This window comes from Oncorhynchus masou, chromosome 22 (genome assembly GCF_036934945.1).
Source record: "Oncorhynchus masou masou isolate Uvic2021 chromosome 22, UVic_Omas_1.1, whole genome shotgun sequence".
NCBI lineage: Eukaryota > Metazoa > Chordata > Actinopteri > Salmoniformes > Salmonidae > Oncorhynchus > Oncorhynchus masou.
Genome location: NC_088233.1, coordinates 27041002 through 27112761, shown reverse-complemented (window position 1 = coordinate 27112761; position 71760 = coordinate 27041002). Strand labels below are relative to the sequence as shown.

Here is a 71760-nt window from a genome sequence, read left to right as displayed (position 1 = left end):
CCTCTGAACAGTTGATGTTGAGATGTGTCTGTTACTCGAACTCTGTGAAGCATTTGTTCGGGCTGCAATCTGAGGTGCAGTTGACGATATTGAACTTATACTTTGCAGCAGAGGTGACTCTGAGTCTTCCTTTCCTGTGGCGGTCCTCGTGTGAGGCAGGTTCATCATAGCGCTTGATGGTTTTTGCGACTGCACTTGAAAAAACGTTCAAAGTTCCAGAGTTAACTGTCTGCTACTCAGGCCCAGTTGCTAATATATGCATATTATCAGTATATTTGGATAGAAAACACTCAGAAGTTTCTCAATGATGTCTGTGAGTATAACAGAACTCATATGGCAGGCAAAAACCTGAGAAAAAATCCAACCAGGAAGTGGGAAATCTGAGGTTTGTAGTTTTTCAACTCCTTCTCTATTGAATACACTGTCTCTATGGGGTCATGTTGCACTTCCTAAATCTTCCACTAGATGTCACCAGTCTTTAGAACCTTATTTGATGCTTCTACTGTGAAGTGGGGCGAATGAGAGGGGAATGAGTCAGAGGTCTGCCAGAGAGGCATGAGCTGACCACGCACGTTCACATGAGAGTTAGCTTGCGTTCCTTTGCAATTCTACAGACAAAGGAATTCTCCGGTTGGAACATTATTGAAGATTTATGTTAAAAACATCCTAAAGATTGATTCTACACATTGTTTGACATGTTTCTACAGACTGTAATGGAACTTTTTGACTTTTCGTCTGCACCTAGTGATCGCGCGTCATGAATTTGGATTACTGGGCTAAACGCGTGAACAAAAAGGAGGTATTTGGACATAAATTATGGACTTTATCGAACAAATCAAATATTTATTGTGGAACTGGGATTCCTGGGAGTGCATTCTGATGAAAGATCATCAAAGGTAAGGGAATATTTATAATGCTATTTCTGACTTCTGTTGACTACACAACATGGTGGATATCTGTTTGGGTTGTTTTGGTCTCTGAGCGCTGTACTCAGATTATTGCATGGTGTGCTTTTTCGGTAAAGCTTTTTGGAAATCTGACACAGCGGTTGCATTAAGGAGAAGTGTATCTGTAATTCCATGCATAATAGTTGTATATTTTATCAATGTTTATTATGAGTATTTCTGTAAATTGATGTGGCTCTCTGCAAAATCACAGGATGTTTTGGAACTACTGAACATAATGCGCCAATGTATACTAAGATTTTGTTTATATAAATATGAACTTTATTGAACAAAACATACATGTATTGTGTAACATGAAGTCCCATGAGTGTCATCTGATGAAGATCATCAATGGTTAGTGATTAATTTATCTCTATTTCTGCTTTTTGTGACTCCTCTCTTTGGCTGGAAAAATGGCTGTGTTTTCTGTGACTAAGCACTCACCTAACATAATCATTTGGTTTGCTTTCGTCGTAAAGCCTTTTGAAATCGGACACTGTGGTGGGATTAACAAGAAGTGTATCTTTAAAATGGTGTAAAATACTTGTATGTTTGAGGAATTTTAATTATGGGATTTCTGTTGTTTTGAATTTGGCGCCCTGCACTTTCACTGGCTGTTGTCATATCGATCCCGTTAGCAGGATCTTAGCCCAAGGAGATTTTAACTGACTTGCCTAGTAAAATCAAAATAGATTCCTGCAGTTAGTCTGGGTGTCTGGTTAAGGAAATGGGTTTAGCTAGGGATAGCTTGAGCTTACAATGACTTGGTGTTTAAAAGCTGGCATTCTATAGACAAGATGTGTGTGACCTGAGATAGCCTGGAAGAGTTTAGAACAATGCCTCATTGTCTCATCTTCCTGGCATCTGGGAAACTAAGCTGGGTTGGAAGTAAAACAACATCCCGTGTAGATAATAACTAGGAGATGGACCAAGATGGCTTATGGGAACAGTAGAAATTACTGACTGAGCATTTAGGGCCTATATAAGATTCTGTTTTTTCATTATCAGTTAAGCTCTCGGCACCACAACTTAGAGTGTGTGGTCGACAGTTTAATTATTGCAATAATTAATCAATGTTAAAAAAGATGATTGTTTAGAAAGTTGTCCAAGTCTCTCTAAGTACTGAAATTTCCACTACACACCCCTATCTTGTCACGACACAACTGATTGGCTCAAACGCATTAAGAAGGAAAGAAATTCCAAAATTAACTTTTAACAAGGCAAACCTGTTAATTGAAATGCATTCCAGGTCCACCTCATGAAGCTGGTTGAGAGAATGCCAAGAGTGTGCAAAGGGTGGCTAGCATCTCAAATATAAATCTCCATCTTATAATCTCCACCCGGCACAGCCAGAAGAGGACTGGCCACCACTCATAGCCTGGTTCTTCTCTAGGTTTCTTCCTAGGTTTTGGCCTTTCTAGGGAGTTTTTCCTAGCCCTGTGCTTCTACGTCTGCATTGCTTGCTGTTTGGGGTTTTAGGCTGGGTTTCTGTACAGCACTTTGATATATCAGCTGATGTAAGAAGGGCTATATACAGTGCCTTGTGAAAGTATTCGGCCCCCTTGAACTTTGCGACCTTTTGCCACATTTCAGGCTTCAAACATAAAGATATAAAACTGTATTTTTTTGTGAAGAATCAACAACAAGTGGGACTCAATCATGAAGTGGAACGACATTTATTGGATATTTCAAACTTTTTTAACAAATCAAAAACTGAAAAATTGGGCGTGCAAAATTATTCAGCCCCTTTACTTTCAGTGCAGTAAACTCTCTCCAGAAGTTCAGTGAGGATCTCTGAATGATCCAATGTTGACCTAAATGACTAATGATGATAAATACAATCCACCTGTGTGTAATCACTTCTCCGTATAAATGCACCTGCACTGTGATAGTCTCAGAGGTCCGTTAAAAGCGCAGAGAGCATCATGAAGAACAAGGAACACACCAGGCAGGTCCGAGATACTGCTGTGAAGAAGTTTAAAGCCGGATTTGGATACAAAAAGATTTCTCAAGCTTTAAACATCCCAAGGAGCACTGTGCAAGCGATAATATTGAAATGGAAGGAGTATCAGACCACTGCAAATCTACCAAGACCTGGCCGTCCCTCTAAACTTTCAGCTCATACAAGGAGAAGACTGATCAGAGATGCAGCGAAGAGGCCCATGATCACTCTGGATGAACTGCAGAGATCTACAGCTGAGGTGGGAGACTCTGTCCATAGGACAACAATCAGTCGTATATTGCACAAATCTGGCCTTTATGGAAGAGTGGCAAGAAGAAAGCCATTTCTTAAAGATATCCATAAAAAGTGTCCTTTAAAATTTGCCACAAGCCACCTGGGAGACACACCAAACATGTGGAAGAAGGTGCTCTGGTCAGATGAAACCAAAATTGAACTTTTTGGCAACAATGCAAAACGTTATGTTTGGCGTAAAAGCAACACAGCTCATCACCCTGAACACCTCATTCCCACTGTCAAACATGGTGGTGGCAGCATCATGGTTTGGGCCTGATTTTCTTCAGCAGGGACAGGGAAGATGGTTAAAATTGATGGGAAGATGGATGGAGCCAAATACAGGACCATTCTGGAAGAGAACCTGATGGAGTCTGCAAAAGACCTGAGACTGGGACGGAGATTTGTCTTCCAACAAGACAATGATCCAAAACATAAAGCAAAATCTACAATGGAATGGTTCAAAAATAAACATATCCAGGTGTTAGAATGGCCAAGTCAAAGTCCAGACCTGAATCCAATCAAGAATCTGCGGAAAGAACTGAAAACTGCTGTTCACAAATGCTCTCCATCCAACCTCACTGAGCTCGAGCTGTTTTGCAAGGAGGAATGTGAAAAAAAATTCAGTCTCTCGATGTGCAAAACTGATAGAGACATACCCCAAATGACTTACAGCTGTAATCGCAGCAAAAGGTGGCGCTACAAAGTATTAACTTAAGGGGGCTGAATAATTTTGCACGCCCAATTTTTCAGTTTTTGATTTGTTAAAAAAGTTTCAAATATCCAATAAATGTCCTTCCACTTCATGATTGTGTCCCACTTGTTGTTGATTCTTCACAAAAAAATACAGTTTTATATCTTTATGTTTGAAGCCTGAAATGTGGCAAAAGGTCGCAAAGTTCAAGGGGGCCGAATACTTTCGCAAGGCACTGTATATAGGCTATATATATATATACATTTAAAATAATATTTAGTTTTGTTTAACAGTTTTTTGCTTACTACATGATTCCATATGTGTTATTTCATAGTTTAATATCTTCACTATTATTATTCTACAATGTAGAAAATAGTCCAAATAAATAAAAACATCAGAATGAGTAGGTGTGTCCAAACTTTTGACTGGTACTGTATATGCACCTTAAAGCATTACATATGGATCCCTGAACTGGGGTTTCAGCCTTCCGAGTGACACCCACAGAACTCAAGTAATACAGTCATAGGTCCTATTGCAGTACTATGTCTTTGGGAAATCGCCTCTCTAGTAAGCCTATTTAAGTATTGAACATTCATTTTGCACTGTAAGGCATTAAATATGGATTGGGGATACATGATATGGGGTATCAGTCTACTCAGTGACGCACACAGGACATTACTCTGAAGAGTTTACACAAATATTAGCGTCATAGCTCTTATTGCAGGACATTTACTGTGGAAAATCAACTCAAGGAAAGGACAGGAAGAATACAGAATTCATTCAACACTATTCTCTTTCCTATGGTCATTCATTCTCTCACCTCAGTGAAGAAGGGATAATATGTGAGAAAAATATATGCTCAAAAATAGAGGAAAAACAGTAACGATTGAAATGAAGAAAAATTACTTTAAAAATGGATTAAATTATGTATGGGTAACATTGACTGACTCAACGACTTTGTCTGAATAATTAATTAATTATATTATTGTTAGCAATTTTATTACCATAGGCCTACAGTTATCATAGGCTACTAACAATAATATAATATATCGAGTCATGCAGGCATACATGTATTTGTATGGGTGGTCCCAGGAAATAGCTTACATTCCAGTTAAAGTGGCAATCAGCAGTTGCTACATTTTTAAAAACTTTTTGGACCAATTGTTTCTTGAAGAATACAACTCATCAGCTTAGTTTGACTGTCATACCCCATCAGAACCCAAAATAGAAGCTTATTTAACTCCAATGTTTGTCAACAAAGTAAATGTAAAAATAAACACGCCTCAAAACAAACAGCCTCAAAACGTGGTTAAAAAGATCATTTTGATATCATGGATGGTCAGTCCTTGCATCACATCAAATCAAATCAAATTGTATTTGTCACATGCAACAGGTGTTGACCTTACATTGAAATGCTTACTTAGAAGACCTTAATAAACAATGCAGTTTTAAGAAAATAACCCCCCCCCCGCCCCGCCAAAAAATAGTATGAGATAATTAAAGACCAGCAGTAAATAACAATAGCGGGGATATATACAGGGGATATTGGTACAGAGTCAATGTGCGGTGTCCCCGGTGTCGAGGTAATTGAGGGAATATGTACATGTAGGTAGAGTTATTAAAGTGACTAAGCATAGATAATAACAGAGTAGCAGCAGCGTAGGGGGGAGGGGCAATGCAAATCATCTGGTTAGCCATTTGATTAGCTGTTCAGGAGTCTTATGGCTCGGGGGTAGAAGCTGTTTAGAAGCCTCTTGGACCTAGACTTAGCACTCCGGTATCGCTTGCCGTGCGGTAGCAGAGAGAACAGTCTATGACTAGGGTGAATGGAGTCTTTGACAATTTTTAGGGCTTTCCTCTGACACCGCCAGGTGTAGAGTTCCTGGATGGCAGGAAGCTTGGCCCTGGTGATGTACTGGGCCGTTCGCATTACCCTATGTAGTGCCTTGCGGTCAGAGGCTGAGCAGTTGCCATACCAGGCAGTGATGCAACCTGTCAGGATGCTCTCGATGGTGCAGCTGAGGTCTCTGACCTCCCTTTAGGATATCTCATTGTTGTCGGTGATCAGGCCTACAACCATTGTGTCATCAGCAAACTTAATGATGGTGTTGGAGTCGTGCCTGGTCGTGCAGTCATGAGTGAACAGGGAGTACAGGAGGGGACTGAGCACGCACCTCCATACACCCCTGTGTTGAGTATCAGCGTGGCAGATGTGTTGTTACCTATTCTACCCACCTGGGGGCGGTCCGTCAGGAAGTCCAGCATCCAGTTGTAGAGGTAGGTGTTTAGTCCCAGGGTCCTTAGCTTAGTGATGAGCTTAAAGGGCACTATAGTGTTGAACACTGAGCTGTAGTCAATGAATAGCATTCTCACATAGGTGTTCCTTTTGTCTAGGTGTGAAAGGGCAGTGTGGAGTGCAATAGAGATTGCATTATCTGTGGATCTGTGGTGCAGTATGCAAATTGGAGGGGGTCTAGGGTTTCTGGGATAATGGTGTTGATGTGAGCCATGACCAGCCTTTCAACGCATTTCATGGCTACAGACGTGAGTGCTATGGGTTGGTAGTAATTTAGGCAGGTTACCCTAGTGTTCTTGGGCACAGGGACTATGGTGGTCTGTTTGAAACATGTTGGTATTACAGACTTAGACAGAGAGAGGTTGCAAATGTAATTGAAGACACTTGTCAGTTGGTCAGCACATGCTCGGAGTACACGTCCTGGTAATCCGTCTGGCCCTGCGGCCTTGTGAATGTTGACGTGGTTAAAGGTCTTACTCACATCGGCTGCGGAGAGTGTGATCACACAGTCGTCCGGAACAGCTGATGCTCTAATTCATGTTTCAGTGTTACTTGCCTCAAAGCGAGCATAGAAGTTATTTAGCTCGTCTGGTAGGCTTGTGTCACTGGGCAGCTCTCGGCTGTGCTTCCCTTTGTAGTCTGTAATGGTTTGCAAGCCCTGCCACATCCGACGAGCGTTGGAGCCGGTGTTGTACAATTTGATCTAAGTCCTGTATTGACGCTTTGACTGTTTGATGGTTTGTCGGAGGGCATAGCGGAATTTCTTGATGCCTGTAATCCATGGCTTCTGGTTGGGGTATGTACATACAGTCACTCTGGGGACGACGTCCTCGATGCACTTATTGATAATGCCAGTGACTGATGTGGTGTACTCCTAATGCCATCGGAAGAATCCTGGAACATATTCCAGTCTGTTCTAGTAAAATAGTCCTGTAGTTTAATATCTGCTTCATCTGACCACTTTTTTATAGACCGAGTCACTGGTGCTTCCTGACCTTGAGACCTTGAGACTTCCTTAGATATCGTGGACCAGCTGTTGTTTATATATATGGATAGGCGTATTAGCTACTCGTCGCCTGATCCTCACAAGGCACCCTGATCCTTTTCTGCGAAATCTCAGTTTCCTTCTCTTGTGAATGATGAGGATCTGGGCCTGGTTGGGTGTCTGTAGTATTTCCCTCCCATCCGACTCATTGAAGAAAAACTCTTTGTCTAATCTGAGGTGAGTAATTGCAGTTCTGATGTCCAAAAGCTATTTTCAGTCATAAGAGACAGTAGCTGCAACATTATGTGCAAAACAGCTTATGAACAACGTGAAAAAAAATAAAAAAATAACATGGTTGGTTAAGAGCCAATAAATAAATACATCTGGTAAATGGTCGCAGGTTAATAGCATTGTCTATGAATTTGAGAGTGCTTACATTTCTCCAGCCCCATCCCTCAGCTTTTTACAGAAATATTTTCCTTAGTATACATTTTGATTGAACACATTCGTTCATAAAGGCTAGTCTACTAGCCTATATGCTTATATGACCATTAAACACAGTTTAGTTAAACTTGAATGGATAAAGGGCAGGTGGTCCAAACTGGATACGTCTCTGTGGCTAAGTGTTATTGGCACTGAAATCATTGTACAGTAGGAAAATAGTCTTTATAGATCACTGTGTCTATATCACATGTAGGCTTGTCTGTTGTTTAGGGCCAAGCCAAAAATGAATCATATTTACAGAGTGATTGCACAACATGTAATGGGGTAGCCTTGGCAGATCAGACCTGGGTTCACATACTATTTCAGGTATTTAAAATTACTTTTCAATACATTTAAAAACAAGTAATCAGATTGCCTTTATATGAAAAAACAAATAGTTGAATATTGGAATGTATTTGGGAATACACTTGGAAAGTATTTGAAAATAATCAAATACAATGATTCAAATACACTCCCATGCATTTAACCCTGCCATTTTAAAATAGTATTTGAAATAAATATTTACAAGTAACTATTCAAATAATCAAATAAAAGTAGGCCTGTTTATTTGTTTATTTGAAAATACTCAAATACACAGAAAAAAAGTATTTAAATAACAAATACTCAAATACACACGTATTTGAACCTGCAGGCCTGAGGCAGGCATATAATTAAATAGTCGTATTTTTTTAAATTATAAAATATGTTTCTTTTTGGCCTATTGGTAAACACGGGGATGCTGTATTCAGAGGACAATATTCCACGTCCACATTATTATTAATGCATATGGCCCGCTTGCACTTCTCCCCGCAATGTTCTGTGCACAGCCCAGCCCTACCCTGTAGCACGACGCCCTAATGTCAGGTGCGCTCTGCTCAGCATCCTTCCACCAGAGATAGCGAGGACAGATGCTGACTGGGAGAGACGCCAAATCCACCGCGTCACACGAATCATTCGCGATGGGACAGACTCATAATGAAGACGTGAAATATTTATTCACATCCTTTTATTCCTGTTTCAGTCTTTGGGGTCTCTAATTTAAGTTTAATTTGGCTGTTTAATTTGGCTGTCCTATAGCTACGGCTTCCTGGTTTGGGGTATTGAGCTGAGTTGAGTTAGGCTGGACAGGCTGTCTATTATATAATGTATGTTTTGGACAATGGGTGCGCCCGTGGATGAATTTCAGCGCGACTTTAGAGTCTGAAATCCAAACCGAAGATCAGATGAAAGGATGAGGTCTCTTTTTCCACCCAGGTCTCTCTGTATGTCTATCTAATTATCAACAGCAGGTCAGTGGAAGAAGAGGGGAGTATAGGAGGTGCTCACCTGTAGGCCTATATATTGAGGAGATGTGAGCCGCAATGTACAGTTCAAGCGGGACTTTTCAGTGACAGAGCGCCATTTCGACCAGAGTGCCATTTCAGGGAATATGGTTATGGAGGAAGAGACAGCCACACTCGATGGACGGCACAGGTTGTATAAAATAAAATGTGTCTCTGAGCTGAAATGGCTTGGTTAAAAAGGAAAGCATTAAGCTTGTGCTTTGCTTAATGAAAGGTTTTGTGTTGATTTGACTTGTTGATTATTAGAAATAACCTTTTAGACTAACGAGACTAGGCCTATTTTAAAACTGGAAAAGGCAAAAGCGTGCTTCATGGCACGGGTTACGCTAGAGATATCTCCTCATCCTCGATCTAGAACTGTTGCTTAGATTCACTATATCCGCAAACCCGGGAACGTCCTTCCATCCTGGGGCAGTGTATTGGCGCACGAACTGCACGCGCACTCAACAATATGCAATATGTCAAGCCATCAAAAACTTGAGAAATGTATGCGAAAGCTTTAAAGCCTAATGCGATTGTTTTTGAGGTAGGCTAGAAATAACTTTAATGCTCGTATCAGCATAGCCAATAGGCTTAAAAAATGTAATAGAATCTAAAATGATTAGTGTTGTCACCATCAGCAATCTTAATATGTTCGCCAAATCCGTCAAGTGGCACACAGCACGGGACTGCTGTGCATCTCCACGCACTAAAGAGGTCTGTGACACTGACGAACTGCGCAAGACGTTGAATAGCAGCAGGAGGAGAGGGAGGATGGCAGCATGGAGTAATCCCTCCCCACTGGGTTAAGATGCTTACCAACGAGTTACCTTTCCACCTGAAAATCTCCGGCCAGGCAGCCCAAACAGACGGGGCGCCGGGAGAGATGGAGAGATAGAGGGACCAGCGGTGGAGAGAAGAGAGCATGAGGTGTTTGTCTGTTTTTCAGGTCAGGGTGAGGATGCCGTCATTTAGGTGATGTGGCCTTCGTTCAGGTATGTAGCTATTCCCTGAGGAGCGAAAGAGGGAAATAGTAAAGGGGAGAAAACAGTCCTTGAGTATAAAGATGTATGACCATTCTACAGTGTATTATTTTTGCGTGCGTAAAGTAAGCTTGGATTATTTGATTATATTTCGCAGTTCGCATTCGGGCATGCTATTTTATTAACAGAAGTCCCCGCATCTTAAAAGAGAAAACTATTTTTTCATTACACATAGAATAAACATTTGACAATTTACGTGTTGTATGCTGTGTTACTTCAAACATTTGATGCGTAATACAATTTGAATTAAAAGTGGTCGCCTAGTCTTTTGAAAAATGTATTTTAATATAATTGTAATTGTAGGCTTCTCGAAAAATATGAGTGAGGCCTACAATTCAGTTTGATCAAATAAAATTACACAGCATTCTAAGTAGCCTAGGCTATAGTTAATTATTTAAATTGGCTTCTCGTGCTTTGCAGATAAATTATTTCTAGGCTTACAAAAACCATATAATCACTTTTTAGTCCATTTGTAGGCTATAAAGCGGTGACTGAATGATTAAACTATATTTGTAAAAAATTATCAAGGTCGTTCGTGGACGATTATAGGCCTACAGTAAACAACCCTCTTGGTGAACCCTCTCGTGCCCTCCTTCCAGGGTTAGTATTTCCAAATCGTTCTTAAAATAACAGCAGGTGGAGGAGAGTAGACTGCGTCATCATCAGACAAATGCGATTACCTACAGCGTCGAGTGCATTCTAAAGAAAGGTGAACTCAGCCGCTCCCCTAGACACGCAGCTAGGCCTGCCGATATTCTTCAGAACCTATACCTGCATTTTTGGGGGGAATTGGGCCTAAAGCCTACTGAATAATAGCAACACGTATCTGACTGTTTTCTGTAGAAATAATATTGATTTATATTTATTCGTTAAATGTAGGCATTTTGATTAGCCTATGCTCGAGTTAATTTTTAGGCCTACAACGGTATAATTTTTCTAATCGAAATATGCCTATAATACGAGTGAAACGTCTGTACTCGCCTAATAAAAATTGCTAATCAATTTCAGGGGCATTCTACTAACCATTGCAAAGAGCTCACTCAACTCGCATAATGTCAGAGGTCTCTTTCTTTCTCGCTCTGTCTCTTCTCTCCATCTCTCACTCAAAAAACTTTGCTCTTTAGCACTATTGATTTTTCCCGGAAGCTGGAAGACGAGCTCTGCTCTGGGACCCATTTGGAGCGTCTCAAAAATCACTTAGCGCATCATTCCACACAGCCGGGATCAATTCTGGAGCTGGGCAGTGGGTCGGCACCGCAAGGGGCTGATTGTCTGCGTCTCTCTAGGTGTCCCAGGGATGGATGTTTGTTCTAACCCGGCTGAAGGGACACAAGAGGATAGCAGATGGTCCAAGCGGATTAAAACCCGCCGGTGCGCGGTGCAGTGCATGAGGAGGGAGAGAGAAAATTGTTGCAAGCAGACATGGATATAAGAAACTCAAACATGGGGTAGCGCCTTAAATAGACCAACATTTTGTCACCAATTGCTCCACAGTGTCTCATTACTTAACACATTCATACTGTGGCATATTGTGGGCTGATTTTAAGTAGTAGCCCAGTGTATTGAATGCATAGTTTACACTGTGTTGGATTATGTTTTAGGTCTTTGTTGGAACACATAGATAGAGCATAATTGTTTTCTGTGTGGTGAGGGATACGTTCTGGTGTTTGAGAGAGTTCTCTAGTCATGCATTTCAAATTCTGCCTTTCCGCTCCCCCTTGTTCAGTCCCCTTCACAGAGCTGAGAGAATTCTCTCAACCATCCAATCAGATCTGTGAAGGGGAATAAACAAGAACAGAAGGTGGGGAACAAGTTCCTGGATTGAAACGCAGCCTTCCATGTGTTCTGTCCTGTCCTGCCCTGCATGGATGTAGTAGGCTACCCATGCAGCATGCCCTGGTGCTGGCCTGATGACTCCTCCTGTTCTGTGTATGGCACTGGTAGAATTCACTGTGACGGCACACTATCAGTGAATTACCATAGGGCCATAAACAGAGTAGAGAAAGAACCACATTACCCAATATGCATTGCTGACACTGTGCCCTACCCTCTTTACATTCTATACACCAACTGCATAGAATTCAGTGTTAATGAAGGTTTATGACCATGCTTGGGTTTCAATGTCCGTGGACAGACAAACAACTTTCTATTTATCCAACTATTACATGTAGTCTTCCTCATGCTGGTGCTGTCAGTTAAGACATGGCCTCCACTCGTCTTCTTTGCCCATTTTGGCACTAGCACATTTTTGCTTCTGTATATATCTGTTTGAGCAATCATGTGTAGTGCCAATATAGGAGGAGACAGACACTCAACTCTTGTCTTGTTGTCTTGTTGGTTTGTTTTCTGAGTGGACGGAGGTTGTGTAGAACGTGGAGTAGTGATACGTAGATGATAGGTCCTGTCACAGATGTGCATTGTCACTGACTTGACGGAAAACCTAAGGGTGGGACCAATGACTTTGTCTCTTTAGATTCATAAATACTTAATGATCCCATTTCTTTCTCTTTCCTACGGACAAAGAGACAGACATAAAGAGGTGAGCTCTAGAGAGACCGCAGAAGATGATCTATAGATTTGATCAATGGTCTGGGTCCTCTCCAATATCTTGCTTGCTATGTAGGTCTATACTCTGTTCCAGAGGCCCTGAATCCTGGAACCTGAGCTGTAGCCTCAGGCACAGGCCTCATGACTCACATAGAGCCTGATGATGCTCTCAGACTAAATGTATTCAAACCATTCCACAGCAGCCACGTTCTAGTGCCTCCCTATGATGATCATTATTCTCCTTGGTGACTGCTGGGCAATACTACTGACCAATCGAGAGCTTGGGGCTATAAGGTTCTATCTGTAAAAAGATGAGTCTGAGATAAAATGGCTTTAAAGTTTCGAACCCTCATTGGTTTGAATGGTGTCAGCAATTTTTATCTTGTATTCTTTTGAACTTGACATTAATTGTGGTATTAAGAGTACTTCTATATAGGTAGATACAATTTAACAGAACAAGGCTATGTCAATAACTACTTTTTGACAAAAATGAGGTTGAACCTTATAGTCCCAAGTTCTCACCATAACAATCCAGAGAATGTTCAGGAGTTGAAACCAAACTGACCAACTGAGGTGCTCCACCGATGTGTTTCTGATTCCCCTGTTCTCCCCCGGTGTTTGGCAATGGTAGAACTCACACTGGTGGGCTAGTTGGATCCGGTGGTTCTAGACTTGCCAACAACTGACTGAGAGCTTCCCAGCCAGCCAGATCCACATGGTAAACACCCCCTTCAGACCACATGTTGATGGAATTAAAAGGCAATAATGAAAACCAGCAGGCAATACAGCCTTTACTTGTTTCTGCCTATCATTTGGTGACCAAATGATGGGCAGAAGAACAAGCATCCCCCTTCCACTTGCTCTGACTCCTCTCTTCAACCCCCCCCACTCCCTCCATCTCTCTCTCTTCCTCTCTCCCCCAGGTCCCAGGGCTAAGGCTCTCAGTAGCTGTGTGTCATCCCCCTGGGGGCATCTGTGCTACAATTAGATGATTATGACATACACTCCCAGAGTAACCTTACACTTCACAGAGGAGTGTGTGTAACACACTCAGCCTCAGGGGTTGTAACAGAGATCCATTCCATACTCATCCCCGTTAACCATTATCCTCACTGGAAAGAGAAGTGCATCCTATAGAGATTTGCCCCAATCAGCTAATCAATTTATATGCTTTCCCTGTCGTAGGGACGGTTTTGGCTGGAGCTGGAGTATAGTGCTGGGCTGGGGCTGGAATATGGGGCTGGGATTGGAGTCAAATCAAATCAAAGTTTATTTGTCATGTGAGCTGAATAGAACAGGTGTAGACCATACAGTGAAATGCTTACTTACAGGCTCTAACCAATAGTGCAAAAAAGGTATTAGGAGAACAATGGGTAAGTAAAGAAATAAAACAACAGTAAAAAGACAGTTGGAAATAACAGTAGCGAGGCTATAAAAGTAGCGAGGCTATATACAGACACCGATTAATCAGGCTGATTGAGGTAGTATGTACATGTAGATATGGTTAAAGTGACTATGCATATATGATAAACAGAGAGTAGCAGCAGCGTAAAAGAGGGGTTGGCTGGTGGTGGGTGGCGGGACGCATTGCAGATTGCCCGGTTAGCCATTTGATTACCTGTTCAGGAGTCTTATGGCTTGGGGGTAAAAACTGTTGAGAAGCATTTTTGTATAGGGCTGGGATTAGAATATAGGGCTGGGGCTGGAATATGGGTCTGGGATTGGAGTACAGGGCTGGGATTGGAATATAGGTCTGGGGCTGGAATATGGGGCTGGGATTGGAATATAGGGCTGGGATTGGAGTATAGGGCTGGAATATGGGGCTGGGATTGGAATATAGGGCTGGGATTGGAGTATAGGGCTGGAATATGGGGCTGGGATTGAAGTATAGGTCTGGGGATGGGATTGGAGTATAGGGCTGGAATATGGGGCTGGGATTGGAATATAGGGCTGGGATTGGAGTATAGGGCTGGAATATGGGGCTGGGATTGAAGTATAGGTCTGGGGATGGGATTGGAGTATAGGGCTGGAATATGGGGCTGGGATTGGAATATAGGGCTGGGATTGGAGTATAGGGCTGGAATATGGGACTGGGATTGGAATATAGAATGAATATGGGGCTGGGATTGGAGTACAGGGCTGGGATTGGAATATAGAGCTGCGGCTGGGGAAGGCAGGTAGTCTAGTGGTTAAAGCGTTGGGCCGGTAACTTAAAGGTTGCTCGATCGAATCCCCGAGCTGACAAGGTAAAAATCTGTCATTATGCTCCTGAACAAGGCAGTTAACCCACTGTTCCTAACCACTAGCTGTCATTGTAAATAGGAATTTGTTCTTAACTGACTTGCCTAATTAAATAAAGGTTAAATTAAAAAAAATATATGGGGCTGGGTTGGGCAGTGCGTGAGTGGATTTAGCACTATAGCACTGATGTGCAGTAGATTAGAGCCTATGTTGTCCCTGCAACAGCAGAAGGGCCTGCTTTAAATCCTGGGCTTTAGAGTTAGCCACCGCAGCGTATAATGAAACCAGCTCCCTGAGAGGAGGGAAGTAGGTCTTGATGATGTCCATTTTCTAAATATTGTTCACACTAATCAGCTTTAAAATACTGCAGTTCATCGGGTTCAAAATGGAATTGGGAGGTTTTTCGTTCACACACACGCACAGTTCCTCTAGGGTGTTGCACAGCTCAGAGCCAGCACCTGAGGGCATTACGTTGTCATAGAAATAGTCTAAACAGAGAAGACTACTGTAGGTCCAATTTAACACAGGGTTAAACTGATGTCTATGGACAGTGTGCTGCTGACAGCTGCTGCTGGTGATTAGACCATGTAGTCATGATGGAGGGGATCAAAGCTGTTTAGATAGAGGGGCAGACACACACACTCTGACCTATATGGTGTCCCAAAGCAGACCCCTGGAGGGAGACCAGAGGAGGTTTATAGGGAGGTAGGAAGTGTGCGTGTGTGTTGTGCTAAAACCCGCCCGCCCACCACTCATGGGTTATATGGAAGCAGGGCAAGAGGAGGATAAATGGGCTTGGGAGTGGGAGAGGGTGAAAGGGGGAGAAAGAGGGTGGATTATGGGTTGGAGTGTAAATGGATCCCATTATCAGCCACTCAGTGATGGTAGTACATAGAAGTGCAGGGGAAATTACTGTACAGTTGATCACACTGTATTCATGTCTTAATACTGAATCAATGTACTTCTATGCTGCATGTCGGCCTATAGGAAGTGGAGGTTTTAGGTGCTCTAGTGATGCCTTCTAAATTGTCTCAAAGTGGATTAATAAATATGTATTAAATTGTATTGTTGTATATTATAATATACTGTATAGAAACAACTGAACATAGAGCCTACAGAGTGACAGGTGGTTGGCAGGTGAGAAAGAAGGTAAGGTGGGGTCTGAAAGATGAAGTGTGGGGGGTGACAGATAAAAATAACAGGTTACACATTGTAACACACACACACACACCACCACCACCTGCACAATCACCACCTCTTCATCCTGGATGCTATCAATTTAGCCTGATTTAAATAACCACAATGCACTGGGTTTTCGGAGGAAGGGTTCCACCCAAAGGTCTTTATCCTAGACCTGTCTCAGTGAGTGCACGCGCACACACACACACACACAGGATTACTGTAATCCAGGGACATAGGGTATTTTTAGGTCTGTGCAGCCAGAGATCTACACTCATGATAGGCATGGAACACCGATCTCGGAAAACATGCACCAATGTTCTAAAAATCAATTCGTTGGGCCTTGGATTGCTTTAGTGGTTGAACTGAATAAACATGTGTGTGCACTGTTGATTTTCATACAGAATAAAAACAAAATAAATGCTTAAGAAAAAGGCAATTTGCTCATGTATTGAGGTTCATCTGTGTAATTCTGCTGAGGGAGAGCTTTCTCATCTCATTGGCCAGATATACTACTGAATACTGCCACCTGGTGCTTGGGATGACAACAGCGAACACATAACCAAGACTAGAGAAACATAGATGAGAGATGCCCAACCCTACCCACATGTCATATACACATATGAAAAAATAGGAGAGGTGTAAGTAATATGGTGGAAATCCAACCATGCCCGCTGAGTCAGAGTAGAGTGCAGCAGAGCAGACAGAGGAGCTCAGGTGAACTCAGGTAAGGAGACCCCAGGGGAGTCCTGATGTGTCCAGGTAACACTGTAAAACACTCTGAGGGTTCTAAAGCACTGCTCTCAAATGGAAGTCACACTGCTTACCCACTACCTCTACTTTTAACATACACACTTTAGTAAAACAATAATCTGCTCTAAAGAATCATTATCTGATGGAGAGGAGAGAGAGTGGAGGGGGGAAGAGACAGAGTGAGGGGCAAAACCTGATTAGGGACCAAGTGAGCAGACAAACTCTCAGATCTGATGGAAAGGTGGGGTGGGAGGCGGGGGTACCGAGTGTGGATGTGCCGACTGCTCTTCAAAAAGCCCCCCCACATGCACGCACACACACCAACTTGTTGAGTGCCATGGTAACAGTTATTGTTGCAGCATCTCCTGGGAAGGCCCCGCCAGAACAAATCAGTTGGAAGGGCATTTGATTTCCATGCCCGGCCTGTTTTTGATTTTCAGAGAGGTGCCAACAGTCTTCTTTATTAAGATGTAAAAATACAATTTACACAACGCGTGGGGTTGGAATTTTAATTCCCATTGTTATAGAGCATTCCAAAAACATAATAAAAGGCACAACATAGGCCTACATACGCCTGGCCATGTTCTACGTGCTGACTTGGCCTGTTGGTGATCTGTAGTCTTCCTCATTAATGGTACATTGATCTCTAACTTAAGCACTATGGACAGCTCCGTATATTTGTAAAATGGCGAAATACAGTAAGATTTCAAAGAAATGTAAATTATTTTATTAATTAACAACACTCCTCTTAGCTGTTCATATCGACATATCCTTTATAATAGGCTAATGCAAATCTTTGATTGCATGTGCAAACCAAGGCAAGAATAATTCCGACAGTAATTAAGTAGATTGGGAAGCATCCCAAAAGATTTGCCTCTAGTTCACAGAAGAATTTCCGTATGCTGCATGTAAAAAACGGCAAAATTTTTACCACATATTGCCGGCATAAGTCTTTTACACCTCCCATGCGCATAATGCCGGCACCACAATTGACGAGTGGGAGTGTGGGACGTGGGTGGGCGTCTTTTTTGAAATAAATCCATTTAATATACACCATCACAAAGAAATCCATTACTCATTCATCTATCTCCTCACCCCACATATTATCTACAGTTCAGGAGGGAAGACCTAAACAAACACACAGGGCATCTACCACTGTATCCTGTAAGTGTGCGTGTGTGTGTGTGAGTAACCAAACTCCAGAAACATCCACAGAACAGCCGCTCCACTTCTTTGACTAGTTTCATTGCACCACCTATTGGGCATAGTTAGAACTACAGAGACAGACACGCTGTTTGAGGAGAGCAGAGTTAATGAGACTGACTAGCAGCTGGGTCACAACTTTATCTTTGGAAAAGACGCAGAAAAAAAGATGGTAAAATGTAACATTTGGTCAACTTTAACCTATTTGTTATGCTTTGTTTACATTCAGAAAGTTTAAACATTATTTAGATATCTTTGGAAAGATTGAAAATAAGATGTATTTATATATTTTTATTAGATAATCTGTGTTCCTCTGTTGCAACTTGATATTTTTGTAAGATTCTGCTAAATAACATACACCTGCTCCAAACTCCGCCACTTCAGACAACAGATAAAAATAATGGAAAATAGAAAACTCAAACCCGGCAACTGAGTCTGGCCTTGGGATATGAATCTGGTGGGAAATGATCATTTCTGCTTCTGTTCACAATAATACTTTATGTACATTAAAAAAGAGCTTCTCAGCATATCAATTCTCTAAGACCAATGACGGCCATCCAGTGAGGTCAGATGGCTCAGCAGAGGTCAGAGGACAGGGGTGAAAGGTCAGACATCATGGTTGTGGTGTTACCCGTCAGTGCTGGGCTATAGTTCCCCCACAAACACAAATCTGAGCCAGGTCTCCTGGTCCTCCTTCCCTCTGAGCCACATATGTCTTTGGGATGGTATGGTACGTCTTTAGTCTTCACCCCCATAGATTAGTATCTGCAATGAACACACTCACTGTCACTTACAGGAACATACTGTAACACCAAATGACTTTACTGTTTATGTTCATTCCTGATTTCAGTGTGTATATGTGTATTATATGCGTGAGAGTATGCAAATGCAGATGTGAGTGTATGTGTGTGAGAGTTTCCCCACCTGTAGTAGTTCGGTTTAAAGGGTCCGGTCTTGCTGAGGCCCAGGTATTTGCCCTGCTCATCCGTCAGCTCTGTGAGGTGGGCATCAAACGTTGGCAGGTGGAGACTGGCCACAAACTCATCTGAAAACACACACACACAACCACACACACAGTCACAGTAGACCCTGTCAAAACCTATGTAACAAGGCAGTAGGTAGGTGAGGTGGTGTGTCTTACCCATCTTTTTGGGCAGAAGGTAGACGTCTTGTTTATATCGTCCCTCTGGGGCGTTGTAAAGCTCTATCAGAGCCAGTGCCTGAGTGCATTACGTTACGTTATAGAAATAGTATACATAGAAAACATTTAAATTACAAAGAGACTGTGGATACAAAGGCCTGTCCCTTTTCATAATGCATATATGTAGCACTCCACAAAACAGCAGTACAGCTTGTGTGTTTGCTGCGACCATGAGTTCCCCTGCTGTGTGTGAAACAGACAGACCTGTGTGGTGGCGGTGATGGAGAGGACGAAGGTGGGCACTGTGGAGCAGCTCAGATTCAACAGACGACCCTGAGAAAACCCACACATACACATACCAGTGATCACACACCTGACACACACTCAGTCAACAAGGATACACACACACACAGACACTCACTTCAGCCAGTAAGATTATTCTCTTGCCATCGGGCCAGATGACATGGTCCACCTGTGATCTCACTTTCTCCCAGGTCAACTCTGGGGTCCGCAGACTCACCTTACAGAGGAGAAACAGTCTATCAACCTCAAACACACACAGACATAAATGCAGACACATACAGATGTAGGATGTTCATTTGAGCCAGTTTTCTACAGCAGGAAAAGTATCCTGCATCAACAGGAAATGTGAATTATTACATGGATTATAATTAATTTACATTTTGTAGGGGTTGATACATTTTCCTCAGGGGCAAATGAAGTCTGCTATTTAAAATAGGAAATTACAAAGTTTAGAAGCCATTTCACACCTTGAATAATGCTGTGCAGGAAAATCCTCAGCAACAAGAGTGATCATATCAAGATCCTACATTTGTACACACACACACACACACACGCACATACGTCTCACCACGTCTATCTCAGTGTTGGAGTGTCCCATGTTACAGACGATGCAGCCGTTCTTCATCTTGTCCAGGTACTCTCTTGCTACCACATTCTTGTTGCCTGAAGACAAACACTGAGGCTTTCATAGTCAGTCATATACTGTCATAGCCTGTTATAACCTATCGTAGCCTACCATAAACTACCATAGCCTATCATAAACTACCATAGCCTATCATAACATAGCTAGCCTTCATTGTAAACCTGAAACCCCACCTCTTTAAGGAATACCTAGGATAGGATAAAGTAATCCTTCTCACCCCCCCCTTAAATGATTTAGATGCACTATTGTAAAGTGGCTGTTCCACTGGATGTCATATGGTGAATTCACCAATTTGTAAGTCGCTCTGGATAAGAGCGTCTGCCAAATGACTTAAATGTAAATGTTAAATGTAAATAAGAATGAGTTCTTATTGACCTGTCTGGTAAAATAAAGGTAACAACAAGCTTAAATAGCTTATTCTAAGTTATTATATAGGGGTTAGGATTAGGGTTGGAGATGGTGTTAGGGTTAGAACTAGGGTTAGGGCTAGTTTCTGAACCCTAACCATAACCCCAACCCCAACCCTAACCCTAGCTTCATGTCCACATTCAGTTCTACCCTAACCGGAGCCTCAACCCTAACCCTAACCTCTACAGCCTGATTTATACCCTACGTAGGCATGGAAGAACTACAAGTAGCTATGCAAAATGGCATTGCAATGCAGTCAATTCATAACTCGCAGAATAGCCCATTTGGTTAGCATTGTTGCATTGTTGCATTGTGTACATAAGGTATAAGGCTAAACCCTGATTCCAGTTCAGTGTCCTTTTATCAAATTTTTAATTCTTCTTTTGATTTACTTTGAACCAGTAAGGTTCTGGCTCTCCCTTTGACCAGTTCCGGGAAGCTCCAGCTCAATTTAACCACTGGTCATAACCTATCATTGCCTGTTATAACTTATCAGTCACATTACAGGACCACTGAGAGGGTTGGTAACCTGAGAAACACTCCTACTGGAGAGAATACATTTTCAGGTACATTTTTGGCATTAAAAGGAATGTAATGTAATTCTATAGCTAACTCTTCAGAGCTGTAGTGTGTGAGAGTAAAGGCTTTCCCAGCCTACAGTCTCTCTACTGGACCATTCACATCACCTCTGTGGGTGATGACATCATGTGTTACCTGTGCAGGTGATGACCAGGTCCACCTGTCTGATGACCTCATTGAGCTTGACCAGTCTGAAGCCATCCATGCTGGGAGAGGAGAGATATACACAAATAGTTCAAGACCTGCCTCTGTCACCTACAGCACATGTCTTACACACACACACACTCACACTCACACACACACACACACACACACACACACACACACACACACACACACACACACACACACACACACACACACACACACACACACACACACACACACACACACACACACACACACACACACACACACACACACACACACGTCATACCAGGCCTGCAGGGCACATATGGGGTCCACCTCCGTGACATGCACTACTGAGCCCATAGCCTTCAGAGCGGCAGAGCAACCTTTACCAACCTGGCCAGAGGGAGAGAGGGGAGGGGAAAACATACGTACACACAGATGGCCAGAGGGAGAGAGGGGAGGGGAAAACATACGTACACACAGATGGCCAGAGGGAGAGAGGGGAGGGGAAAACATACGTACACACAGATGGCCAGAGGGAGAGAGGGGAGGGGAAAACATACGTACACACAGATGGCCAGAGGGAGAGAGGGGAGGGGAAAACATACGTACACACAGATGGCCAGAGGGAGAGAGGGGAGGGGAAAACATACGTACACACAGATGGAATAAATACACAGAGAGAACACTTTACACCTCGTTGTTTAATAGCTGCTAATAAAATACTGACCTCTCCATAGCCACACACCACCACCTGCTTTCCCCCAAACATCACATCTGTAGAGCGTTTCAATCTGGGGGAGGGATGGGAGGCCAAAGGTTACATACTCAAAAGTTCAAAGGTCACACACACAAACACGCATGTTGATTCTGTGCCTGTGTGTTTTCATATACGTACCCATCCAGTATGGACTCCCTGCAGCAGTAGAGGTTGTCAAACTTCTGTTTAGTAATGGAGTCATTGACGTTCATAGCAGGAACACACAGTCTCCCTGCCTTGGACAGCTGGTACAGCCTTCGGAAGAAGGGGAACACTGCTACTTTAGCACTACACATAGGCTGTGTCCTAAATGTCCCCTTTTAACTATGTACTGCACTACTTTTGACCAGGGCCCTTAAGGGAATATTGTGTAAATTGGGACACAGACAAAGTATACCAGTATAATGATGTCACAAGTGTTAGCTTCTTTAATTCAATTTATATTGCCACATGCTTTAATGAGCTGTCCTTATTCACACAGGTGACTCACATGAGTCACACAAGTTGTAATGACTAAGGCAAACAATAGGCTTATCATACCTGAAATATCCATTGTTTTAGATAAGAGTGTCTTCTAATCTAAAAGGTATTTCACAACAATCAGAGACACGTGTGCTCCATTCCCACCTGTGAACCCCTGTGACACTCTCTTCCACGATTCCCTTGATCATCTGGAACATGTTGGGGTATTTCTTAAAGATCCAGTGGGTCAGGTCTCCCCCGTCATCCAGGATCTGAGTAAAACAGGATCCACCCATGACTGTATCCATCCGGATCATAGCTGTCTAATGTGAGAGCTAGGCCTGTACTGTACCACATTAAGAGAGAGACAGGTAGGTAGGCCTATACTGTACTGTACCATATTGGGCTGCCAGGCCTCCAGGCTGACACAGCGGTCAATACACCACCAGAAGTCATCCTCTGACTCCCCCTTCCATGCAAACACAGAGAAGCCTGAGAGAGACAGAGAGAGAATATGAGAGAGAGAGAGAGAGAGAGAGAGAGAGAGAGAGGACAGAGAGAGAGAATATGAGAGAGGACAGAGAGAGAGAGAGAGAGAGAGAGAGAGAGAGAGAGAGAGAGAGAGAGAGAGAGAGAGAGAGAGAGAGCGAAATACTGCGTGTCTCTCACCTCCCTCAGCCAGAGCTGCAGCCACAGCATTCTGGGTGGAGTAGATGTTACAGGCTGCCCAGCGACACTGAGCCCCCAACGCAGACAGAGTCTCCATCAAGACCTACAGGTATCCACATGTATACACACACGCACACACGCAGTCCAATTCAGTTTGTGTCTGTGTGTGTATGTGCGTGATTCAGTGTCTGTGTGTGTGTGCATGTGTGTGTGTGCGTGCATGCATGCATACTCACAGCGGTCTGAGCGGTGATGTGAGTGCAGCCCACTACTTTAGCACCAACCAGCGGCTTTTCGCCCCCTGATCTCTTTCTCAGGGCCATCAGAGCTGGCATCTCTACAAAGACAGAGAAGGGAGAAGGAGGAATAGGAGGAATGGGGGAAAGAGAGAGTGAGAGACAGAGAGAAAAAGGGAGAGAACCTGACAGACCTTGAGTCATATTTCCAACCTCTTTCTTACCTTACTCTTTACCACGCACGCACGCACGCACACACACACACACACACACACACACACACACACACACACACACACACACCCTCCATTCCCTCTCACCTTGTTCAGCAATCTCGATCTCCCTGCGTCCGAAGTCGGCCTGTTTGATGGTCTTGATGCAGAAGTCTTGATGTCCCTTAGAGCTCCTCTGCTGCCTGTCTCTAGGAGACATCTCATCCCCTGAACTGTCTGTGTACGACGCAGCTAAGGGTTTGTGTGTGAGGGGAGGTATGGGGGTGATAGAGCAATCAACATCAGGCACAATGAAACAGTATGAACTAGATAAATCATCTAGGCCTCACGAAAGCTCTCATTTTACCAAATAGTCAAAAGTGAACGGCTGTGTGATCTTTCAGGTCTGAGGTTTAACTACATGCTACGTACAGTCTGGATTACCCCCCCCCCCACCCCCAGGGGACAGATTAGGAGTAAATGAAAAAGGGTAATTCCTCTGAAGACTTTATCTCCTAAGGAGAAATGCCTTGGACTAATCTATATGTAACCAGCCCTCTGTTCCCCAGATACTGTGACCACAGCCAGCTACATGGGTCGGCTGTACACAGAGACAAAACACACCATGCTGAAGAGGGGGTAAAAGCAGTGGGTGCATGTGTGGATACCTGAGCTGTAGCTGTCTGTGGAGGAATGGGAGAGGGAGCGGGACAGGGAGCGACGACCGGTCTTAGTGAGACGTTTGTTAAACTCCTGCTTCTGATCAGCAAACTGGATTTGCTGCAGAGAGAGAGAAAGAGAGAGAGAGTTACTTTTGAGGCAAGAGAAACAGACAAGGTTAGAAGGACGCCAGGGTTATATCCACCGCATTGTCCAAGGCATTATAGAAACCTCCTTTTTTTACTCAACATAAGGAACAAAACACACAAAGGAGGCACAGATGATTCAGGAGGTTCAAGAGGTTCACATAGCTCTCTCACTCTCTCACCATAGCTCACACTCACACACCTTCCCTCTCCCCCTAACACACTCTTCATAACACGCTCACAGTCTCTCACTAACCCACTTTCATTCTCTTTCCCTTATCCATGTCTCTTTCTTTTCATAGTCCCCTTTTTTCTCTCCATCACTCTCCCCCTCTCTGTCTCACCATCCAGTGTGGTGGTTGGAAGGCAGGGTTGGTGGAGGGTTCCCACTTAGCCATGCCTGCTGTCTGCTCCCTCTGACACAGTCTATGCTTCTTTTACCCACTCAGCCTCGTTCAGTTAAGCCAGGTTCAGTCCAGTCTGCCCCCGTCTCTGCCTCTTATTCCCACTTGGTACAGCCTAGACCAATCCAGTCCAATCTCATCCAGCCTGGTAGCATAGTCTGGTTAGGTTAGGTGCTAGGACTCTTCTTTTTAAAGTCGTGCACCACTCTCCCTAAAACTCCCCGCCCACCGGGCTCTGTTCTACCTAATACTCCATTCCAAAGTGACACACACACATCATCATGGTCTCATATACTAAACGTAACATAGTACATGCAATTCCAGGATACTCAAATTAGTATTATATGTTACGTTTGGTATGGTTACATGAAACAGATGGTTACTTAATTAAGGAAAAAATTAAAGTAGGGTGGTTGGTCTGGAGTATAACGTGAATGTCTAGCAATGCATCACGGATAATATTTGAACTAATTAGCACTTTTCAAGTACTTGCTACTTTGCAGCTATTTACCATGTTAGCTAACCCTTCCCCAAACCAAACCATAACTCTATCCTTAACCCTTTTAGCTAACCCTTCCCCAACCTTCCCCTTTTAGCTTACCCTTCCCCTATCCTTAACCCTTTTAGCTAACCCTTCACCTATTCTTAACCCTTTTAGCTAACCCTTCCCCTAACCTTTAACCCTTTTAGCTATCCCTTCCCCTATCCTTAACCCTTTAACCTAACTCCTAAACTGAACCGTTTTAGCTAACCCTTCCCCTATCCTTAACCCTTTTAGCTAATCCTTCCCCTATCCTTAACCCTTTTAGCGAACCCTTCCCCTATCCTTAACCCTTTTAGCTAACCCTTCCCCTAACCTTAACCCTTTTAGCTAACCCTTCCCATATCCTTAACCCTTTTAGCTAACTCTTCCCCTATCCTTAACCCTTTTAGCTAACCCTTCCCCTATCCTTAACCCTTTTAGCTAACCTTTCCTCTATCCTTAACCCTTTTAGCTAACCCTTCCCCTATCCTTAACCCTTTTAGCTAACCCTTCCCCTATCCTTAACCCTTTTAGCTAACCCTTCCCCTAACCTTAACCCTTTTAGCTAACCCTTCCCCTAACCTTAACCCTTTTTGCTAACCCTTCCCCTATCCTTAACCCTTTTAGCTAACCCTTCCCCTATCCTTAACCCTTTTAGCTATCCCTTCCCCTATCCTTAACCCTTTTAGCTAACCCTTCCCCTATCCTTAACCCTTTTAGCTAACCCTTCCCCTATCCTTAACCCTTTTAGCTAACCCTTCCCCTATCCTTAACCCTTTTAGCTAACCCTTCCCCTATCCTTAACCCTTTTAGCTAACCCTTCCCCTATCCTTAACTCTTTTAGCTAACTCCTACCCTTAACCCTTTAACCTAACTCCTAAACTTAACCCTAACTCCTAACCCTAGCCGAGCTAATGTTATCCATCTCGCTAGAATTCGTAACATATCATATGTTTTTCAAATTTGTAACATATTGTAAGTTTACAAATTTGTAACATATTGTAAGTTTACAAATTTGTAACATATAACATGAATTGTAATTCGTGACATATCATACAAAATGGGTGATGGACATCCACAAATGAATACATATCATATGAAACGGGAACTTGTCATACTAAATTGAGTGTCTCGGATTTACATGCAGAATAATACAAAATGCTCTGAGACCTGGGTTGCAATCTCTCTCTCTCTCTCTCTCTCACACACACACACACACACACACACACACACACACACACACACACACACACACACACTCACACTCACACTCACACTCACACTCACACTCACACTCACACTCTCACACACACACACACACACACACACACACACACACACACACACACACACACACACACACACACACACACACACACACACACACACACACACACACACACACACACACACACACACACACACTTACAGTCTAATAGTCTCAGAATAGTTTTCTGGCTTGACCCCCCCTCACACATGCACACCCACACACTGGTGTTAGGCCGTGGGTACACCCCTTGTCTTATGCGGTCCGAGTGGAGCCGAGTTGGCAGCTCTTAATAGGATTAGCTGATAAGGGTCGTAGGTCAGTCAGAAGTCTGTGGAGCTGAATTCCTGACTTCAGATCCCCCACACCGGGCCACATTCCAATTCTACAACAATGCTGACTTCAGATCCCCCACTCAAGGACACATTCAATTTTTACCGTTAGCACCCTTCCCCAAGCCCAAGGCTATTCAAACCTTGAGGTTTGCAGCACTGCTGGTTTTCATCCTTCCCATCTAATCTGGGTCTGTTTCTGATTTGTTGACACTTTCCATTTCTACCCATAGACCCTTTCCCTTCACCAGAATGTATCAGTTGGTGAGGGCTGCACAATACTACTTATTTTTTAAATCAGAAACATACCCTGCTTGAATCACCCTCAATCACCCTCCAATGGTTAACGGGTGGATCATAAGACTCATAAAGGCCATATGTGCTGCTCAGGATCAAACTGCCCACTTACTACCTCGTTATGAGCTGCCTCATTAAAGGCAATTAACCTCACAGTATTTCTAATGGTTTATAATGAGGGTCAATATGACTGCGTTTGCACAGGCAGCCAAATTTTTTATTTTTTCGACAAATTGGTCTTTTGACCAATCACATCAGACCTTTTCACATCAGATCTTTTTCAGAGCTGATTGGTCAAAAGACCAATTCAGGAAAAAAATATCAGAATTGGGCTGCCTGTGTAAACGCAGGCGAAGAAGCAGTTTCTCATGGTAAATTACTGTACTTCCTCAAGAGAGATTCTCACATGAATAGCTCACATTTCTGTCCTGTCCTATTCCTTGCGCATGGTGAGCACTCAGAGAGAGATGCACATAGAGAGTTACAGAATGTCAAACAAGCCCAATGTGTAACTCTAATCAGAGATATTTCAGTTATAAACCATTTGTATGCTATTTACTGGATTGTAGCCTACATGTATTTGTACTGTATTGCTGCCCTGTCTGAGCAGCTGAACTGAGTTGTGGGATGGCTCATCTGTGCTGCCACAGGAGGCCAGTGTTTTCTACAGAGCTCATTTGTCCACAAACAAACTCACACAGGGCACCACCTTCCCATTAACCTTCTCCTATTTCCCCTCAGGAGTCTGAAAAGATTTGGCATGGGTCCTCAGATCCTCAAAAGGTTTTACTGATGCAACATTGAGAGCAACCTGACTGGTTGCATCACTGCCTGGTATAGCAACTGCTCGGCACTACAGAGGGTAGTGCGTACGGCCCAGTACATCACTGGAGCTAAGCTGCCTGCCATCCAGGACCTCTACACCAGGCGGTGTCAGAGGAAGGCCCTAAAAATTGTCAATGACCCCAGCCACCCAAGTCATAGACTGTTCTCTCTGCTACCGCATGGCAAGCGGTACCGGAGCACCAAGTCTAGGTCCAAAATGCTTCTTAACAGCTTTTACCCCCAAGCCAGTAGACTCCTGAACAGGTAATCAAATGGCTACCCGGACTATTTGCATTGTGTCACGCCGCAGTGACGCCTGCTGCTAATCTCTGTTTATCATCTATGCATAGTCACTTTAACTCTACCTACATGTACATATTACCTCAATTAGCCCGACTAACCGGTGCCCCCGCACATTGACTCTGTACTAGTACCCCCTATAAAGCCTTGCTACTGTTGTTTTCACTGTTATTTTCCTTTTTTCTCTTTACTTATCTATTGTTTACCTAATACCTATTTTTTTTAAATTGCACAATTGGTTAGAGCTTGTATGTAAGCATTTCACTCTAAGGTCTACACCTGTTGTATTCGGCGCACGTGACAAATAAACTTTGATTTGATTTGATGACAAAACAGCCCTGATCCTGAACCGCCCCTATTCCCTTCCACTAGATCCCTACAGCAGCTCTGCCCTATCTGATCCCTTCAGGTGTGAATACAACAGGAAGGTAGAGCCTTGGGGAAGGGGCTTGGGGCTGTTTCTGGTCAGCCTGTGGTGTAAACATAGAAACATGTGAGACCCCATAGTAAACAATAATAATAACAGGTATAGCATGATGAGAACACAAACCATACAGGATGAGTTAACATTGTTGGGGAAAGGGAGGGGATGGATATCGGAGGTAGAACTCTGTACAAACTGTAGAAAGACTGTAGAAATCACTGATCCTATATACAGTCGTAGCCAAAAGTTTTGAGAATAACACAAATAAAACATTTCACAAAGTCTGCTGCCTCAGTTTGTATGATGATAATTTGCAAATACTTCAGAATGTTATGAAGAGTGATGAATTGCAATTAATTGCAAAGTCCCTCTTTGCCATGTAAATGAACTGAATCCCCAAAAAACATTTCCACTGCATTTCAGCCCTGCCACAAAAGGACCAGCTGTCCGTGATTCTCTCGTTAACACAGGTGTGAGTGTTGACGAGGACAAGGCTGGAGATTACTCTGTCATGCTGATTGAGTTTGAGTAACAGACTGGAAGCTTCAAAAGGAGGGTGGTGCTTGGAATCATTGTTTTTCCTCTGTCAACCGTGGTTACTTGCAAGGAAACATGTGCCGTCATCATTGCTTTGCACAAAAAGGGCTTCACACGCAAGGATATTGCTGCCAGTAAGATTGCACCTAAATCAACCATTTATCGGATCATCAAGAACTTCAAGGAGAGCGGTTCAATTGTTGTGAAAAAGGATTCAGGGCGCCCAAGAAAGTCCAGCAAGCGCCAGGACCGTCTCCTAAAGTTGATTCAGCTGCGGGATTGGGGCAACCCCAGTACATAGCTTGCTCAGGAATGGCAGCAGGCAGGTGTGAGTGCATCTGAACGCACAGTGAGGTGAAGACTTTTGGAGGATGGCCTGGTGTCAAGAAGGGCAGCAAAGAAGCCACTTCCCTCTAGGAAATACATCAGGAACAGACTGATATTCTGCAAAAGGTACAGGGATTGGACTGCAGAGGACTGAGGTAAAGTCATTTTCTCTGATGAATCCCCTTTCCGATCATTTGGGGCGTCTGGAAAAAAGCTTGTCTGGAAAAGACAAGGTGAGCGCCACCATCAGTCCTGTGTCATGCCAACAGTAAGGCATCCTGAGACCATTCATGTGTGGGGTTGCTTCTCAGCCAAGGGAGTGGGCTCACTCACAATTTTGACTAGAACACAGCCATGAATAAAGAATGGTACCAACACATCCTGAGAGCAACTTCTCCCAACTATCCAGGAACAGTTTGGTGACAAACAATGCCTTTTCCAGCATGATGGAGCACCTTGCCATAAGGCAAATGTGATAACTAAGTTGCCGGGAACAAAACATCAATATTTTGGGTCCATGGCAAGGAAACTCCCCAGACCTTAATCCCATTGAGAACTTGTGGTCAATCCTCAAGAGGTGGGTGGACAAACAAAACCCCACAAATTCTGACAAATTCCAAGCATTGATTATGCAAGAATGGGTTGCCATCGGTCAGGATGTGGCCCAGAAGTTAATTGACAGCATGCCAGGGCGGATTGCAGAGGACTTGAAAAAGAAGGGTCAACACTGCAAATATTGACTCTTTGCATCAACTTCATGTAATTGTCATAAAAGTCTTTGACACGTATGAAATGCTTGTCATTATACTTCAGTATTCCATAGTAACATCTGACAAAAATATCTAAAGACACTGAGACAGCAAACTTTGTGGAAATTAATATTTGCGTCATTCTCAAAACTTTTGGCCACGACTGTACTAACCAGACCCATAAGGCTCTCTTCCTACGTAGATACTGCGGCTGTTGACGCAGAATACACTCACTAACTGACTTATTGACATTGAACAGAAAGGTAAATACTGCCTGCACTTAAATGAGCTGATCTGATTCAAAGGACTACATCAACCCACACATTTTTATAACACTAGTAGCCTTTCCCCTGAGAACAGGTGCATAGCTGAGTATACTCAGAGCTCAAACTGCTGCTTGATCTTTCACACACAAGGAAGGATACCGAACTGAATGGCCTCAAATCATAAGAGAGCACGAGTTAACTGAATGAAGACACAGTCCCAAGAGAGGGATGATCTGAGCCACTATGATTAAAGATGGATGGACAGATACATGTTATTTAATTAAAGGCTCTGATTTAAAAGTGTAGTTCACCGCAAATTATGAAATTACTTATGTGTTTCCTTACCTTGAATGTACTCTATGGGCCAGGAGAAATTTGGATCCACACTCTGGATGCAACTAATCCACTCAAATAACTAAATCACATACAGCCGAGGTACCTTCCCCACAGAGAGGTATAAGTAATTCAACCTGGTGAGGATGCAGATACCTTGATACAGATTGACTGAACTAGAGATACCAGAGACTAGAACAGAGAGAGACTAGAACAGAGAGATCCTTGATGAAAACCCTTCCTCAGAGCGCTCAGGACCTCAAACTGGGGCGAAGGTTCACCTTCCAACAGGACAACGACCCGAAGCACACAGCCAAGACAACTAAGGAGTGGCTTCAGGACAAGTCTCTGAATGTCCTTTGAACAGAGGTTGAACATCTCTGGAGACACCTGAAAATAGCTGTGCAGCGACGCTCCCGATCCAACCTGACAGATCTTAAGAGAATCTGCAGGGAAGAATGGGAGAAACTCCCCAAATTCAGGTGTGCCAGGCTTGTAGCGTCATACAAAAGAAGAATTAAGGCTGTAACTGCTGCCAAAGGTGCTTCATCAAAGCACTTATTTTTATGCATTTGCAAAAAATTCTAAAAAACAGTTTTTGCATTGTCATTATGGGGTATCGTGTGTAGATTGATGAGAGGAAAAAACAATTTAATCCATTTTAGAATAAGGATGTAACGTAACAAAATGTGGAAAAGGTCAAGGTGTCTGAATACGTTCCTATTTCAGCCACACCTGTTGCTGACAGGTGTATAACATCGAGCCCACAGCAATGCAATTTCCATAGACAAACATTGGCAGTAGAATGGCCTTACTGGAGAGCTCAGTAACTTTCAATGTGGCACCGTCATAGCATGTCACCTTTCCAACAAGTCAGTTCATCAAATTTCTGCCCTGCTAGAGCTGCCCCTGTAAACTGTAAGTGCTGTTATTCTGCCCTGCTAGAGCTGCCCCGGTCAACTGTAAGTGCTGTTATTCTGCCCTGCTAGAGCTGCCCCGGTCAACTGTGAGTGCTGTTATTCTGCCCTGTTAGAGCTGCCCCAGTCAACTGTAAGTGCTGTTATTCTGCCCTGCAAGAGCTGCCCCGGTCAACTGTAAGTGCTGTTATTGTGAAGTGGAAAGTCTTGGAGCAACAACGGCTCAGCCACGAGGTGGTGGGCCACACAAGCTCATAGAATGGGACCAACGAGTGCTGAAGCGCATAGCGTGTAAAAATCATCTGTCCTGGGTTGCAACACTCACTATCGAGTTACAAACTGCCTCTGTAAGCAACTTCAGCACAAGAACTGTTCTTCGGGAGCTTAATGGAAGGGGTTTCCATGGCCGAGACGCCGCACAAAAGCCTAAGATCAACATGCGCAATACCAAGTGTCGGATGGAGTGGTGTAAAGCTTGCCGCCATTGGACTCTGGAGCAGTGGAAACGCATTCAGTGGATGAATCACACTTCACCATCTGGCAGTCTGACGGACGAATCTGGGATTGGCAAATGCCAGAAGACTGCTACTTGCCACAATGAAAAGTGCCAACTGTTAAGATTGGTGGAGGAGAAATAATGGTCTGGGGCTGTTTTTTTATGGTTCTGGCTAGGCCCCTTAGTTCCAGTGAAGGGAAATCTTAATGCTACAGTATAAAATGACATTATACATGATTATGTGCTTCTAAATTTGTGGCAACAGTTTGGTGAAAGCCCTTTCCTGTTTCAGCATGACAATGCCCAAAGCAAAGCAAGGTCCATACAGAAATAATTTGTCGAGATCGGTGTGGAAGAACTTGTCTGGCCTGCATAGAGCCCTGACCTCAACCACATCAAACACCTTTGGGATGAATTGGAACGCCGACTGCAAGCCAGTCCTAATCGCCCAACATCAGTGCCCGACTTCACTAATACTCTTGTTGCTGAATCGAAGTTCCGCAGCAATGTTCCAACATCTAGTGGAAAGCCTTCCCAGAAAAGTGAAGGCTGTTATAGCAGCAAAGGGTGGACCAACTACATTGTAATGCCCATGATTTTGGAAGGAGATGTTTGACAAGTAGGTGTCCACATACTTTTGGTCATTTAGTGTGCCTTGATACAGATTGACTGTAATAAAGAGACCAGTGACAGAGTCTAGAACAGAGATACCTTGATAAAGATTGACAGAACTACAGATAATATAGACTACAACAGAGATACCTTGATACAGATGGACTGAACTGCCTTCTGTTCCTTGGTTTTGTTCAAGTTGACCAGGCTGTACACCTTCTTCATGCTGTCAGAACAAACGCTTTCCACCACACAAAGACTGTATTTAACCGTGGACTGACCGTGCTCGACTGTGACCTGACCGCGTTTGATGAGAAGGTTCAGGGAATAGGCTTGCTAAGCTAACACACTGAGAGGCGCTACACCATATGCTCTCAGGCCCAGGTTACTGGTATATACAGTATGTAGGACCTTAATTTGATCCAGTTTGCTACAGCAGGAAAATAATCATGCAGCAACAGGAAATGTGAATTATTATGAGGATTATAATTAATTGACTTTTTTTTGTAGGGGTTGATACATTTTTCATTTGGGAAAATCAAGTCCATCTTTTGTACTTGACAAAGTGGAAATTACAAACTTATAAAGCCTTTCTAAACTGTGAATACACTACAAGTTTGCATTTCCTGTCGTGCAGGGAAATTCTCAAATTAAGATCCTACATCTGTTAGAGGAGGCAGGTGAGAGGAGAGACAGAAGAGAGAAAAAGGAGTGGGCCAAAGAAGAAAAGAGCCTTTGTGAATTGAGAAGACAAGAGGAGCGGTTCCAGGATGGAGGGCTGGGAAATAACGAGAGAAGGAGGGGAGGTATGGAGGAAGGGAGAGAGTTCATACAGGATCACTTGAAGCCTGGAATGAATATGAATAACGTTTGGAGTGTTCTCTGATTCCCAAGCATAAACATAAAAAACACAGAAGTGTGTGTGCATGTGAGTTTGTGTGTGTCTCTGAGTGTATCATAATTCCCAGCTAGCACATTTAGTACCCTGGAACTTGTGGGTACTAATAGAACCATGAGGAAAACCTGTGGGAAATGTTATGCTGAAGTACTGAAATTCCCCAGAAGAATGTTTTTTCTTAAAATTTTCTGAACTATTTGAGAACATTCCCAATGTCAGACCAGTTGGAGAATGTTCCTAGAACATTATAATTTGTCGAATTAATTGTATCCATGTTTGAACTTTTAGGAAACGTTCTGTTAAAGTAATGAAATACCAAGATTTTCTCTGAATGTTCCAAAGCCAAGCAACTATCCTGCACCATTCCCAGAAAAAAAAGCATAGGACAACCATGCTCTTACCAAGCTCAAAATATGATTCTCAGAACATTATGTGCTACCTGGGTTGTGTCTGTGTGTGTGTAAAGGAAAGGTGTGGAAAAACAAACACAAGCATGTTCAAACACAGAAACCATGGACAATTAAAAACACACATAAACTGTGAGGGCTCACTTGTCCCGGTGACTACTCTTATTCTTGCTAGTATTGGAAGGGGAGCGCTCTCTCTCTCTCTCTGCATGCTGGGAGTGTTTGGTGCATGCTGGGAATTGTATGAGCGAGTACGAGTGGTGTCTGGAGTTAGTTTTCTTGCACCCTATCACTCGTACCGGGCATCTACTCCACTGCCTGGGAAACTAGCCTGAACCTCCTCCTGTACCTCATTGCTCATAATGGAGAGGGATGTGGCAGAGGGGAGTCAGGGGTCTGTGGCCTCAGTTGAGGAGGATCAGGAGAAGGATATGGACATTTCTGATATCCCTGCTGATATGATAGAAGCTGGCAACGACTCCATTTACAATCCAGATGAGGTAAATGGGTTCCTGGACCAGACTTTTGGGGAATCTGTTAAATTGCCAGATTTTTTGTTGTTGTTGATAAGTTTGTGAGGTCAGCTGTGGTGTTACAGAAGACAGTGGGGTTAGACCAGTTGAGTGTGAAGAAGTGTTTCCACTTGAGGGAATTTGTTACTGCTGTCACGGCAACAAAAGGTAGTGGGAAATGTGGTAAGGTTAAGAGAAACTTAAAACTATGATAATTATCATGCCTCATAGGGTGCTTATTTCTCTTTGTCTGGTTTCTCTGTGGATTCTCTGTTTTTCCTTTCTCTTTTCTGTATGGTGGTACTAAGGGTAGGTTCTCTCAATATGAATGGGGGAAGGGACAGGAATAAGAGGGCTTGGGTATTAGAAGTAATAAAACATAAAAGGCTTAATGTAGTTTTTCTACAGGAGACACATAGAGGTCATTGGCAGCTTTGGTCTCTTACTCACATCGTTGTAATAAAATGAGCCATTTGTATAAATATATTTATGAGGTTGACGGTGGTATGTGGTGGGAGGGGCAACATATACTCAGTCATGGTACTAATTTCATTGCTAGGATGGCAATTTTGTTTTCCTCAGGCTTAGGGATGACTGTGGTATCTACAACAGAGATTTTTAAACTGTTTTATGTTTATGCTCCTAATGAGGTTACAGAGCGTATTGCTGTATTTGATCAAATAAAGAAAACCTTAAGACAGTGTGACCAAGACGGGGGTATGGTTTTAAGGGGGGACTGGAACTGTACTGTAGATTTTACTGTTGATTGCACTGCTGAAGAACCTCACCAGCGGTCAGCAATTTGTCTGTCTGGTCTACTAACTGAGTTTGAGCTTTCTGATGTGTGGATAGTAAGACATACAAAAGTTAGGCAGTACACATGGCTAAAAGTTAATCAAGGTCGTGTCAGTGCAGCAAGGTTAGACAGATTGTATCTGAGCAGTACTGTGGTAGGGTTGTAAGGTATGACATTACTCCTGTGGGTTTTTTTGATCATCATATTGTTACTGTTGATATTGTCCTGTCCACGATATTGTCCTGTCATCACCTTATTGGTATTTTCATGTTAATTATTACATGATGCCAAGTCTTGTGAAATGTGTTTGTTGTTTTGGGAAAAATGGAGGATTATTACATTGAATTTTGAGTCCTTGAGACAATGTTGGGAGGTTGGGAAAGCCCAAATATGTGTGTTTTGTCAACAGTATACTGCTCTGTCTAGTATTGAAGCTAAAGAGACTACCAGGGCCCTTGAACAGGACATAAAATCTATTGAATTGAAGTTGCTCACTCAGAATGACCCCGGACTAGTTATGAACTTACAGGACAAGAGACATGAACAGGTCGTTTTTACATAAAAGAGTGAAGGGTGTCTTGATTAGGTCTCATTTTGCTACCCTCAAGGATAGGGATGATGCTAGCACTTTTCTTTTAGCCACTAGGACTGTCATCATTGCAACGCAAACAGATGGTCTGCCTTCGTCCCCCTGTTGGCAAGGTGACCACGGATGATGGTGAGATGCGCCAACATGCCGTGGATTTCTACTCTGCACTCTATAAGTCAGAGGATTGTGATCCTCTGTGTGCTGAAGAGCTGTTACATGGACTGAAGAGTTGTTACATGAGCAGAGAGCTGCTTTGGACTCTGACATTACTCTGCAGGAGCTGTCCACAGCAGTTATGCAGCTCTCGTCAGGCCCGAGCCCCTGGCATCGATGGTTTAGCATCTGATTTCTATAAGAACCTTTGGGGTTCTATTGGGGAAGATTTTTATGAAGTGGTGTGTGAATATTTTCATGAGGGTTCTCTTCCTGTATGCTGTCAATGTGCTGTGTTTTCATTGTTGCCAAAAAAAAGGGGGATTTGGCTCTTTTAAAAAACTGCCGAACTGTTGCATTGCTGTGTACAGAATATACAATTATCTAAGTGTCTCTCAAACAGGTTGAAAGAATATCTGGGGCTGTTGGTCCACAAGGACCAGTCTTACTGTGTAGCTGACCGCTCTATTGTTGATGAATTGTTTCTGATAAGAGTTGTTTTAGACATTTGTAAACTGTTTGATGTGAATGTGGGTTTGCTTTCTTTGGATCAGGAGAAGGCTTTTGACCGTGTGGACCACCTATACTTGTTCAAAACAATGAATGCTTTTGGGTTTGGGGATGTTTTTTTGTCTTGGATAAGCTTACTGTATGCTGGGGCCTCATGTATGGGGGAGGTGGTGGGTGGTTTGAGCTTCCGCATCCCCATCCAAAGGGTATTAGGCAGGTATGCCCAATTTCAGGACAGTTATAATGTCTGGCAATTGAACCAATGTTTAAGGTTCTCTCAAACGCTTTAAAGGTGTATGAGTGGGCCTCCTCGTCTAGAGTCAATTGGGAAAAGAGTGAATTGCTGTGGGCAGGTCATTTTCAGATAGGGTCCGCTCCACGGTTAGCCGGGGGGCTTCAGTGGGGCAGAGACGGCATGAAGACTTTTTTCTTTCTTTCTAGGCTCTGAGGTCTTTCAAAAAAAGAACTTGAAGTGTGTGGTGGAGAAGGTGTGTGCCAGATTGTCTGGGTGTAAATGGGATGCTACCCCAGCTGTCTTATAGGGGAGGGGTGCTGGCATCCAATAACCTAGCTTCCTCTACCCTGTGGCACAGACTAATGATTTTACAGCCACTGTGGGGTCTGATACAAGAGCTTCAGAGGACCCTTGTCAATTTTTTCTGGTCTGGACAACATTTGATTAAGGTTGCAGCCCTGTACCTGCCACGAAGGTTGGCAAGGCCTGGTGGACATTTCTTCTAAGATCATGGCATTCAGGCTTCAAGCAGCCCAGGGACTGTTGTACAGTGATGGTTCTAGCTGGGTCGACTCAGCCTGCACATTGATGAGGAAAGTGGGCTGTTTGGGTTTAGACAAGCACCTTTTCATCTTAAAGCTAGAGGGGGTGATTTGTCTGGCCTGACTACATTCTATGAGTCTGTTATGCAGGCTTGGAGAGTTTTCGACATGTCCCGTAAGGCCGACACCCCACCAGGGATGTGGCTTTATGAAGAGCCTATTTTTTAATAACACTGTCATCCAGTCCTGTGCTATGGGTTCAGCCAGCCTTTGTTCATGCCTGTTAGGTGTGGGGTGTACCAAGCTGGGTCATCTGATACGGAGCAGGAGCAGATCGTTGGAAGAGCTGGGAGAAAGAGCGGGGATCCAATCATCTTGGCTACTTTGGATGGTCATAGCTGAGGCCTGCAATCCCTTGCCAGTACTTCATCGGCAGTATGTGACTGATACTTACAATTCTCATCGGTGGACGGAGGGTCTGGATGATGTTTTCCCTGTGCTGAATGTTAGTGCTGCTGCAGGGGCATTAGAAGAGGATGTGGGGATGCTGCTTTCCTTCAATATCTTGGAGATGGGGGAGTTCAAAGCAGTGGGAAAGAAGGCCATGTACATAATGGGTAAAAGTGTCCCGTGCTTCTTCCCTGGAAGGGGTCAAATCTATGAGGTGGGCAGGTGTGTTTGGTCCAGGTGTCTCCCCAAAAGGCTGTTGGCGGTCTTAATTTAAACTGCCTATTGATAAAAGGACAGCTGACCTCCAATTGAGGATAATACATGGAGCTATAGCCACCAATATTCATCTGGTACACCTGGATCCTACTGTTGGGGAGGGGTTTCCATTCTGTGCTGAGTCTGAAACTCTGGCACATCTATTCTTAGAGTGTCTCAGGTTGGTTGGGATGATTGACCTGATCACTAGTTGGTTCTCAGCTCTGGGAGAAGTTTTCTCTTCTCAATTGTTCATATTTGGGCCAAAGTACAGGTTTAATCAAAGGGGTATATTTCTCTTGCTTAACTCTGTGTCAGGGGCAGTTAAATTAGCAATTTGGAAGACACGAAAGAACAGTATTCGGAGACAGGGGTCTGTGGATGTGGTGGGATTGCTGGAAGGGATGTTGGCAGCGAGACTGAGGTTTGAGTTCGCCTATTACAAAATGGTTAACAACATTGGGCTGTTTATGAGTATATGGGGTATTCAAAGGTTGCTGAGGTTCAAAGGTTACTGTAGAGGAAGATTTGGTGTTGTGTGTTTAATTGATGTTTAACCATGTTTTTGCTCGTTTGAGTGTTTATTGTGTTGTGGGTTCCCAGACTCAATAATTTTTTTTTTACTCAAAACTCTCTCTCCCAAGTATTCAACCATCTACACACATAATTTCCATGATGCTTTGCTCATACAACTAAGGTAAGTAAGGAGGTGCGAAAGGTTTAACCTTAATGTACATCTCCTCTTACATTCATTTTCCCCATTATGAACAACAGGCCTGAGAAGGTGACTGTGAGCCCCACGGGGAAATCTGCTGGGATCTGATGTGCTGTACGCCTTTCACCTTTAGGAATGTGGCCATTTCTTGTGGCACAAGCTGCGGACCATTGTCACTATCGAGTTGGAGTGGCGATCCGAACCGACAGTAACAGACCTTATGATGGAAACCTCTGGACACTTGCTATGCACATCCACAACCACAAGAAACAGTGTATGCGTTACCATGCCTCCTCCAGCCAATCCCACTGATAAAGAGGTGCAAGTTGAGGTATATTGGGAACCTTCTGACATGAGGAACTTTGCATCCTGCTTGCAGCAAGTGACGGAATCACAGTATGCAGTCCAAAGATGCTCGTCAGCAGACGATGATCTGGAAAAAAGATGAACTTCCTTCCCTACAGATACTGGCTAATTTTACACACTAGAAAAACAACGTCTAGGACTTTCCGATCTGTCTGTGCTTAGTTACTTTTTCCTTTGTTCAATGTCCATGATGAGAAATTGGTCGGTATCTCTTCACCGGAAGGCATGATAAGGTACACGACTGCACCTACACCATATGGACTAGCATCACAAGGTAGTTGGATGGGCAATGACGGTTCAAACTGCGTCAGTGTGTCACACCTTGACCATAGTTTGCTTTGTATGTTTCTATGTTTTGTTTGGTCAGGGTGTGATCTGAGTGGGCATTCTATGTTACATGTCTAGTTTGTCTATTTCTATGTTTGGCCTGATATGGTTCTCAATCAGAGGCAGGTGTTAGTCATTGTCTCTGATTGAGAACCATATTTAGGTAGCCTGTTTGGTGTTGGGTTTTGTGGGTGATTGTTCCTGTCTCTGTGTTTGTTGCACCAGATAGGGCTGTTTCGGTTTCCACGGTTGTTGTTTTGTATTATGTTTAGTTGCCTTATTAAAAAACATGAATAGTAACCACGCTGCATTTTGGTCCTCCTCTCCTTCAACTCAAGAAAACCGTTACACAGTGGCTCAGATTTTAGGAGAGTTTCCTTGGTTTCCTAAAATGCTTCCTCACATTGTTCTGTTGATTTCCATGTTTTGTCCTGACAAAGCAACTGATGCAGCAGCTTCAGCTTTGTTGCTAAGTTTGGGAGAAAGCGTCCGTTGAAAATCAGTAACCCCAGGAAAAAAAGGGTAGTTTGCTCATGTTCTGTGGAGCTGGGGCGTGTGAAGGCCCGTGGCATCGATGACGTGTCCGAGGTATTCAACCAATGATTAGAAGAATGCACATTTGTCCTTACAAACTCGCAGTCCATAGGCCTTAAGTCTCTGTAAGGTCACATCCAAGTTCAGGAGATGGTCCTCTTCGTCCTTTCCAGTAACGAGGATGTCATTAAGGTAGCATTGTACTCCTTCGACTTTACATCCACATACATCTGCAAGTAGGCTTGACAGAGGTTGATTTTGCTGAACTTTGACCCCAGCTAAACCCGGGAAAAGGTCAATGATGTGTGGTAGAAGATACTGCTCAGCGGACAACACAGGGTTAACTGTGTAATTAAAGTCTCCACATATCCTGATTCCACCACCCTTGGTACGATGAGTGTTGCCCATTCACCCATACTGATGGGCTCCAGGACTTTGTTCTTGGACTAAAGTGTCCAAGTCAGCCTCGACTTTTGGTCCGATAGCATAAGGTACGAGTCGTGCTTTCAGAACTGTTAGTTTGCTTCACTGTAATGTCTGTCATGCTACCCAGCACTCCATTAAATACATCTCCATGTTTCTTGGCGGGTAGACCTGTGTCTTCATATGTCATTGTACGCACTGATGGCCAGTTTAGTGTGATTTTTCTCCAGCCACAAACGTCCCCGTAGTGATGGATAGTCTCCTTTCACGACATAGTGGCAGCTTTTCAGTTTGTCCATTTAACTGAATTGTGACATCAGTGATGCCTCTGACAGTGACATTCACCTGTGTAAGTATTTAACACGATGTGGACTGGCTGAAGTCTGTGTTTCAGTGTATTTTTGTAGACTGTGTCTTACACAAGAGATTAGTGGTGTGTGGGTCAGCTGTTTGTACACCCGCAACTGCCCGGAATTGCTAACAATCCACCCACAACTGCTTACTCGGCCTATATGTGATAAAGTGAAAATCTGAGGCCTGCACTCGACTTTAACCCGCTAATACAGAAAATGCGCTGTAGGCTAGTCGGGGAAGGTAGAATGATTTGACAGAGGGTGCAAGATTTTTTTGGCCTGATTTATATATTTATCTGCATACATTTTGGTAGGCTATTTGTTAGTCAAGTAGTCTATAATTAGATACAAGCAGCTTATCTTCTGTCATAAGGCTTACATGTTGCCCTAGAAGACTGAATAGGCTAAACCCTTGCTCACCAGAATAACATAAATCGATAGAATTAATGCTTCCATCTAGTTGACATCGGTAAAGTTTTCCCTGTCATCTCTGCTTCTTTCGTGAAGCAAAGACTTTTACAGACAGGGCAACAAAAAAACATTTGAAAGATTTTCTGTGCAAAAATAGGCTTGGCAGAGATTCATTTTGCTGAAAGCTGTGAAAACGACAGCTGTGAAAAAGACCCAACACGTTTCTGATAAAATGCTATATTTTTGTGGTTGAAATAGCCTAGTATCAGCTGTTATGATGCTAATAAAGATAGGACCTCTACAGACGGTTTCTAACTGCGCATACTGAAAGAAAGAAATCATATTTCTTCACTCCTGTTCCAGTCAAAATTTTGCCTACATTTGGAATTTCCCTTTACTGCAAGAAATGCGACTGATAAATTTGTGGGCCTACAGCGCCTCACAATCATCACACATAACACTGCTATCATCCTCTTTTACCACTTCACCAAATCTTTCCCAAACATTACTTTTCTAGCCCTCCCTTCTCTTTATTTTCAACTCTCCATTTTGCAGATTTTCTCTTATTGAATTAAACTCCGACATTGTCATTTTTGGCTCCATGGATAGATATCCATGGATTTCTGGCCATTCCAAAAATAACTTGGCAATTTGCGTGTAGCTATTTGGCACGCTTACAGTTAGGCCCTAAAGCTTAGGTTTACACACTAATGCCAGATAGCCTAAAATAATTAAACAAAAAACTTCAATGTGGCCTATCAATATAAATCGCACAAGAATGATAGGCTACATTTATGGATTTTTAATGTATTGTTTTCTCTTTATTCAACCCACCCACCACCCACCCGCTCTTCATATTTAATCACCCTAAACCTGCCCCCAAAAGACTCAAGGCTGTAATTGCTGCCAAAGGTGCTTCAACAAAGTACTGAGTAATGTGTCTGAAAATTTATGTAAATGTGATATTTCAGTTTTATTATTAGTACATTTGCAAACATTTCTAAAAAACGTTTTATTGCTTTGTCATTATGGGTTATTGTGCGCAGATTGATGAGGGGAAAAAAACAATTTAATCCATTTTAGAATAAGGCTGTAACGTTACAAAATCTGAATACTTTCCGAATACTCAGTCCATACAAAGTGGGTAAAGCAGTATGTAAACATAATTAAAGTGACCAGTGTTCAATGACTCTGTACATAGGGTAAAGCCAGCTCTAATGTGCAGGGCAGGGTACTGGGTGGAAGCCGGCTATTGGGGCCTTTTTAACAGTCTGATGGCCTGGAGATAAAAGCTGTTATTAGTCTCTCGGTCTCAGCTTTGATGCACCTGTACTGTCTCCTCCTTCTAGATGGTAGCGGGGTGAACAGGCCATGGCTCGGGTGGCTGAGGTCATTGATGATCTTCCTGGTCTTCCTGTGAGGGCAGGCAGTATGCTCCTGATGATGAGTTGTGCTGACTGCCCCTGATGATGCGTTGGGCTAACGGCACTACTCTCTGGAGAGCCCTACAGTTGCAGAACGTCAAATTACCGTGCCCGGTGGTGATATAGACAGACAGGATGCTCTCAATGGTGCATTTGTAGAAGTTTGTGAGGGCCTTAAAGGCCAAGCCAAATTTCTTCAGCCTCCTGAGGTTGAAGAGGGGCTGTTGCACCTTCTTCACGTCACTGTCTGTATGAAGGGACCATTTCAGGTCATCAGTGATGTGCACACCAAGGAACTTGAAGCCCTTCAATGTGGATGGGGGTGTGCTCTCTCTGCTGTCTCCTGTAGTCCACGATCAGCTCCTTCATTGTGTTGACATTGAGGGAGAGGCTATTTTCCTGGCACCACTCTGCCATGGCTCTCACCTCCTTCCTGTAGGCTGTCTCATTATTGTTGGTAATCAGGCCTACCACTGCTGTGTCGTCAGCAAACTTGATGATTGAGTTGGAAACGTTCATGGACACATAGTCATGGGTGAACAGGGAGTACAGGAGGGGGCTGAGCACACACCCTGGTGGGGCCCTCGTGTTGAGGATCAGCATGGCGGAGATGTTGTTGCCTACATTCACCACTTGGGGTTGGCCCGTCAGGAAGTCCAGGATCCAGTTGCACAGGGAGGGTTTCAGACCCAGGGCCCTGAGGTTGTTGATGAGCTTGTTGGTCGGTGTATTATATGTGTACCCTGTACATACAACTAATAGAACTTGAAACCTGAAACTTCCCTCAGCGGAAGTGTGTCCCTATTCCCCAGTCGCTGATTTTCAGTTGCAACTCCGTACACTCGCCCTGATGAACTCAACTGCTGAGCCTCTTTTTCAGCTATAATGCCTTCAGAATGCAGTCATGCAGCTTGAATTCAAAATAAATTAAAAATAATAATAATTCTCACCCATCTACACAACACCCCATAATGACAAAATCCAAATCTGCTTTTAGACAAAGTTCTGAGTAAGGCGATTCTTTACTTGTCCCGTCAATGAATCTACCAGATTTATGCAGAAACAGTGATCCTTTTTCTTTATTCTCCTGGATAGTCACCAGTTGAAGTATCCTGGGGTAAGGAATGTTTTGGGATGTTTTAGACAGTTTTGATGTAAAAGAATTATGAAATACAGAAATATCTAATTTACATAAGTTTACCCACCCCTTTTCGACGGCACTCCAAATTGAGCTCAGGTGCATCCAATTTCCTTTGATCATCCTTAAGATGTCACTACAACTTGATTGGCGTTCACCTATGGCCAAATCAATTGTTTGGACATGATTTAGAAAAAACACACCTGTCCATATAAGGTCCCACAGTTGACAGTGCATGTCAAAGCAGAAACTATACCATGACGTCCCAGTAACTGGCTGTAAAAGAATTGTGATAAGGCATATACAGTGGGGCAAAAAAGTATTGTCAGCCACCAATTGTGCAAGTTCTCCCACTTAAAAAGATGAGAGAGGCCTGTAATTTTCATCATAGGTACACTTCAACTATGACAGACAAAATGAGAAAAAAAATCCAGAAAATCACATTGTAGGATTTTTTATGAATTTATTTGCAAATTCTGGTTTCAGTTCAGCAATATTATTGGGATGTCTGGTGTGAACTGCTCTGTTGAGGTCATGCCACAGCATCTCAATCAGGTTAAGATCAGGACTCTGATTGGATCACTCCAGAAGGCGTATTTTCTTCTGTTGAAGCCATTCTCTTGTTGATTTACTTCTGTGTTTTGGGTCGTTGTCCTGTTGCATCACCCAACTTCTGTTGAGTTTCAATTGGCAGACCGATAGCCTAACATTCTCCTGCAAAATGTTTTGATAAACTTGGGAATTCATTTTTCCATCGATGATAGCAAGCTGTCCAGGCCCTGAGGCAGCAAAGCAGCCCCAAACCATGATGCTCCCTCCACCATATTTTACCATTGGCATGAGGTTTTGATGTTGGTGTGATGTGCCTTTTTTTTCCCTACACATAGTGTTGTGTGTTCCTTCCAAACAACTCAACTGTAGTTTCATCTGTCCACCGAATATTTTGCCAGTAGCACTGTGGAACATCCAGATTAACTTTTGCAAACTTCAGATGTGCAGCAATGTTTTTTTTGGACAGCAGTGGCTTCTTCTGTGGTGTCCTCCCATGAACACCATTCTTGTTAAGTGTTTTACGTATCGTAGACTCATCAACAGAGATGTTAGCATGTGCCAGAGATTTCTGTAAGTCTTTAGCTGACACTAGGATTCTTCTTAACCTCATTGAGCATTCTGCACTATGCTCTTGCAGTCATCTTTGCAGGACGGCCACTCCTAGGGAGAGTAGCAACAGTGCTGAACTTTCTCCATTTATAGACAATTTGTTTTAGCTTGGACTGATGAACATCAATGCTTTTATATATATGTTTGTAACCCTTTCCAGCTTTATACAAGTCTTCAATTATTAATCTTAGGTCTTCTGAGATCTCTTTTGTTTGAGGCATGGTTCACATCAGGTAATGCTTCTTGTGAATAGTAAACTCAAATTGAGTGAGTTTTTTATAGGGCACGGCAGCTCTAACCAACATCTCCAATCTTGTCTCATTGATTGGACGCCAGGTTAGCTGACTCTTGACTCCAATTAGCTTTTGGAGAAGTTATTAGCCTAGGGGTTCACATACCTTTTCCCACCTACACCGTGAATGTTTAAATTAGGTATTCAATATAGACAAGAAAAATACAATAATTTGTTTCATTAGTTTAAGCACACTATGTTTGTCTATTGTTGTGATATGATGAAGATCAGAACAAATTTGATGACCAATTTATGCAGAAATCCAAGTAATTCCAAAGGGTTCACTTACTTTTTCTTGCCAACTTGATGTATTAGTAGCCAACTAACGTTAGGTAGATAGCTAACATACGAGTACTTACTGCTGTAATGATATGCTATGTAGTTTGTAAGGATAGCATAGCTAACAAATTGTCAGCCAACATAACGTGTAAGGTAACTTATTTGAAAAGTCATTACTTTATTACATTGCTCAACATTTTCTTAACATTTGTCATAATTAGTTAAAGCAATGAATTTGTATCCATTCTCATTGGACTTCGGCTGCATATTTTCTGCCATTTTCTTTGAATCTGAAAATTATATGAAGCCACGCCCACTTTCTGAAGAATTGCATTATGGGCCCTAAAAGCATGGAAATAGTATCCACTGCTCGTATACTTCGTATTTTGGCTAATGCAGGGAACTGGGAACTTTTGCCATACTAACTATACCCATACATTGCATACTATTTACTCCATTTAGGTCACAAATAGTACGGTTAGTATGAGTATTCAAACACAGCTATGGTTTGATGCCATTCCATTTGCTCTGTTCCAGCCATTATTACGAGCCGTCCTCCCCTCAACAGCCTCCACTAATGCAGCTGCACGGCTGCTACCAGTGTGGGACTGAACTAGTAGAGAGAGTGCTCAGGACAGGTAGAGAAAATCATGTCAGTGTGGAGAACAGCAGCACACTTTATTTTGGTAGAGCTTAGTAGATGGAGAAACTAACTGACCTGAACACGCACACAAATAAAGCCTATATAAATAAGGTGTAGGTGACAATAGCTGCACACTCTGACCTTCAAAGGTTTCAGAGTGAACCTGTTTTTCTGAAGGCCCAGACTCTCAGTATAGCTTACCTAATGAAGTGTGGGTGTGGTGTGTTTACCTCATGAAGTTGGTCACCCTCGCACCCTCTGAATGTCACCAAACTAAACTAGTACATGTTCACAACCTTTAAACAACCTTTCTATGCCAGCTTATGAATATTCTCTGTGCAACATCACCTTGCCTCTCATTGAAGGCTTATAATGAATATAGGCTTAAAAATGTATGTCCCCATAGATTGACTTGCCTAGTTAAATAAAGGTCAAATAAAATAAATTAAATCAAATATTTGCTACACTGAACAAAAATATAAACACAATATGCAGTGTAGGTCCCATGGTTCATGAGCTGAAATAAAAGATCCCAGAAATGTTCCATAAACACAAAAAGCCTATTTCTCTCAAACGTTGGGCACAAATTTGTTTACATCCCTGTTAGTGAGCGTTTCTCTGTTGTTAACCTCTTACATCTATGGGGGCGCTATTTCATTTTTGGATGAAAAACGTTCCCGTTTTAAACAAGATATTTTGTCACAAAAAGATGCTCGACTATGCATATAATTGATAGCATTCGAAAGAAAACACTCTGACGTGTCCAGAAATACCAAGATATTCTCTGTGCGTGCCCTAGAACGTGAGCTTCAGGCAAAACCAAGATGAGATGGCATCCAGGAAATGACAAGGATTTTTGAGGCTCTGTTTTCCATTGTCTCCTTATATGGCTGTGAATGCGAGAGGAATGAGCCTGCCCTTTCTGTCGTTTCCCCAAGGTGTCTGCAGCATTGTGACGTATTTGTAGGCAGATCATTGGAAGATTGACCATAAGAGACCACATTTACCAGGTGTCCGCCCGGTGTCCTGCGCCGAAATTGGTGCGCAAAAGTCACTAGCCAGTATTTTTCCATGGGATACAGAGAGGAAAGCAAGCTTCCACGAACTGCATATCAATGAAGAGATATGTGAAAAAACACCTTGAGGATTGATTCCAAACAACGTTTGCCATGTTTCGGTCGATATTATGTAGTTAATCCGGAAAAAGTTTTACGTTGTAGGTGACTGAATTTTCGGTTCGTTTCGGTAGCCAGACGCAATGTAGAAAACGGAACGATTTCTCCTACACACAGACGCTTTCAGGAAAAACTGCGCATTTGGTATGTAACTGAGAGTCTCCTCATTGAAAACATCAGAAGCTCTTCAAAGGTAAATGATTTTATTTATTTGGTTATCTGGTTTTTGTGAAAATGTTGCGTGCTAAATGCTACTCAAAATGCTATGCTAGCTTTGCATACTCTTACACAAATTAGTCAATTTTTATGGTTCAAAAGCATATTTTGAAAATCTGAGATGACAGTGTTGTTAAGAAAAGGCTAAGCTTGAGAGCAGACGCATTATTTTCATTTTATTTGCGATTTTCAGAAATCGTTAACGTTGCGTTATGCTAATGAGCCTGAGGCTTTAGTCACAAACCCGGATCCGGGATGGGGAGTTTCAAGAAGTTAAGATAATCCATCCACCTGACAGGTGTGGCATTTCAAGAAACGGATTACCCATAAGAGTCTAAGCCCTGTCTAAGCCTGGGGGTTCTACTAAACTATATGGAATTGTTTTAAGAAGGTCATACCAATGATCATTTTGCTATTAGATTTGGAATTTGAAGACCCCTTGGAGTATAAAAAATATATATAAAAAATGAATTGATGAAAAGGTATTTTTGGCCTTACTGCTACTAGACCATTTAAACACATTGAATAACAGATTCACTACATGGAAAAGATAGTCCACCCCCAAAATGTAAAGGAAGTTTGTCCTAAAGTGTCTGTCCTATATCTGAGCGATAAAAGAAAGCTCAGCAAACATTTGTTATTTTTTTTGTACGTGTATTTAACCCCTTATTTTTGGCACTAAACTGTCTCTATATACACCGCCTTCGGAAAGTATTCAGACCCCTTGACTTTTCCCACATTTTGTTACGGTACAGCCTTATTTAAAAAAAGATTAAATAAATAACAATTCTAAGCAATCTCCACACAATACCCCATAGTGACAAAGTGAAAACATGTATTAAAAATGTATTATAACTTAAAAACAGAAATACTTTATTTACATAATTATTCACTCTTTGCTATGAGACTCTAAATTGAGCTCAGGTGCATCCTGTTTCCATTGATCATTCTTGAGATGTATCTACAATTTGATTGGAGTCCACTTGTGGTACATTCAATTGATTTGACATGATTTGGAAAGGTACACACCTTTCTAAGGTCCCACAGTTGACAGTCTATGTCAGAGCAAAAACCAAGCCATGAGGTCAAAGGAAGTGTCCGTAGAACTCCGAGACAGGATAGAGTTAGTAAGGCACAGATCTGGGGAAGGGTACCAAAACATTTCTGCAGCATTGAAGGTCCCCAAGAACGCTCCCCATTCAACCTGACAGAGCTTGTGAGGATCTACAGAGAAGAATGGGAGGAACTCCCCAAATACAAGTGTGCCAGGCTTGTAGCATCATACCCAAGAAGACTCGAGGCTGTAATCGCTGTCAAAGGTGCTTCAACAAAGTACTGAATAAAGTGTCTGAATACTTGTGTAAATATAATATTAAATGTTTTTCTATGTAATACATTTGTAAAAATAAAAAACTATGTTTGCTTAAGTCATTATGGGGTATTGTGTGTAGACTGACGAGGGGAAAAACAATTTAATCCATTTTAGGATATGGCTGTAACGTAACAAAATATGGAAAAGGTGAAGGGGTCAGAATACAGTATATACTTCCATAGATTTTTTTCCATTTGTACAGTGGGACCTTCAGACGAGTAATGTGAGCAAAACCGACATGTACGTGTTCGTGAGTGTCTACCCTTTCCATAGAGGGGTCATATTAGTGTGTAGCTCAAACTGTTCTCACGCTACAGACCATTTTGAGAGAAGCCGATTTTCGGAATGTCTCATGGTCTGACAAACACCACTCTAGTTGTGTTACCTTTCACCACAGATGCATAAGTGCGACACAGACAGATGCAGTGGATTACGATGTATCCAACGCAAAAAATACATATCTCTTGCTAAAATTAACAGATTTTTATGCAGTTTTTATTATTATGCAAAATAGATTTCCCCAGGGGAGCGGACATTGACCGTCGCGGGTTAAACAGCATGATCATAACAGGGGTGCCTCATGTGCTGGGGATAATAAAAGAGCACCCTAAAATGTGCAGTTTTGTCACAGAACACAATGCCACAGATGTTTCAAGTTTTGAGGGATAGTTTGCTGACTGCAGGAAAGTCCACCTGAGCAGTTGCCAGATAATTTAATGTTAATTTCTCTACGATAAGCCACCTCCAACATTTTTTCAGAGAATTTTGCAGCACGTCCAACCGGCCTCACAACTGCAGACCACGTGTATACCGTCTTGTGGGCGAGCGGTTTGCTGATGTCAACGTTGTGAACAGAGTGCCCCATGGTTGCGGTGGGCTTATGGTATGGGAAGGCATAAGTTATTGACAACAAACTCAATTTTGTTTTATTGATGGCCATTTGAAAGCACAGAGACACCGTGACGAGATCCTGAGGCCCATTGTCGTGCCATTGATCCGCTGCCATCACCTCATGTTTCAGCATGATAATGCACTGCCCCATGTCGCAAGGATCTGTACACAATTTCTGGAAGCTGAAAATGTCCCAGTTCTTCCATGGCCTGCAAACTCACTAGTTATGTCACCCATTGAGCATCTTTGGGATGCTCTGGATCAACGTGTTTGACAACGTGTTCCAGTTCCCACCAATATCCAGAAACTTCACACAGCCATTGAAGAGGAGCTGGACAATATTCCACAGGCTACAAACAACAGCCTGACCAACTCCATCCAAAGGAGATGTGTAGCGCTACATGAGGCAAATGGTGATCAAACCAGATATTGACTGGTTTTCTGATCCACACCACTACCTTTTTTTAGAAAGGTATCTGTGACCAACCGATGCATATCTGTATTCCCTGTCATGTCTTATTATGTCTTGTTCCTGTTCTTTCTCTTCACTCTGTCTCTCTCTGCTGGTCTTATTAGGTTACCTTCTCTTTCTCTCCTTCTCCAGCTGTTCCTCATCTCCTCTAACTACCTCGTTCACCCTTTCCCCACCTGTTCCCTTTTTCCCTCTGATTAGGTCTCTATTTCTCTCTCTGTTCCTGCTACTTTCGGTGTCAGATTCTCGTTTGAGTTTCTCATGCCAGAAGCAAGCTATCGTCTCGTTTGCTTCATCCTTATCCTATCCTGTCGGAATCTGCCTGGCAGGTGCATCCTGTACACTACTAACTGTCTTATCGTTTGTACTGTGTCCAGTTCATCTGATGCTACGTGAGATCAGGTACCACTGTTCCTCTACGACCCGCGCCTACCCAGAGAGACCTGCAGCCTGTCGCCGCTAACCCAGCTATTCTCCTCTGCTGCTAAGAAGGGGACTCTCTTGTTATTTATCAGAGGGACTTTATGTTTCATTTGTCGCCCTCTCTGCGGGTTGTCTATTTTTGCCATTATCAACGTCTGAAGAGGATCTATGTCTTTCCTGTGTTCTCATTAAAGAACTCTGTTTTTGTTAAACCGCTTTTGGGTCCTCACTCAAGTGCACAACATTCCCAGTCATGTGATATCCATAGATTAGGGCCTAATTTATTTATTTCTATTGACTGATTTCCTTATATGAACTGTAACTCAGTAAAATCTTTGAAATTATTTGCATGTTGTATTTATATTTTTGTTCAGTACATATTGAACAAATCCACCTTGCATCGATTTAAGTTTCCAAATGTTATGGGCCCCCTAAACTGGTTCTGTGCCCCACCTTGGCCATCCCATTCATAATATTCTTGATACCAACCTAGTCTCTGAGCATTTCATATTATTCTGTACATAAAGCTGAGATTCTCCATTTAATATGATATGTTATGTTTGGTAAGGTTACATAAGACAGATGGTTACTTAAGGCAAAAACTAAATTAGGTCTGGTTGGGTTAGATGGATGGGCTTATGACACAAATGTCTAGCAACCCAAAGGTTGTGAGTTTGAATCTCATCACAGACAACTTTAGCTAATTAGCAACTTTTCAACTACTTGCTACTTTTCAGTTACTTTGCAACTACTTACCATGTTAGCTAACCCTTCCCTAACCCTTTAATCTAACTCCTAAATTTAACCCTAACCTTAACCCTAACCCCTAGCCCAGCTTCCATTATAGAGCAAGCTAACATTAATGGCATAGCTAGAATTTATAATATATAGTTTAGAAAATGTGTAAGATATTGTATGTTTTGCTAATTTGTAACATATGTATACGTTTTGCAAATTCGTAAAATATAATACAAATTGTAATTCGTAACACATCATCCGAAATGATGGTGATGAAAATCCACAAAATAATACATACCAATACAAAACGTATAATATCATACTGGAGTATCTCGGATTTTTGTACAGAAAAAGTATTAAATTCGCTGAGACCAGGTTGCAAGCTATATTTCACAAGGTGGATTGGTTCCCTTTCGGTCATATCTTTAGAAACTCCAGGTATACAACCTTGTATTCTAGTCCCAGCAATAGCCTAACTAACCCTCTACATATTAAACGCGTTTCTCATTTACATTTATCATTATATGTGCTTCAGTCACAGTACCATCAAGATTTACAGATGCTCCGTTCGGATCTGCGCGCCTCATTGCAGAAACATGCGGTCGCGACTTTTTTTAATCAACATTATATGCCGTGGTGGTGTCTAACGCTGTCGCATGTCTTGGCGAAGACGAATTTGCCTTTGATAATGCTTTTAATCGTCGCAATTGAGATCTGAGCAGATACTACCTTCATCTTTCAAACCTTGACGTATCACACATTGATTCGCTGTCACAGCCAAGATGGTAGGACACTATCCAAATAAAGTTGCATTGATTGAGCAACTCAAACTGTTGAATGCGCCTTCTAGCACATGTAGTAGCCTACTGAAGTTAAAACCCAAACCCCCACAGTAAAAGTAGGATAAGACACGAGTCTAGGTAATTGATTTATCCTCACCCTCTCCATATTTAGCGCTTCGATCACTGTCTCTCCCGCCCCAACGGACACCTCGGCCCCGTTTTCGTTGGACGGTTGAGACTGCTCGCTCCATCTGGTCTCGGCTGCATGCAACATATTCCACAGGTTGGGGTTGCATGTCGACGATGAGAAGGTAGTAGCACCACCCTCATCTTCTGTATGCAGTTTGGGAAACATGACCGGTAAGGTTAGGTCTTTATATGGAGAAGGAGCATCAGTCTGTTCAGATTTCTTTGCCATAACTGGACTGGTGTTGTGGTGACTGAACTAAATAACCTCTTATTTTGAAAGTATGAAAAAAACATAGGTAAGGGCGGGTCTGAGCAGAGGTATGGTCTGTCCAGTATGCTAAGTACCCACATACCTTCCACATCCCAAAGTGATGACTATGGTGACTTTGAAAATGATGACCTTCCACATTCCAAAATGAAGACAGATTTGTCTGTCTATGTTTGTGACCCTGATGACCCATTTCACTCTGCCAGTATGTGTTAATTTTCAACACATAACACACAAAGAAAAAGGCACAATGACATGTGTTTACAGTAAACCCTGTAGTCATGATAGCCACACAGAGAGGCAGATCACATCCACATGAAGGATTTAGGCCCACAGCCCAAACATTTATTTTGTAACTTCCATTGAATTTCCATTGAAACTTCCATTGAACAACCCCTCACTGGATGGCAGTCCAGTGAAAAGGTTCACTGGACTGCCATCTATTAAACAAAAAGAAGGTTGCAACACAGACAATGATGAAGATAGTCAGTAGTCTTTACTGTCAGGGTGAGTGTTCAGGAAGTTTTTGCTCTGCCCTTCATGGGGCAACTCAGGTGCTCCGGGGGTCGTTTCCGAGGTAACCGGTAGCAGAGGGTGTGTCTGCGGAGCATGAGGAGAGGCGGCAGGGGCAGGCTTTGGGTGGTGGAGGTGTGTGTCATTCCTGTCTGAGGGTCCTCTGTCTGCGGCCCATATCGACCACGCCTTCAACACACAAACACAAACACATATGTGACTTGTTCCAGGAAACTAGGCGTATGTCGCGCGTCACTACTTCACAGGAGAACATAAACTTTTACATTTTTATCAAAATGTGTTTTTTGGCAGAAATGCCTTCTTGAACATGTGAACTTTCATGTGCTTTAATAACAAACTTGTATGCCATTTGTAAATGGGCTATTGTTATTTTACTGCTGTTCTTTAATTACTTGTTACTTTTATTTCTCATTCTTATCTGTATTTTTTAAAACTGCATTGTTAATTAGGGGCTCGTAAGTAAGCATTTCACTGTATTCGGCCCATGTAACTAATACAATTTGATTTGAAATACAAATACAATTGTTCAATTACGAGCCTAGTTGGTTTAGCCGCAGGAAAAGGGGGAGCAACCTTCCCGCTAGCCATTATTGGCTGAGATAATGAGTGGGCTGGACATGCCGAGAGATGAGTTTGGATTGGTCTGCCATGTAGCAGCTTCTGTCTATTTGAGCTGGTCAGTATGTGTAGGTAATCCTGTCTAACGCAGGTGTTATATATATATATATATCTTGTGTAGTAGAACTGCATAAGTGTTGATCTCCACTTTCTGGAGGACCAAGTTTTGAAATCAGTAGAATTAGAGTATGATAGCTAAAGAGATGGAGATAACACCTGTCTCCGGATTACATCTTCAAACTAAGTAAGGGCAACCGTGGCATCCGTGTCAGGGAGAAGCATCCATTCCATCTATACGGGTAAGATAGACTAGCTAGCTACATTTTCAGTTATTACACATTTCTAATTTTGACAGAAAGTTGATTTCATTTCAAGTTAAAGTGTACTATTAGCTAGCTAGCTAACATTAGCTGGCTGGCTTGCTAGCTAATGTTATGTGTGTGAGCTGTGTAGTAATATTATTTGTATATCAGAGCCATTTGCTTTGCTAGTTATAGCCTAATGTTAGCTAGCTAACGTTGAACCTGGTTTGTTAGCTACCTGCAGATTCATGCAGGGTTGTAACTTCATGAGTTGGGATTATGGTTCATTGTTTAGCTAGCTAGCTACCTGTCTTAACAAAATACTCCACTATGCAAGTATCCATTTCAATAGGGTGAGTAAAATGGTCAGTGAGCTGTTCTCTCATTTATGTCTGGAAGTAGCTAGCAAGCTAGCCAACATTAGCCAGTTAGCTTGGGTGCTTGACCGCTGTTGTTAGGACAGAACGCTCGGATAAACCCTTAAAGAGATGGGTGGGGCTAAAGTTTAAGAGGTTGTGAACGTTGCTGAATGGGTGTAGACAAAGAGCTCTCCAGTAGGTACCAAAACATTAAAATGACATTTTCTCAAAAGTAAGGATACAAGTTTACAACTTTCAAAGCAGAATTACTTTCCTATTGTTCCTCAACCATAGCATATGATGTACCATTTTCTAGCTCTGAGTCTCTTTTATCCATTGTAAAAATCACAATTTCTAATGTTGCTAAATAAGACTGAATCGATCCGCTCAGTCACATATATAGAAAGGAATTTGTCACTATTCTACAATTATTCACTGTTTTAAGACTGAGCATGTCTGAACCACGCATATACAACAGCATATACTGTACATCTCTACAAAGATTACTGTTTAAAGCCACTAGGGGGCAGTATGTTGCCCTGGCTGTCCAGTGGTGGAGCCCTCAGGTGACTGAGCAAGAGCAGCCTCTCTCTCTCCCCCCACTCAGGGTCCACATCCTGGGGTGAGTCTGCTCGGCTCCCCCTGGGCCCGCTCCAGTTCCTGTGGATGTACACCTATATTTGTCCTGCACTCTTTTTATGTGAAAACTCGTCATTGAGATTTGCAATGTATTTATAACAACTGGCAAATAAACTTGAAGGAACTATCCAAAAACAACCCCTACCCCTGAATACTACAAGAAGTGCGTATGGGTAGGGGCTGTTTCTGGATGGGGCTGAACTTGCCTGGGTCTCCCCCTCCACTGGAAGAAGAAGCGTGCCAAGGTATGGGGGCCCATTCTGGAAGGAGGAGGTAGAGAGAGGCGAGGCAGGCTGGCCTCCCACTGGGGCTTACGCTGCTCCCTCTCAGCCCTATCCCTCCACCTCTTCTCCTGCTCTTCACTGTTCTCCACTTGCACCCAGTGCAAGAACTCCAGTCGAGGTTGGGGAGGTGGGAGGGGCAAGTAGAATGTTTCCCTGGGAGTGGCCAATGAGTTGGTGACCTGGGCTTTGTGGGCGGTACCTCTCGGAGGGCCCTGCAGGACCAGACGATGCTGCAGGCGAGGCTTGAAGCCTGGGTACCTCATCTCCATGTTGCTGCACAGTAACACCCCTCTCACACTAGCCTGAACTCTCCTACTCTGTAGCTGCAGCAACACCTGTTCAATTACCTGTTGCTGCTGGCTGATGAAGTCACTTTGTTTCTATAGCAACATGGTCATTGTTGTCTGTCACTGAAAAAAAATATAGTAAATGGAATAATGGAATTCTAATTCTAGAAAACAACAAGCAAATATAAGTAACCCGATTGTAACGTTTCTGAGGTGGGCTTGCTGTCAGCAGTCTGAGGGTTTAAAGTTTAAGGTTTCAGATTAAAAGGTTAAAGAGAAAAATCTTAAAAATCTACCATTGCAATGTTATGGACATTAAAACCTTACTGGATATAATGCTGTGTCAAATAGCATCAACAGCCATAATCTACAAGGCCAAAGAGAACTCAATGTAAATTGATGCGTTTGATTTACTCCTCTGAACTCAACAATCCGTTACAAAACTCACACATGCAAATGCACACACAAAAACTTCCAACTCATCTACCAATGCAGGCTGCCTAGCAACCTGTTGCTATAAGATACTGCTGGGCCTGTCACCATGGCAGCAGATTCTCACTCTCTGCAGCGTTACAACACACACCACACCATTTAGCTGTGCTGTGGGGAGCGTTTCATAAGTCCTTGAGCCTTCCCCGGTCCAGCGAACACCTGTTGTGTAGAGAATTCAAGTGAGAGAGACACACACACACACAGAGAGACACACACACAGAGAGAGACAGACACACAGAAAGAGAGAGACAGAGGCAGAGAAAGCGAGAGCCAGAGAAACACAGAGAGAGAGAGAGAGAGGAAGACACACACACAGAGACAGACACACAGAAAGACAGACACGCATGAATAGAAAGACTGAGAGACACACATAGATAGAAAGTAAGAGAGACATAGAAAGAGACAGAGATAGAGAGAAACAGGGATATAAAGAACAGAGTGAGAAAGACCCATCATGATTCTACATTATTAGATCATGGTATCAATCATGTCATTGTATCATATCATTCATTAATATGAGATGCATTGTCTTTTGGCTGATGCTGATGTACAGTTTGCTTACACTGAAATTAAACCCTAGAAAGTCAGATGTGTGTGTGTGTATGTGTTTGCTTTAATGCTTAACCCTGACACATGACTCTAATCATTCCTTGGATGTGACACTGCAACATGCTTCTCCTCAGCCCTAACTGAGGGTTATCATAACAGTGCATATGATTCACAACCATGACTCAGTGTGAGTAGACCACACACATACACAGAGGGGAAAGGGAAAGGGGGATACCTAGTCAGTTGTACAACTGAATGCCTTCCACTGAAATGTGTCTTCCGCATTTAACCCAACCCCTCTGAATCAGAGAGGTGCAGGGGGCTGCCTTAATCAACATCCACATCTTCGACACCCGGGGAACAGTGGGTTAACTGCCTTGCTCAGGGGCACAACATGTTTTTACCTTGTGTAAGGGTGTGAACTGGCGGCAGAGAAGTCAGACGCAGGAGAAAAATAACTGTGTTTCCAACGGCGAAGCTTATTTACCAAAAACCCACCGGAAAACAGAATAAAAATCAATGGGTAACAACCTGCCGCACACCAGTACAGACATACACATACAATAAACCATCACCGACAAGGACATGAGGGGGAACAGAGGGTTAAATACACAACATATAATTGATGGGATTGGAACCAGGTGTGATGGAAGACAAGACAAAACCAATGGAAAATGAAAAATGAATCAGTGATGGCTAGAAGGTCCGCGTAGTCGACCGCCGAACACCGCTCGAACAAGGAGAGGGACCAACTTCAGCGGAAGTCGTGACACCTTGTCAGTTTGGGGATTCGATCCAGCAACCTTTTGGTTACTGGCCCAACGCTCTAACCACTAGAGGGAAGGATACGAGAATTAAAAAATATGAAGGAGAGCAGATGTGAAGAGAGGAGAGACATGAAGAAAGGAAAGACGCAGGAGAAAAATATGAGAGAACAGGAAGCAGTGCTTGTTTTCTCTCTCAAATGTTTTCTCTCCCAATGTTGCTATGACGACCTCTCCTCTAGATTCCTTTTCATTGTGCTACCTCTCATCCCTCATTCTCACTGCCTTTCAGCCTGCAGGGTGTGTGCATGAGTGTGTGTCTCTGTGACATGCTTTTCTAAAACTTAGTTGCTCAGCTCCCATAACCCCCCCACTTTGCCTAACAGGAATGGTTACCCTTCTCCTCAGAGTGCTTCCATCCTACCGTCCATCCAATCTTCTCTCTCTCTGCTGTCCATATTGTGCGTTCTGTGATTAGGTAAGACTAGGTAAACTCAAACATTTAACACTAAACATGACATTCAATCCTGACATGGATTAGGGTTAGATGGGTTAGGATTTAGGTTAGATGATTAAAATAAATATATATTTATATATCTTTATTTGTATTTATAGATTTGAAGCTCTATCATACAATAGACACTCACACACCTACCGTACATAGTTCAACAAGGCTTTGCTGCTCAAACTCAGAGCTGTGTTGAACTATGTAGGCAGGTGACTTGTTAGGGTTTGTTGGGAGAGAATGGAAACTTTTGTGCAATCCTTTTGTCTTCTCAATTGTCAGCAGTGGCACAGGAATGGCTGAGGGCATAAACACAGTGACACAACACACAGTCATTTTCTTTAATACATATGGAGAAGGGAGAGGGAGGAGATATAGGGAGATGTGGAACGGTTGGAGAGAAAGGGGAGATGGAATCCGCTGCTTTACACACACCACACACACACAGGCACACGCACACACACACACACACACACACACACACACACACACACACACACACACACACAGGCACACACACACACACACACACACACACACACACACACACACACACACACACACACACACACACACACACACACACACACACACACACACACACACCTGCACAGTGCATTAAAGTTTATACAATAGCTCCCAGGATTCTTCCTCTGCACGGAAGAGATGCTGATGTCTCTGAAAGCTTTTTTGGTTTTAATAGTTCATTCTCTATGTAGCAAGCACTATGCTCCACTAGACAGCTTTTAAAAAGCAAACCAGTGAGCCAAATGGAAACTCACTGAGCCTGCAATTCAGAGGTATTAAATTATTTTTTTATTTGGAGAAAGAGGGGGAGTAGAGAGGGACAGAAACTCAGATTAAATCATCTTTGGCTTTCCTGCTCAAGACAACTGGCTACTGAGAGAAAGAGAGAGAGAGACAGAGAGAGAGATAGAGAGGCTCACACATACTGACTGAGATACAGTGGGGTTGGGGAGAGTGCAGTTTCATCCTGTAGAGATCTCCCCACAGCCTCAGAGATAGAAAAGGAGGAATATTTTAAAAAGAGAGAAATACAGAATGGGAAACACATATGTTTTAAGGGGAGAGAGAGGAAGGATGATTTATTGTGGAGCAAGCCATTGACAAAGCGAGACAAAGACAAGCTGACTGAACATTCCTGGAGAAAAACTACTCTGACAAGATTGTGGGATAGGAAAAGAGGGACAGAAGGAAAGAGGACGGATCGAGAGATGCATGCAGTCAACCGTACTCATTCGATGGTAAGGATTATTGTTCATTCGATGGTAAGGATTATTGTTCATTCGATGGTAAGGATTATTGTTCATTCGATGGTAAGGATTATTGTTCATTCGATGGTAAGGATTATTTTTTTGTGAGATGCAAATGTGTGTGTTTGTGTTCGCTTGGACATATGTCTGGGTTAGACACAGATACACTGGCACTGAGGTAAACACATGGACACACGCACACACACACACACACACAGAATTAGAGCAGTAGAAGGAGAAGAGTGCCATCTGTGATGTGCCACAGTGGTGTCATCTCATTTGTGCTAACTGCTCAGACTCTGTCGTGTTTGTGTGTGTGTGTGTGTGTGCCCGCATGTTTGTGTGTATTGGAGCGATCGAGGCATCAGCATCCAGCACCCTCTCTCTAACCCTCCCTCTCTTTTATCCCTGTCATTCCATTTTCTTTGCTCTCACTCTCTCCCATACCTCCATCTCCTTCTGTCTGTCAGTACAGATAGCTTACTTCCACTGCAGATTACTGCTTCATCCCTCCTACTGCAGTCTCAGCTACAGCCAGACAACCTCCTCTAGTCTTCTCCTTTCCTCCTCAGCCACCTTTCATCCTCTCCCACTTTCATCCTCTCACACCTTTCCTCCTCTCCCACCTTTCCTCCTCTCCCACCTTTCCTCCTCTCACACCTTTCCTCCTTTCCCACCTTTCCTCCTCTCCCACCTTTCATCCTCTCCCACTTTCATCCTCTCACACCTTTCCTCATCTCCCACCTTTCCTCCTCTCCCACCTTTCCTCCTCTCCCACCTTTCCTCCTCTCCCACTTTCCTCCTCTCCCACCTTTCCTCCTCTTCCTCCTTTCCTCCTCTCCCACCTTTCCTCCTCTCCCACCTTTCATCCTCTCCCACCTTTCCTCCTCTCCCACCTTTCATCCTCTCCCACCTTTCCTCCTCTCCCACCTTTCATCCTCTCCCACTTTCATCCTCTCACACCTTTCCTCCTCTCCCACCTTTCCTCCTCTTCCTCCTTTCCTCCTCTCCCACCTTTCCTCCTCTCCCACCTTTCCTCCTCTCCCACTTTCATCCTCTCACACCTTTCCTCCTCTTCCACCTTTCCTCCTCTTCCTCCTTTCCTCCTCTCCCACCTTTCCTCCTCTCCCACCTTTCCTCCTCTCCCACCTTTCCTCCTCTTCCTCCTTTCCTCCTCTCCCACCTTTCCTCCTCTCCCACCTTTCCTCCTCTCCCACCTTTCCTCCTCTCCCACCTTTCCTCCTCTTCCTCCTTTCCTCCTCTCCCACCTGTCCTCCTCTCCCACCTTTCCTCATCTCCCACCAGCAGGTAGGCTATTGGTTAGAGTGTTGGATCAGTAATCAAAAGGTTATTGAATTGAATCCCCGAGCTGACAAAGTAAAAAATGTGTCGTTCTGCCCCTGAACAAGGCAGTTAACCCACTGTTCCCTGGGAGCCGAAGATGCGGATGTCAATTAAGCTAGCCCCTCACACCTGATTCAGAGGAGTTGGGTTAAATGCAGAAGACACATTTCAGTTGAATACATTCATTTGGACAACTGACTAGGTATCCTCATCTCCTCTATCTCCTTTTGATATATTCCTCTTCCTCTCATTTCCTTGACACATGGTCTAGTAGTCTCTCTACCCCTTTCTTTCCATTGTGTGAGTGTGTGTATGTGTTTTATTTCAGACTTCCTCTGTTATCTTAACTGGTAAACACTGCCACCAGGTGGTGACTGGTCTTCATCAGTGCACACTTCACACACACAAATATTTTCTTTCATTCAAAATATAATTAAAGTAAATAAGAAAAGAGGGACAAAAATCAAATCAAATGTAATGCATTGCATATGAAAAGAGACTGGAAATCAAATCAAATGGAATGGTTGAGAGTTGAAAGAACAGGAGGTACTCTCTCAACCTGTCCTCTGGCTGTCTAAATGTGTTACAAAACCTGTCCTTGACACATTATCTTCCCCGTCTCTCTCCACCGCTCTCACTCACTCCTTCTCTCTCTCTGCCAGGTCTCCTTAGTGTGTACAGAGCCATGCCCAGTACACCTGTCGCCACAATGTGACAGCGACCGTCTGACCACGGAGACAGTCCACAACACTTTAGACTCCTATGGCACTGTAACCTGGCAACAGCAGATACCTAGAGCGCTGTAACTTGGCAACAACACTGGGTCACCTCAATCGAATTGCCACCACTGAATCGACTCCTCTGAATCAACTCCTCTCTGCTGTGAGGATGCTGAGGGTGTCAATGGTCCTACTGCAGAGGCAGCTGGTCCTGTGTGTGTGGGTGTGTGTGTCCAGTGCACTAGTGGTCCATTCCCTGCCATGGAGCGTCTCCTGCCCGGCAGGGTGTGTGTGTCAGATCATGCCCTGGTTTTCCCCCCAGTCATTGTCCTGCGAGGTTCCAACTGTGGACTGTAACAACCTGTTCCTGACCCAGCTCCCCTCCCCTCTCCCCCTAGACACACACACCCTCTGTCTGCAGAGTAACCTGCTGTCTGCCTTGGAGACACCACTGTTACAGACACTCCCCAACCTCACAGAGCTGGATCTGTCTCAGAACCGCTTCAGCAGTGTTAGGACACTAACCTCAACCCAGCCCCAGACTCCCTCCCTGCGCTCCCTACTCTCCTTGCACATGGAGGAGAACCAGCTCCGGTCCCTGCCCCCTGCCGCCTTCTCTTCCCTGCCTGCCCTACAGGAGCTCTTCCTCAGCCACAACCAGCTGGCCTCCCTGGCTCCTAGAGCCTTCTCTGGCTTGGGCTCCCTGCTGCGCCTGCACCTCAACAACAACCACCTGACCTCAATTGACCCCCTCTGGTTCACCACCCTGCCCTGCCTCCAGGTGCTGATGCTGGGGGGAAACCCAGTGGAGGTCCTCCCTGAACGGGGCTTCCAGGCGCTGGCGTCTCTACGCAGCCTGGTGCTGGGGGGCATGGGGCTGAAAGGGTTGCCTGAGAGGGCCCTGGAGGGGCTGGACAGCCTGGAGAGCCTGTCCTTCTACGACAACCTCCTCACCACTGTCCCCACACAGGCTCTGAGGAGGCTCCCAGGCCTGAAGTTCCTGGACCTGAATAAGAACCGTCTGAGTCTGGTTCAGACAGGGGACTTCAGGGACCTGGTCCACCTGACAGAGCTGGGTCTGAACAACATGGAGGAGCTGGTGGCCATCGAGAGGGCAGCCATGGAGAACCTGCCTGAGCTCACCAAGCTGGAGATCACCAACAACCCCCGGCTGTCCTACATCCACCCCCAGGCCTTCTTCCAGCTGGGCAGGCTCGAGAGCCTGATGCTGAACTCCAACGCTCTGACTGCTCTGCACCAACACACTGTCCTGTCTCTGCCCAGACTGAGGGAGGTCAGCCTGCACTCCAACCCCCTCCGCTGTGACTGCCTGTTTCGCTGGGTGGCTGAGGAGCACCCTCACACAGATGCTGACGCACACACAGATACACAGATGCCACAGGCTGTGAGGTTTATCCAGCCCCAGGCCACATTGTGTTCTGAGCCTCCAGAGCTGAGGGCTCGCAGGGTGAGGGAGGTGTCAATCACAGAGATGTCAGCCTCCTGCCTCCCCCTCATCCCCCCTGGCATCCTCCCCCCCTACGTGGGGGTGAGAGAGGGGGAGAAGCTGGCTCTGCACTGTCGCGCCCTGGCAGAGCCTCAGCCCACAATCTACTGGGTCACTCCTTCTGGACAGACACTGGGATCATCCAACAACACCCACAGCCACAAGCCTGCATCCAGACCCTACTTCAAGCCTGCATCCAGACCCTACTCCAAGCCTGCATCCAGACCCTACTCCAAGCCTGCATCCAGACCCTACTCCAAGCCTGGATCCAGACCCTACTCCAAGCCTGCATCCAGACCCTACTCCAAGCCTGGATCCAGACCCTACTCCAAGCCTGGATCCAGACCCTACTCCAAGCCTGGATCCAGACCCTACTCCAAGCCTGCATCCAGACCCTACTCCAAGCCTGGATCCAGACCCTACTCCAAGCCTGGATCCAGACCCTACTCCAAGCCTGGATCCAGACCCTACTCCAAGCCTGGATCCAGACCCTACTCCAAGCCTGGATCCAGACCCTACTCCAAGCCTGGATCCAGACCCTACTCCAAGCCTGGATCCAGACCCTACTCCAAGCCTGGATCCAGACCCTACTCCAAGCCTATCTCCAGCCTCAACTCCAAGCCTGCATCTAGCCAGACATCCAACTACTCCTCTTACCATTCCCACTTACCCAGCCCAGCATCTGGTAATGCCCCTGTCCTCTTTTCCAGCCTCACCCCTTCCTCTCCCCCCCTCCTCTCCTCCCCTGCCTACCGGCTCCTGCCAGAGGGAACATTGGAGATCGTCATGGTGACATCCCGGGATTCGGGTCTGTACACCTGTGTGGCTGAGAACACACTGGGGGCCGACACTCACAGTGTGACTGTAGGGGTGCAGGGGCCAGGGAAGGGGTTGAGGCAACAGATGTTGGAGGGTAGAGGATAGGGGTTAAAGAAGAGGGTTTTGAAGGAAGGGAGGTCACATGAGGGCAAGGGTCAAGACAGCAAGCATGAGGAGCAGCACACATATGAGTAAAGCCTAGCTATATAAATAATGAATGATATTATACACATAATAACATACACACATACTTGCAGTACATCGTTTCCAAAGATAACATTGCTTCCAGGGATGATTTATAGGATAGATATGGCTATCACTCTTGGCGGGGGTGCAGTTGTAGGTGGTTGTGAAGCCCAATCCAGGAGGCACATGTACTGCCGCAGTTGGGACATGTTAGGGCTGAATCTGGAGATGCTTGTGGGAGTGGTTGGGAACATTGAGGCCTGTAAATAGGACACAGTGGCAGTACATACGACAGTGTTGTACAGTCAGATATGTATATACTTTATATATACAGTACATTTAGAAAGTATTAAGACCCCTTGACTTTTTTCACATTTTGTTATGTTACAGCCTTGTTCTAAAATTGATGACAGTTTTTTTCTATAATCAATCGACACACAATACTCCATAATGACAAAACAAAAACAGGTTTTTAGAAAGTTTTAAAAATGTATTAAAAAAAACAACTGAAATATGACATTTACATAAGTATTCAGACCCTTTACTCAGTACTTTGTTGAAGCACCTACAGCCTCGAGTCTGTAATCGCTACAAGCTTGGCACTCCTGTATTTGGGGAGTTTCTCCCATTCTTCTCTGCAGATTCTCTCAGGCTCTGTTGGGTTGGATGGGGAGAGTTGCTGCTCAGCTATTTTCTCTCCAGAGATATTTGATGGGGTTCAAGTCCGGGCTCTGGCTGGGCTACTCAAGGACATTCAGAGACTTGTCACGAAGCCACTCCTGCATTGTCTTGGCTGTCTGCTTAGGGTCGTTGTCCTGTTGGAAGGTGAACCTTCACCCCAATCTGAGTACATGAGTGCTCTGGAGCAGGTTTTCATCAAGGATCTCTCTGTACTTTGCTCCGTTCATCTTTCCCTCGATCCAGACAACTCTCCCAGTCCCTGCTGTTGAAAAACATCCCCGCAGCATGATGCTGCCACTATCATGCTTCACCGTAGGGATGGTTTCCTCCAGACGTGATTCTTGGCATTCAGGCCAAAGAGTTCAATCTTGGTTTCATCAGACCAGAGAATCTTGTTTCTCATGGCCTGAAAGTCCTTTAGGTGCCTTTTGGCAAACTCCAAGCAGGCTGTCATGTGCCTTATACTGAGGAGTGACTTTGGTCTGGCCACCATTAAGGCCTGATTGGTGGAGTGCTGCAGAGATGGTTGTCCTTCTGGAAATTTATCCCATCTCTGCAGAGGAACTCTGGAGCTCTGCCAGAGTGACCATCGTGTCCCCGATTGCTCAATTTGGCTAGGCGGCCAGCTCTAGGAAGAGTCTTGGTGGTTCCAAACTTCTTCCCTTTAAGAATGATGGAGGCCGCTGTGTTCTTGGGGACCGTCACATCAACGCTGAAGAAATGTTTTGGTACCAGATCTGTGCCTTGACACAATCCTGTCTCAGAGTTCTACGACAATTCCTTCAACCTCATGGCTTGGTTTTTGCTCTGACGTGCACTGTCAACTGTGGGACCTTATATAGAATATATGATCAAAAGTGTCTGTTTTTGTTTTGTCATTATGGGGTATTGTGTATAGACTGATGCGGACATTTTCCACAAAATGTGGAAAAAGGGAAGGGGTCTGAATACTTTCTGAGTGCACTGTAAGCATAGGCCTACACATTGACATGGCTTGAGTTTGTATAAAGACGACACTCAAACTGTGGTACTTGCCATAGAGAAAAGAAATGGACTATAATGGACTATAAGTATTCTTCACTTACACAAGGGGACAGGCATTTTCCAAACAGTGTCATTTTATTGTAGCCTTTCCCTGCCTTCTTTGAGGTTTTGTAAATCTAAGTGGTTAATGTGACCAGCCCTTTCTCACTCCGCCGATTCCATCGGCTTCCTGTCACCTTGCGTTATTCTTCTATCCTACTGCCTTTACATAACATTACCTTGTTTTCCTACCCAGTGTGCCACTTCTATTTCAAATAGGATTGAGATGTATCAAATTCTATTTTGAGCTATTATTAAAAAAGGTTAGACTGATTTATGTTGATGGTTTGTTTTCCTGTCCATATTCACTAATTCCCTTATTGCTGGAGGCAGATGAGAGCAATAGATTATGCACTCTCCAAAATGGTAACTGTTGACTACATTGAATTCACAACTCAATATTTCTAATCATCTTTCTATGACAACTTAATTTCATATTTTAATCTAGAACTTTTATCTTTCTACTGGCCATGGACTGTAACAGGAATGGATCGTTATACCCTACATAATTAGAATGTTATGCAGAGGTGCCAGTATTTTTGTAGAAAAAGCACACTAAATTAAACAAAGACTCACAAGATTATTACTTCTCATTGAACACAGACACCAGTTAACAGAAATGGTGCAAGGAACTGAGCAGTTATCATCTCAACCGGTGTTAAACTCAGTTTGGCTTCTTTATCTCTGTCTTCCTCACACAGAGGGCTTTTCGCACCTTTTACAAAGAAAATGTCTCTTACTCAAGGCATTGATTAATTATTTTCAGAATATATTTTGTTTTAGGTTCAGGAAAATGTAGTTTAAAAGATTGAACATTTGGACTTGGTGATAAATGTGCCAGAGTTTGTTATACATTATTACAATTACAGTATAATTAATTAAGTTTATACCATGGCGTTGTTGTATACTCGTTTCTGATTGACTTGAATGGCATTTTAAAACGTGCATTATTTCCCTATAATCAAACATTATATTTGTACAGTAGAATTTAATGGCTGTAGTTCATTCTTACATGTTCTATGTTTAACTGCTTTTGAAAGCAAAAGGCGAATTGAAAATATGCCTGGCATTGCTGAATTCGACTTTCATAATAGCAAGCTAGTACAAATGGTTTGGTGAGCTAAACTAGCAAGTCTGTTAGTTTACCAAGGCAACTGCTGTCGCTATCTACTAAACTTACTAGCTGCTTCAGTGAATCTGGAACATATTTTTACCGGCAAATGAACACATTTCTACTGGTAAATGTGCTAAGTTATAGCCACGGAATAAAAGGGATAATCAATTCGGGGCGCTATGCATTCTCTGGAAAAAAATGCAATGCAGTGAAAGGTTAGCTCACTCCGCTAGGGAGTTATGGAAGACATCTTCCACGACGTTCATTATTTTCCACAGAACAAATAGCCCCTAGTTGATTATCCCTTACATATTCTAGTGTGGCAGAAAATAACAAGTTAATTAAACTAGATGCTCCATCTCATACACTACATGACCAAAAGAATTTGGACACCTGTTCTTGGAACATTTCATTTCAAAATCATGGGCATTAATATGGAGTTGCCCCCCTCCCTTGCTGCTATGACAGCCTCTACTGGCTCGCACTGGCTGTTCCAATTCATCCCACAGGTGTTCTATGAGGTTGAGGTTAGGGCTCTGTGCAGGCCAGTCAAGTTCTTCCACACCGATCCTGACAAACCATTTCTGTATGGACCTCGCTTTATGCATGGTGGCATTGTCATGCTAAAACAGGAAAGGGCCTTCCCCTTACTGTTGCCACAGAGTTGGGAGCACAGAATTGTATAGAATGTATGCTGTAGCATTAAGATTTCCCTTCACTGGAACTAAGGGGCCTGGCCTGAACCATGAAAAAGAGCCCCAGACCATTATTCCTCATCCACCAAACTTTACAATTGGCACTATGCATTCGGGCAGGTAGTGTTCTCCTGGCATCCACCAAACCTAGATTTGTCCATCGGACTGCCACATGGTGAAGCGTGATTCATTACTCCAGAGAACGCGTTTCCACTGCTCCAGAGTCAAATGGAAGCTGTTGATCATTTCATGAAGCTCGCAACAAACAGTTATTGTGCTGATGTTGCTTGCAGAGGCAGTTTGGAACTCGGTAATGAGTGTTGCAACCCAGGACAGACGATTTTTACCTTTTACCTCCCAACCCTCTTCCTGGAGATCTACCATCCTTGGACTGAAAACCTACAGGACAGTAGACGCTTCAGCACTCGACTACACGCTCCAGCACTCGGCGGCCCGTTCTGTAAACTTGTGTGGCCTGCCACTTCGCGGCTGAGCCATTGATGCTCCTAGACGTTTCCACTTTACAATAACAGCAATATCAGCAGGGCAGAAATCTTACGAACTCTCTTGTTGGAAAGGTGGAATCCTGTGACGGTGCTACGTTAAAAATAACTGAGATCTTCAATAAGGCCATTATACTGCCAATGTTTATCTATGGAGATTGCATGGCTGTGTGCTCCATTGTATAAACTTGTCAGTAATGGGTGTTGCTGAAATAGCCGAATCAACTCATTTGAAGGGGTGCCCACATACTTTTGTATATATATTGTATGTGCCCTCATAAACTAGTCCTGGTTGTTTTCTAGGCCATTCACACAGCACTGTCATTGTTTGCCTGGACTTACTACTTGATGATTTAGTAGAAGGATAGCACTGGCTGCTCTCATACACAACTAAAATAATACAGGAATCATAGTGATCCCATCCTGACCTGGTTCAGTGTCAGATTCGAGGGGGACGGACGTAGTCCATCCTGCCTAAGCAGGTTTAACCCACAATCACCTTAGCAAGGAACCCTGTGTCTTCGTCTCCCTTCAATCCTCTGATGGTGTAGTGGTGGGCTCGCTGGGAAAAATGGGCAAAGAATTTGTTCTTAACTGACTTGCCTAGTTAAATAAAGGTAAGATACAGATTCAATCACTGCCAATTGCTACACAACCACAGGGTGGTGCTATTTGCTTCCGGTTCAGCAGCATCTTATTTTCTTGAATAGTCAGACAAGACATATAATGTATTAGATAGATAGAACAATATTGTCCCAAGTCTTGATGATTAGTTGAATCAAGGTGTGTTAGTGCTGGGCTAAAACAAAAACCTACACACCCTTTAGCACTTTAGGACTGGAGGAGAAGAGGACTGAATGATGATTGGCTGACAGCCGTGGTATATCAGACAAGTCAACAAGGCAACTCAGTTAAGAACAAATTATTATTTACAATGATGGCCTACCAAAAGGCCTCCTGCGGTAGCTGGGATTAAAAATTTAAATAAATAAAATAAAAATATAGGACAAAACACACTTCCCGACAAGAGAGACAACACTACATAAAGAGAGACCTAAGACAATGCAGCAACACATGACAACCCAGCATGGGCAGACAACAGCACAAAGGGCTAGAAGGTAGAGACAACAATACATCACGCAAAGCAACCACAACTGTCAGTAATGGTGTCCATGATTGAGTCTTTGAATGAAGGGATTGAGATAAAACTGTCCAGTTTGAGTGTTTGTTGCAGCTTGTTTCAGTCGCTAGATGCAGCGAATTGAAAAGACGAGCGACCCAGGGATGTGTGTGCTTTGGGGACTTTTTAACAGAATGTGACTGGCAGAACGGGTGTTGTGTGAGGAGGTTGAGGGGCTGCAGTAGGTATCTCAGATAGGGGGAGTGAGGCCTAAAAGGGTTTTATAAATAAACATCAACCAGTGGGTCTTGCAACGGGTATACAGAGATGACCAGCTTACAGAGGAGAATAGAGTACAGTGATGTGTCCTATAAGGAGCATTGGAGGCACATCTGATTGCAGAATGGTAAAGAACATCTAGCCGGTCGAGAGCACACTTACCTGCCAATCTATATATTACGTCTCCGTAATCTATCATGGGTAAGATGGTTATCTGAATCAGGGTTAGTTTGGCAGCTGGGGTGAAAGAGGAGCGATTACGATTGAGGAAACCAAGTCTAGATCTAACTTTAGCCTGCAGCTTTGATATGTGTTGAGAGAAGGACAGTGTACCGTCCAGCCATACTCCCAAGTACTTGTATGAGGTAACTAGCTCAAGCTCTAAACGGGGCATTATTTTTACCAAACCACATTACCTTTGTTTTGGAGGTGTTCAGAACAAGGTTAAGGGCAGAGAAAGCTTGTTGGACACTAAGAACGCTTTGTTGTAGAGCGTTTAACACAAAATCCGAGGAGGGGCCAGCTAAGTATAAGACTATCATCTGCATATAAATGGATGAGAGAGCTTCCTACTGCCTGATCTATGTTGTTGATGTAAATTGAGAAGAGCGTGGGGCCTAGGATCAAGCCTTGGGGTACACCCTTGGTGACAGGCAGTGGATGAGACAGCAGATGTTCTGACTTTATACACTGCACTCTTTTAGAGTTTATTATTGAAAAGGCTAATTGATCATTAGAAAACCATTTTGCAATTGTGTTAGCACAGCTGAAAACTGTTGTTCTGATTAAAGAAGCAATAAAATGGGCCTTCTTTAGACCAGTTGAGAATCAGCATTTATGGGTTCGATTACAGGCTCAAAATGGCCAGAAACAAAGCACTTTCTTCTGAAACGGATCAGTCTATTCTTGTTCTGAGAAATTAAGGCTATTCCATGCAGGAAATTGCCAAGCAACTGAAGATCTGGTACAAACGCTGTGTACTACTCCCTTCACAGAACAGCGCAAACTCTGTGAAGGGACGCGGCATCCCTAACCGTATCCTCAGAGAATGCTCAGACCAGCTGGCTGGTGTGTTTACGGACATATTCAACCAATCCCTATCCCAGTCTGTTGTCCCCACATGCTTCAAGATGGCCACCATTGTTCCTGTTCCCAAGAAAGATAAGGTAACTGAACTAAATTACTATTGCCCCATTGCACTCACTCCTGTCATCATGCATTGCTTTGAGAGACTAGTCAAGGACCATATCAGCTCCACACTACCTGATACCCAAGACCCACTCCAATTTGCTTACTGCCCCAGTAGGTCCACTGATGATGCAATCGCCATCACACTGCACACTGCCCTATCCCATATGGACAAGAGGAATACCTATGTAAGAATGCTGTTTGTTGACTACAGCTCAGCATTTAACAACATAGTACCCTCCAAACTCATCATTAAGCTCGAGACCCTGGGTCTCAACCCCACCCTGTGCAACTGGGTCCTGGACTTTCTGACGGGCCACCCCCCGGTTGGTGAAGGTTGGAAACAACATCTCTACCCCGCTGATCCTCAACACTGGGGCCCCACAAGGGTGCGTTCTCAGCCCTCTCCTGTACTCCCTGTTCATCCATGACTGCGTGGCCATGCACGCTTCCAACTAAATCATCAAGTTTGCAGACGACACTACAGTGGTAGGCCTGATTACCAACAACGACGAGACAGCCTACAGAGAAGAGGTGAGGGCCCTCGGAGTGTGGTGTCAGGAAAATAACCACTCACTCAACATCAACAAAACAAAGGAGATGATCGTGGACTTAAGGAAACAACAGAGGGAGCACCCCCGCGTCCACATCAATGGGACAGTAGCGGAGAAGGTGGAAAGTTCTAAGTTCCTCGGCATACACATCACGTACATATCACGGACAAACTGAAATCACGGACAAACTGAACGTGGTGAAGAAGGCGTAACAGTGCCACTTCAACCTCAGGAGACTGAAGAAATTTGCCTCGTCATCTAAAACAGATGCACAATCGAGAGCATCCTGTCGGGCTGTATCACCGCCTGGTACGGCAATTGCATCGCCCTCAACCGCAAGGCTCTCCAGAAGGTAGTGCGGTCTGCACAACGCATCAACCGGGGGCAAACTACCTGCCCTCCAGGACACCTACACCACCCGATGTCACAAGGAAGGCCAAAAAGATCATCAAGGACAACAACCACCCGAGCCACTGCCTGTTCACCCCACTATCATCCAGAAGGCGAGGTCAGTACAGGTGCATCACAGCTGGGACCGA

The 71760-nt window shown here is 43.6% G+C and overlaps 2 protein-coding genes across 2 annotated transcripts; one reads left to right on the top strand and one right to left on the bottom strand.

Annotated features, from left to right (window-relative positions):
* Positions 1-17215: 17215 nt before the first annotated feature.
* On the bottom strand, positions 17216-52809 carry LOC135509254 (putative adenosylhomocysteinase 3). Its single transcript, XM_064929759.1, has 17 exons — positions 52523-52809; positions 24137-24248; positions 23577-23720; positions 23257-23357; positions 23021-23123; positions 22749-22843; positions 22517-22623; positions 22028-22144; positions 21860-21923; positions 21434-21522; positions 21133-21203; positions 19936-20030; positions 19486-19584; positions 19329-19397; positions 19065-19143; positions 18848-18968; positions 17216-18688 (listed from the first exon to the last, which is right to left on the bottom strand). The coding sequence occupies exons 1-17, from the start codon at positions 52781-52783 to the stop codon at positions 18682-18684; spliced, it is 1734 nt and encodes a 577-aa protein (XP_064785831.1). The 5' UTR covers positions 52784-52809; the 3' UTR covers positions 17216-18681.
* A 6302-nt stretch (positions 52810-59111) lies between these two features.
* On the top strand, positions 59112-66045 carry LOC135509253 (leucine-rich repeat neuronal protein 2-like). Its single transcript, XM_064929758.1, has 2 exons — positions 59112-59420; positions 61436-66045. Exon 2 carries the CDS (start codon positions 61662-61664, stop codon positions 63921-63923), a length of 2262 nt encoding a protein of 753 aa, XP_064785830.1. The 5' UTR covers positions 59112-59420; positions 61436-61661; the 3' UTR covers positions 63924-66045.
* The last annotated feature ends 5715 nt before the right edge of the window (positions 66046-71760 follow it).

Coding starts and splice junctions, on each gene's coding strand:
- LOC135509254 (XM_064929759.1), bottom strand. CDS start 52,783: ATGGCAAAGAAATCTGAACAGACTGATGCTCCTTCTCCATATAAAGAC. Junction 23,721..24,136: donor CACAGACAGCTACAGCTCAG/GTATCCACACAT, acceptor ACAAACCCTTAG/CTGCGTCGTACACAGACAGT. Junction 21,523..21,859: donor TGGTGTGTGGCTATGGAGAG/GTCAGTATTTTA, acceptor CCCTCTGGCCAG/GTTGGTAAAGGTTGCTCTGC.
- LOC135509253 (XM_064929758.1), top strand. CDS start 61,662: ATGCTGAGGGTGTCAATGGTCCTACTGCAGAGGCAGCTGGTCCTGTGT.